The sequence below is a fragment of the Adiantum capillus-veneris genome, chromosome 16 (genome assembly GCF_014529385.1).
Source record: "Adiantum capillus-veneris isolate H3 chromosome 16, ASM1452938v2, whole genome shotgun sequence".
Classification (NCBI taxonomy): Eukaryota; Viridiplantae; Streptophyta; class Polypodiopsida; order Polypodiales; family Pteridaceae; genus Adiantum; species Adiantum capillus-veneris.
In genome coordinates, this window is record NC_140946.1 from 109,538,210 (window position 1) to 109,610,298 (window position 72,089).

At 39.7% G+C, this 72,089-nt stretch overlaps 1 pseudogene; it reads left to right on the forward strand.

Annotated features, from left to right (window-relative positions):
* The first annotated feature begins 37,961 nt into the window (after positions 1-37,961).
* On the forward strand, positions 37,962-45,165 carry LOC147439631 (uncharacterized; annotated as a pseudogene).
* Positions 45,166-72,089: the final 26,924 nt, after the last annotated feature.

Genomic DNA, 72,089 nt, shown 5'->3' on the forward strand with positions numbered 1-72,089 from the left:
ATGAGGAAGATGATATGGACACTTTCCTTGCTAGTGTCAAGGATATCAATGAGCAGCTTATTTCTGCAGGTGAAGTCATTTCAGACAGTTCCCTTGTGCAGAGTGTTCTTGATTCCTTACCAGATTCCTACCAAACTTTTGCTAGTACTTGGAGACTGATGACCCAAGGAAATCCTGAAGTTGTCAAGTTTGATGCATTATGCACATTGCTGTTGCAAGAGTCACTTTGTAGAAAAAACAAGACTAGGTAGCGTGCATTTGAACAGGCTTTTATTGCTTCTCAAAGAAAGGGTGGTAACAGTAATGCAGCCACTTCTTATGGTTCTTCTACGAGTGGCAATAATTATGTTCCTTATGCTTCTGCTGGCAGTACTTCGTCTGGAAATTCTGGTGATAAGGGAAAAAAGAATATGCATTTCCATTATTGTAAAGCCAATGATCACTTGATCAAGTCGTGTCATAAGTTGAAGGCTAAAGAGGCTAAGAAGAAAGAGGGTGGTTCCACTACAAATGCAGCCATTGTTGAGTCTTCTGTGAAAGGAGACTGTGTTGCTGATGTTGATGCAGAATGGGCATTTAGCGCAGAGTGCACTTACAATCCTGCTGTCCATGATGCATGCTTGTCAGTTGCTGCAGATTCACATGTGTGGTATTTTGACAGTGGTGCTACAAAGAACATTACCTCACATCGTGAATTGTTTATCTCTCTCTCGTCAGTCCCTCATGGGAATTCAATCACTTGTGCCAACAACGGCTCTTATCCAATTCAGGGAGTTGGAAAGATTGTGCTCACTGCTGCTAATGGCAGTTCCTTCACACTTGTTGATGCACTTTATGTACCTGGGATCAAGAAGAATCTCTTGTCTGTATCCGCACTTGCTAGACTTGGACTTGTAGTCAAATTTGTGGATGACAGATGTACAATTCATGATCTCAGTTTTGGTGATGAAATTGTTGCATCTGGGATTTTGTGTCGTGGGCTGTATAAGCTCACTTTGTATGACAAGTGTGGACAAAATTTTGCAAATGCTGTTGCAGATTCAAGGGCTATTTCAGATATAAAACTGTGGCATGCACGTTTTGGTCATCTGAATTTTGCCAGTTTGCTGCGTTTGCAGAAATCTGATATGGTTGCTTCTTTGCCGCCTCTTGAAGCACCTGTCAAACATATTTGTGAAGGCTATATTTTGGGTAAGATGCAGCGTTCTAAATTTCCAAAGGATGGTTCAGTTCGGGCCACATGCAGGTTGCAGCTTGTGCATAGTGATGTTTGTGGGCCCATGCAAACTCCATCCTTGGGCAATTACCTGTACTTCGTGACTTTCATTGATGATTACTCCAGGCATGCATGGGTATTTCCACTTAAAGCGAAGTCCGAAGTCTTTATGTGCTTCAAACAATTTCTAGCTATGGCTGAAAAATGTCTCGAAATGTACTATGGGCACCCTCTGTTCAGATCGAGGGGGGGGGTATATGTCTCATGAATTTAATGCATTTTTGGCTAGTCGTGGGGTAAAACACCAATGTACAGTTCCTTATACGCCTCAGCAAAATGGTGTTGCTAACAGGAAAATTAGGTCACTTACGGAAATGGCACGATGTATGGTCAAAAGTCAAGCTTTGTAGCATTCTTTTTGGCTTGAGGCCATCATGTGTGCCACTTATGTACTAAACAAGTGTCCTACGAAAGCTTTTCAATCTATTACTCCATATGAAGCATGGCATGATAGAAAGCCTTCTATTGAGCACATGCGTGTTTTTGGTTGTTTGGCATATGCTTTGGTGCCACAAGTGCAGCGCAGAAAATCGGATGATAAGGCTTTCAAATGTATTTTTGTTGGTTATAGTGCTGAAAGCAAAGGTTACAGGTTGTATCATCCACAAACAAAATGTATTCTGGTTTCTCGGGATGTAGTGTTTGTGGAAGATTCTGTTCAGCCCTTGTTGTCATGTACTAGAGACAGTAATGTAAGCTCACAGGACATTTATGACACTTTGTTGCCTCTTTTCAGTGGTGGAAATACGAATGTAAGTTCCAATGAGGCAAATGTATAGCCTATGGGTTTTTGAAAATGTTTTAGATAATCCTATTACTGATGCAGATGTACATGATGTACTTGATGAGGAAAGGGCTGAAAATGAGCAGGCTAAAGGTATGCCAAAATGGCTGGTGCACACTTTGCGTGACAGTAAATTGGATGCACCTTTGTCTAGTCGTACTCGTTTAGGCTCTCGCCCTGCATCTTATGCATCAGATTGTTATGCTTTGGCTGTGTCTAGTTTACATAATGTTGAGGAGCCTCTGTCTTTTGATGAAGCACAGAATTCAGAAAATTGGATGGCTGCCATGCAATCAGAATATGATGCACTTATAGAAAATGACACATGGACTTTATGTGATTTTCCTCCTGGAAAAAAGGCCATTTGTATGAAGTGGGTTTACAAGTTGAAACGCAAGCCAGATGGTGATATTGATCTCCATAAGGGTCGACTTGTTGCAAAGGGTTATGCACAGCAAAAAGGCATAGATTATGAAGAGACTTTTGCTCCCACTTGTCGTATGACTACTGTGCGTTTTCTATGTGCATTGGCAGCTCATTTTGGTTGGGATGTACATCAATCAGACATTCTTACTGCTTTCTTAAATGGTGACATATTTGAGGAAGTTTATGTAATGCAGCCTCGTGGTTTTGTCATAAAAGGACAAGAGGAAAAAGTGTGCAAATGTAACAAGGCTTTGTATGGGTTGAAGCAATCTCCTCGTGCTTGGTATGAGAAAGCTGACACTCATTTGGTCAAACGAGGTTTTCGTAACAGTCCAGCAGAAAGCACATTGTATGTAAAGCGTGAGGGTGATGTACTTCTCATTGTGGTTCTTTATGTTGATGATTTGCTGATCACTGGACCAAATGAGAGACATATTGCTGAATTTAAGGCTGATTTGAATGCTACTTTCAAGATGAAAGATTTGGGGCTGTTGCATCATTTTTTGGGTATACAGTTTAAGCAGTGTGATGGTGGTATTGCTTTGTGTCAGAAAAGTTACATAGAGACATTGCTACGTAAGTTTGGATGCTATGTCTACATGATGCTGGTGATCCTGCTAAGGTCACTCTTTATCAAACTGTTGTTGGCTGCCTCATTTATGTATGCAACACGAGGCTAGATATTCAATTTGCAGTCTCACAGGTCAGCAGATTTATGCATAGTCCAGGGTCTAAGCATTGGCAGGCTGTCAAAAGGATTTTCCGCTACCTTAGTGGCACTTTACATCTTGGCTTGTTTTATCCCAAGGGGGGATCATTGCCGCCAAACTTACATGCTTTTTCGGACTCAGATTGGGTTGGTTGTTTTGACACGCGAGTGTCCACAAGTGGTTTTTGTTTCATGCTTGGCAGTTCATGTATATCATGGTTGAGCAAGAAGCAACCTACTATGGCCACTTCGAGTTGTGAGGCTGAGTACAGGGTAGTCTTCACAGCTACGGTTGAGTGTGTATGGCTCAGACGCCTTATGGCTGATTTGGGTGTTGGACAGGACACTGCCAGCACTATTTACACTGACAGTCATAGCGCATTGGCAGTTGCGAGGAACCCAGTTTTTCATGCTCGCACAAAGCACATTGAGGTGCATTACCACTATGTCAGGGAGAGGCTCTCAACAAGAGAGATCAGCTTGGCTTATGTGCCAACACACGACAACCTTGTAGATCTTTTCACAAAGGCATTGTCTCGTGAGAAGCTTGAAGCTTTACGCAAAGCTTTGGGCTTACTCCCCTTTGTGGACTGATCCTGTCCTCAGGGCATGGAACTTCCCTTTACTCATGTGCCAGCTCTCGTTCACCGCATCACTCTAGGGGGGATTTGTTACCATATACATGTGGTAGTGATGTGTGTGAACACACTAGGACCGCCGGGGCATTTTTTCCCTCTTTAGGAGGTTTTTTCCCCCGTGCATTGTATATACGCCCATCACTCTAGGGCTATCGATCTTTCCATTGCACACTAAGTAACACACTCTCTATTGTGTGCCTTGAACTTCCTTCGTCTTCTCCAAGTTGTGTGTGTTTCTCTGCAACCCTAATTCCAACAAAGTCGCAGGGTTTGGACTAACCCTAGAGGATGATGCTGCAACTTGGTTTGACTCTGTGGAGCGTAGAGACTTTGAGTCGATGGAGGAAGTGTTTGACGAGTTTATTGAGGAATTATCTCAAAGGGGAATAGCTCATAATACCGTCTCACAAATCCATAAATTCAAACAGAAAGATGGAGAATCTGTACTAAAGGTATCCCTAAGACTAAAAAGATATGTTAAGTTCTGTCCTGTGGAAGAACTGCCAACTTAGTCTAGACTTATGCTGATATTCATCCAAGGACTAAGGAATGCAGATCTCCAGAAAGACTTACATATGAAGAGGAGCACGACGTTGAATGAGTTGACCAAGGAGGCTCTGTACCTTGTGGACAATTGTGCAGTCTACAAAGAAGGGGAGTTCAAGGACATTGATGACGATTCATCTTCACAACAAAGTGGAAGCAAGTCTTCTAAGACAGCACTGAAAGGAGAAATAGCGGTAAACCAGGAGTAGCTCGTAGATGAAGTGCTAAAAAAGATCAACTTGTACGCCAAACCCCAGGCTAAACAGTCCAAGTGGTGTGTTATTGAATAAAAATGGACAAACCATGGGACCGAGGAATGTTATTATAACAAGGGATATGTGAGGGAGAGACCTTACGCTCCCCAATCTCCAGTAGCTTCCCCTCAAGTTCCACCGATACCTAGATATCAAGCAGAAAACTTACCAGGACCTATAGGTGTAGAAAAACCACAACCGGTGTTGGGGCAACAACCACCCCTACCAGGATTACCACCAGTTGGTATCAGATACATAGGCTTTGGTGCCTATGCATGCTTATTATGAAGATCCCAATGGATATGCGGCAAACCCTGTCTATTATCCACCGGAAGAACCCTCGACACCAGAACCATGGAGCATGATAGGGAATCAAGGACCACCAACTGCTGCACATGCTGTAGGAGAAGGAAGATATAGCTTAGATGAACGAACACTGATGTTCATAGCCAATGGAGGCATGGGCGGATAGAGACATGCTTACCAACAAAGAGGGGCTCAAGGAGCACCTCAACAACCCAAGGGACCCTGTTTTACAAGTGTGGAGGAGACCATTGGCTGAGAGACTGTCCTCATGATGAAATCATTAGAGTCAATGCGTATTGCCCAGAATGTGGAATTACTCACTTGATTCCCGATTGCCCGAAAAACCCGAGCAAAGGAGCAAAAACCACCTTGAACATGTTAGAAATAGTACCTTCCAGTGGGGGATCGAAAAATGAAACAATCATACCTATTCAGATGGTAACACGAGCCCAAGCCCAAAGAAGGACGAACGAACCCATAGTTGAAGGGCCAAAAACCGATGCCCAAAGTTCAGAAACAAAAAATCAGAGAAGCACTTGGAAAGCTAGAAAGGCGCATAGGAAAGCCAGGAAAGAACAAGAGCAAACAACTCTATCCGAGGAGTTGAAACATACAAAGAACAGATTGGAGCGGTTAGAGGATCTAGCTAGCTTAAGCTCACACACCACAGCAGCCATAGCACCCAAGGAAATAGCAGAACCCAAAAGTGCAGGATCAGGAGGATCTGTACTGGCATACAAGGTAAATGAGCAGTTAGATGCGCTTCTAAAATCTTATGAAGCTTGACTTAAAAAGAACCAAACCCAGGAGCAAAGGTGGATGACTTATCCATATGCAGAAATAGAAAAACAGAGGTTGGATATGTGTAAAAAGATGATTGAGACGGCTCAATCATTGATGGAAGAACCACTGGGTAAACCTGCAAATTGTCACGAAGCACCAGCTCCAACCCCTATCCAACCAACATTAGAGACATGAGGAAACAAAGGAAAGAATCATTAATGAATATGAGTCTAGAGGAGAGCCTATCATAGTGCCAAATACCACTGATGGGGCAAGTGACGGGTTCCAGCCTAAAATATTGGCAGAAATGGGTAAGGACGGTAACGGTCTAGATGATCTGTGGAAGCAAATCCGTGAGTCCAACAAGGCTAATAGGATGAGTAACCCCATGAATAGCACGAGAAAAGAAAAGAATGTGATCTTACCTCCTATTGAAGAATTTGAGGCAAGATCGCAGATGGACCTTGAGATACATTCACAAGGGGGAGACCAAGGATCTATTAGTTCGGGACATAGCCAACCAGACTCTTTGAGAACTTTACCCTCTTACCTGGGAGAGTGCGAAGCTAAGTCGGAAGTGAGAGCAATTCCATCTCATAGACTTTCTTCTAACAAGGTGATGGATTCACAAGGATTGATTGAGTTGTTATCCACCCCGGTGGCATGCACAATCACGTTAGCAGAACTCCTAAGGTTAAGGCCAAACATGTGGACCACAGTGGGAAAATGCCTAGAAAAATTTGGAGTGAAAGACCCCACCTTGAAGCTACAAGAAGGGATCAGGGAGTTGGACAGGCCTAATCTAAACACTAGGCCAGTACCATTGAATAAGGTTGGAGAATATTGCGAGGGAGAAGACGGAAACACCACGCTACCGGTAGAATTCCAAGGAGTAGTTTCCAAGGCTATTCTTGACAGTGGAGCAGGGGTTGCTATCGCCACCAAAGAAATTTGGAAAAAATGGGGAAAACCAGCTTTGAGGGTTACCAGAATGAAACTGCAATTCGCAGATGGGTTCATGGAAAAGCCTCTATGACTCTTAGAAAAAGTAATTGTCACTTCGTGCGGAATCGAGTATGAGCATACATTTGCAATAGTCAATTTCGACAAAAAGAACAATTATGAGATCATCTTGGGATGACCATTCATGCGACAACTGAAGATGGTCCAAGATTGGTGTTATGACCACATATACCTCAGACATGGCGAGACGACAACTAAAATACACCTTAAAGACCATAGTTACAAAGATGTAAACCAAACACCAGTGGAAGAGTTTGATTCGGCTACAGTAGCAGGATCGGAACTACCAGCATGTTTAGGGAAACCAAAAGAGTTATGGATGTGCGGAGCTTCACATTGTGGAAGCTTAATAAAAGAGGAATGCGTCTTAGAAAGAGCAATTGAGGACAAGGAGTATATTCCGGAACCTTTCCCTGAAGATTCCTTGGAACCTCTAGAATGGGAGCACATACTGGCAACATTGGATGTCTGTACCATTACCGACAGTCCAACAACAAAATTTTGCGATAAGGAGGGCTATGATGTGCTACCCTATTACATGGTAAGCGTTGTACCAGAAAAAGAGACGGCAGAACCTCCGGAACAAGAAGAGTTTTACAACTCCTCTGAACATTTGGAAGTAAATGATGATGCAGATAATGAGTGTTCAGACACCTCAAGTGAGTGTGGGAATGAAACCGAGAATATCAAGTTTTATGATTTTGCTAATCAATACCCTAGACGCCAAGAACGCCATAGGAGGAAAAGAGCAAGAAACAAAGCGAGGGAGAACCTGATGCCCAGGATAAAAGGTAAAACTCACTATTTGATGCTTGTAAAAGCAAAGGATTGTGTGAAAGATTAAATATCAGGAAAATTCTCAAAAAATCGAAAAGAAAGAACGCGAGAGGAAACAAAACAAGTACGAAAAGCTAAAACCAAAACAACATAACAAGAATCTGAAAAATCAAAAAGAGAAACAACAAAAGACCAAGAGTGGACCAAACTAGAGCGTAAACAGAAATACCAAGAACTGAAACGGTCTCTAAGAGAGATATGGACTATTGAAGAAGATAGTGATAGTAAAGGGGAGTCAGAAAAGGGGAACATGAACGTACCATCACACTATCGGAAGTTTACTATCCAGGACAGAAAAATCATCATGACACCACCAATCAGGGAGAGAACCAACCAAGAATCTTACGATGGGCCTGAAAATGCAAAAAAGATAAACCTCGCAGAACCAGGTGAAAAGCCTCAGCCGGTCTATATAGCTAATGATTTAGAGCCTGAGGAGGAAGCACAGCTAACACAACTTCTCAAGAAGTATAAATATGTGTTCGATTGGTCCTACAAAGACCTCAAAGGAGTTGATCCAATGATATGCCAACATACAATTCCTTTGAAATCGGATGCAAAACCTAGCAAACAACGTCCTTATACATATAATGACACATTTTCTAAACGAATCAAAGAAGAAATTGATAAACTGATGGAAGCGGAATTCATCTATGAGATTGAACATACAGATTGGGTGTCACCCATTGTGGTAGTTCCCAAAAAGAATGGAAAACTGCGAGTGTGTGTAAACCTCAAGAAGGTGAATGCAGCAACCATAAGGGATAATTATCCCTTGCCAATCACAGAACATGTACTTGAGCGAGTGGCCGGGAAACGGGCTTATTTCTTTCTGGATGGGTTTTCAGGATACAACCAACTCGCAATAGCACGGGAAGATCAACACAAAACAGTGTTTGCCACCACAGAATGGGGGATTTATGCGTATCGAGTTATGCCATTTGGCTTAACTTATGCACCAGCCACTTTCCAGAGGTTAATGACTCACGCATTCAAGGAATACCTAAGAATATTCTTAGAAATTTACATGGATGACCTGTGTGTGCACTCTCTTCTGCGAGAGGATCATATGGACCATTTGCAAAAGGTCTTTGAGAAGTGCAGGACATATCGAATCTGCCTTAACCCGGAAAAGTGTGTAGTTATGGTTAAGCAAGGACGAATCTTAGGACACATTGTCTCAAGAAATTGCATAACCACAGACCTAGACAAAGTCAAAGTCATTGTAGACCTGCCCAAGCCTACTAATGCGAAACAAGTGCAATCCTTCATGGGGCACTGCGGTTATTATCGAAGGTTCATATACATGTATGCGGTTATTGCACAACCTCTGTACCGTTTGCTAGTCAATTTCGAGTGGACCGAGGAGTGTGAAATTTCATTCCAAAAGCTGAAGGAAAACCTTATATCAACACCTGTACTAAAGGCACCAGATTGGGAAAAGATATTCCATGTGCACATTGATGCTTCAGCATATGCCATTGGAAGTATTCTAGCTCAACCTGGAGACGGAACAATGGATTTTCCGATTTGCTATGCGAGCCGACAGTTAAACAGTGTAGAAAAGAACTACACAACCACCAAGAGGGAAGGATTAGGAATGATTTATGTTGTAAATTTTTTTTGGCATTATTTGCTTGCAAACAAATTTATGTTCTTCACGGATCATCAAGCTCTTTTGTACCTAGTAAATAAACCTTGCAATACAGGGAGAATCGTACGATGGTTTATTATATTGCTAGAATTTGACTTCACAGTGGTGGTCAAAACGGGTTTAAAACCCATCTGCGAGTAGATCATCTTTCAAGGATACACAACGGGGAAGCTCCTGAAGGAGTAGATGATGACTTACCAGATGCTTATCTTTTCAACATTGAAATGGTACCCAAATGGTCTCAGGAAATTGTTAGCATTCTTTCCTTCGGAAGTGAATTTGATGATACGGAATGCAGATCCAAACAGCAAACAATTCGATAAACAAAAAAAATCTAGTTGATAGCAGGACGGCTGTATCATCTTGGATCGGACCTAATCCTACGATTATGTATAAATCAGGAAGAATTCGAGTGCTACCTTGAAGAGGCACATGTCCAGGGTTGTGCATTTCATTGTTCAACAGTGAAAACACACCAGAGACTGAAACAGTTAGGGGTTTATTGGCCAACTATGTATGCTGACACACATTCCTATGTTACCAGTTGTATAGTATGTAGTGCCAAACGACCAGTGGACCACGCAACTTTGTTTCAAGTAAACATAGCACCTGCATGGAGTCAATATATCATTGACTTCTTAACCACCAGGACGTTCCCTGAGAACATCACAAGAGCATGGGAAAAAGCTATAGAGCTGGAAGCTCGTGACTTTCAGTTAATTGGGAATCAACTCGATAAGCGGGGGAAGGACAATCAACTTAGAATCTGTGCAAGTGAAAGCGAATACCTACTGATTCTAGAACATGCACATAGCGGAATAAGTGGAGGCCATTTTTCGGGCGATAAGACGACAAAAATTGTCTTAACCGCACGAATTTGGTGTCCTACATTGCACATGGATGCCGAAGAGTTTGTAAAGCGTTGTGATGCATGTCAACGCACAAAGATACCAATAAAAAGAGACAAGATGCCATTATGGCCAATGATGGGGGCAAGAGCATTTGTAAAGTGGGGCATTGATTTTGTGGGACCTATATCACCCCCTGCATATCGCACCCATACCCAATATATCATTGTGGCCACGGACTATCTCACAAAATGGGTCGAAGCCAAAGCAACACATAAAGCTGATGCACGCACCACGGCACAATTTTTGTATGAGAATGTTTTTGTACGTTACGGGTTACCAATAGAAATTGTCAGTGACCGTGGAACACATTTTCTCAATGAAGTCATTGAATATATGCTAGAAGAATTCATGGTCATACATAGGAAATCAGCACCATACCATCCACAGGCCAATGGGCAAGCTGAGGCCACAAATAAAACACTATGCACGATTCTCACCAAAATAGTGTCAAAATCAAGAACAGATTGGGATCAGCAGCTACACTCAACACTATGGGCATAGAGGGTAGCTTACAAAACATCAATAGTAACAACACCATACAACATGGTGTTTGGCCTAAATGCTATACTACCCATAGAGTTTTTAATCCCAACTCTACGAGTAGCAACAAGCTTGGAATGGACAGGGCATGAGATCTCTTCAAGGATTGATGATCTTGAAAATCTAGATGAACTCCGCTAACGAGATGGCGCGTCAATCTATGCTAAAAAGAGAAGACAAAAGGAATTGTTTGACAAGCATGTGCGTACCAAAGAGTTTAAAATAGGTGATTACGTACTTTTTTATACCTTAAAACAACATGCCAAGAAACTTAAAAAGCGAGGACTGGGACCATTTGTGATTAGTGATCTATCGCAAAGTGGAGCTGTCAAGCTTGCTACATTAGCAGGTGAAGAAATGCCAAACTGGATTAGTGGATGTCGACTGAGGAGGTATCATCTACCACTCACACAGAATATGCTCCAACAAATTCATCAAGGAAAACAACGAATGAAGGAAAAAGAGAGAGTACGGGAGGAAGCTCAAGCCGAAGCACAAGAACGCATTGCAAAAAGACGGCTTCTGCGACAACAACAAAAAAGTGGAGCACCATTGTGAATGCCATCAATGAACAACAAGAAACCCGAGACCAAATATCAGGTAAAAGCCAACCATGATAATTACAGACAGATGAGGTCACCGGCCACAATGCAAAAATCTAGGCTACCAAAACAAGGTAAACAAGTATGGATGCGGAAGGATAGAAATGCAATGGCATAAAAACAACAATGTAACAAACGGATTCCAACAAAGCAGACGATTCAACCCCAAACCAAGGGCATAAAACGAATGTGGATCCCAAAGAAATTGCTTAGCCATAACCCAAATGTCAATCACATTTGGATACCAAAGCAAAAGCAACTACCTGCAATACAAGCAACAATGGAAGGCCGACAGCTGCATTTCAAAAAGGAGAACAGACATATGTGGACGCAGATGAAAGACAAACCAGTGGCAAACAAGAAAGAGACAAACCATCTACCAAAATCGACAGCAACAAAATACCAGTGGAAAGCCATAGCCATAAGGCTCATAGCCATTACATCCCAGCCAATTCTATCCTTAGACACAGCCACGACTCCATCAACAGTGTCGGCAAAGCAATTGCTTCTTGCCAAAAAGACAATTAAACAGAGAGCAGTAGAGTTACAACTTTTACTTGCAAAGAAAGCAGGAAACCTCGACGGCAAATGCCAATAAGCATTTTGCTTATTCCCTTCTCTTGCACAGCATTAATTTTTCCATGCATTGACCGAGTATGCATAAAATAGGGCCACATTAATCGGCCAGGCATTAGCTTTTTCAACCTATGCACGGCACATACTCCGAGGCTGAACCTTGTCGTCCAGGAGGACTCCGACTAGGAGGGGGGGAGGCATTCTAGAGGCACTCTCAAATGCGGAACCAATGACAGAAACAACAAAAAAGGGCTATGATTTTCGACTATTTTAAGGGTTTTTGTTTGGTTGTGAAATTTTCTGGAGTAACCCAAGCACATATGCCCTTATACAGCATGAATCTACAGGTATATGGGGCCAAACGCCAAATCAAGCCCCTAGGTGTGTATATATAAGTAGAAATAGTCATTTTTCGGACAAAATATTGGTAAAACGGAGAAATCTGGCCATAAAATTTGCATGTGAGTGTATATAATGCGTTGCGGTGATGTTTGTGATTTATTATGATTTTTGGGGATTTTTTGGGTTTGATTTGCTATTTTCCTTTTAATTTTGCTAATTTTCGGCAGAAAAACTTCAAAAATACAAAAGGCAGGTGAAAAACAGTCGTAATGAAAAACAAAAAATATGGTGATGAGCAGTGACTATAGGAAAACCTATGGTACAGTGGGGGTGCAATTATGAGACTGGAGCGGAAAGCGTGTTTTGGCCAGGTTTTGACCGAAATACCAAATTTCTTGTAAATAGAGCAAACGGAGTCCAAATCAAGAAATTTTTGAGCCTAAACCGCATCTTCCAAGAAGATAGGAGCACATATCAAATTTCATGAAAAGTGGTTCGGGGACCTCTATTATAAGAAATTTTCACCCTATTTTTAGCTCATTTTCACTATTGACTTTGTGGAGAAAGCTTCTGCCACCTAGAGCGGATCGACTTTCCAATAGCTTCTACAACACACACGACTACCTGAGGAGCTCCAGACATGAGAGGTAGGCTCACCACCTTGAGCTTTTCACGCATGTTTGTCGTTATGTCACGAAAACTAGCGTAGGGGTCACACACAAAGCGAGCGGTAGAGACCTGCAAGTAGAGACGGCGGCCTAACGGCTAACCCGAAAGCAACAAGACTTCATCGGCAGCTTACCCTAGTTTAGGAGACCAGTCCTGGATAGCCAAAGGCAGTGGGAAACCATCGGGAAAACCCTAATTCCCAGAAACCCACAAGAGGCCACCAAATGGGAAATCGGCGAAATGGCGACCAAATGCTACCAAAATTCATGGGTAGGAGCATCTCGACATGCTCGACAAGTCTAACATAAAGCGTCAAAATGCACTTGCGGCCAAACCGCAAGTCCGTTTGCCACCAAACTTCACGAGCGGCTTTCCTAGACCATCAACAACCAAGTCCTATGGTGGAAGACCACCACAAATCATCAAAGGTATGTAAATGCAACCACGGGTGCTTCTAGAGCGACAAATTGCCAAATAGAGCTCCGGTGAATCCAAAGTCGACAAAAACCATACGGCAAGGATCCCCAAGGGATCGGGAAGCTATGGAGACCAACATCGAGAAATTTCATCGCCAAAAAACACTCCAAAAGTCAGAAAACGGCTCGGAGGCTCTGAAGTCAACACAGGGAGTTATACTCTATCCATTTGACTTTTTTGTTGAAATTAGGCTCAAAAGGGACTTAGGGGGGCAAAGGGCAAGCACTTGGAGCACTAGCACTGAAAAAATCACCAACAGACATCCTACGCGTAGGATGTCTCAAGGGAACTTTTTGGCACAAACCTCAACAATTTTTGTCATGCACATGTTCTGAATGACATTTACAAGCCATACACCAAGCTTCATCACATTTGGACCAGATTTGACCTCATATGCATGGAAAAATGCAAAGTTAGGGCATAGAGGCAATAATGGGCCATTGACCTACCAAATCTTGTCCAAATCTCATGAAACTTGCACAACACACTCACATACACATCAACAAACAATCTGTGTGGTCAGGGAGAAAAAAGGATGAAACAGACATCCTACGCGTAGGATGTCTAATGGACCTTTTGGCATGGAAGGGATGTTTTATCATTCCAGATTTAATTACCTCATCATCAAGAGCCCATATGACAAGTTTGAAGCCATTCTACTCACTTTTGACCCCCAACACCTTCGAGATACACTTTTTGAGCCCAAAAACACCTCACAAAGCCTTACAAGCATCAAATCTTGTCCAAATTCAAATCCAAGAACAGGGCCATGTTCCATAGGCCAAGGACAACCCAGAGAACAAGTTTCATGTAATTCTGATGAAAAAGACATCCTACGTGTAGGATGTCTCCAACATAAATTTAGCCTTCTGTGCAAGGAATGACATCATGGGGGCCAATACCATGGTGCATTGAGCCCATATACCAATTTTCAACCCATTTGGACATCAATTGCTACCTATGATGGACATTCTACCCAAAATGTGACCTAAAGCCTAAGTAAGCAAAAAAAATCCACCTTTTGATATCCAAATTCAAATCCAAGCATATAGCCATGTTCCATGAGCCTTACACTACCTGCATGTCAAGTATGAACCAATTCTGATGAAAAAGACATCCTACGCGTAGGATGTCTAAATGGAAATTTTTGTCCAGATTTGTACTGTGAGCACATGCACAGCTTCACAAGTTCCTTTTAAGCTATAATTTCAATTTTAAAGTCATTTGGATAAGTAAAACTCAGTTTCGCAGCTAATATGGAAAAAACGCTAACTTTGGATTACTGAGTGCAACAGGATCTATGGTAGCCTCGAAGTCACCGGCAAAGAAGAAAAGAATGACAATCAAAGATTATCTGAACGAGGTGGAACCCTTTGTCATTCTAGAAGGAACATTAAAGCCCACCAGCACATGGATACAAGACGATCTTTTAGAGTCTAATGACCTAAAGATCTACCAGAGAGTGTTCAAAGACAATGGAGGCAATGTAATAGAGCTGCCAATGCTGCCAAGAGAGCTCAATGAATTTATACGAAGCAAAATGGCTGGCTACTTGGAGAAAATTGACCTCCATAACTACTTCGAGGCGATACTAGCAGGGGTGGACATCAAAAGAGTATGGGAGTTGGTAACAAGCATCACCGAGGAGGAAGTGGAGCAGATAAGGTAGACATTGCTAGATGAACAAGAAAGCCAAGAAAGGGAAAGAAAAAAATGAAAGTAGACAGGGACTTAAAGGGCAAATCGACAGCTTTACCAGATAGCCCTAAACCCAGCCCACAGCCATCTCCACTGCCCTCACCACCTCCTAGCAGCGCTCCACCAGAAGACAAGGAGGCTGAGGACAAACAAGAAGAAAGGCAAGCTCAAGAGCAAGAGCAAAGGCAAGAACCTGAGCCAAAGGAAGAGGCCAAGCTTGAGTTAGAGCAAAGAGGATTAGACGAGGCCTATTATGCATTTTTGGACCTGCTAGCTGCAGGCTATACAAAGGAAGAAGCCGCCACAGTCGCATTCGAATTGGCGAGAACAGGGCATAAAGATCGGATACAAGGCATCCGGCTAGTGGAACTTAAAGAAATTGCTACAGACACTGTAGACATGCACCCGCCCTCCAATGACTGGTACGTGGTGATGACAAAGCTAGCCGGATTGTGAGCACAATCCATGGCTTCAGAGGAAGAAATGACGACTCTCAAAGCCACTAAAGAACAGATCAAAAAGGAAGTGGATTCTCTGCAGGAACAAAGCCAAAGGCAAAAAGAGAGAGAAGATGACCTGCAGGCCAGCTTGGCAACGGCTCCACAAAACTGCCAAGCAATGGAAGAAGCAAATGAGGCAGCAGCAAAAAGAATACAAGCAGCTGAAGAAGAGTGTCTGTAGCTCAGCAAGTCATTGCGAGATGTTGAAAAAGAACGAGATAATCTGACACTACAGCTGACAGAAGAAACAAAAGAAGTAGAGGCCATGAGAAATGCTAATGAAAAGGCAGAGATAGAACAAGAAGCAAGCCTGGATGAAGTTCTTGAGTTCAAGGACCAATTAAAAGTCAAAGATCAAACCATCCAGCGGCTGCGAGCATCACCTTCTAGAGTTAGAGCTACGAGCTCGACTCAAATCATTTCCAAGAGTCAAATATATGAAGAGCAAATGCAGGAACTTCAGAAGGAGCTGACTCTTGAGAAAAGCAAAGGTTAATGATGGCTGAAGGGTCTATCGCAATGCAAACAAGAATGGAGGACAGCCAAAAAGCCCTACAAGAAGAAGTGGAGAGCATAAAGATAAAGCTCGAGGAGGTGGAAAGAGTAAACGCTGAACTTAATGACCTCCTCGTGAATATGGGCAGAGAAGCTGAAGCAGAAAAGCAGACACTCCTCAGGAAAATTGAGGAGTTAAAAGGCCAGCAACAAGCAGAGGCAGAAAGCTCAGGGCGAGCCGCCAATGAGGGCATCGACCTCAAAAATGTGGCAGATCCTGTGGACACACCCATGCAAGAGGAAAGCATAGCAGGATCCTCTCAAGAGCCGCAGGATCTAACACAAGAAGAGGAGGAAAAATTGCGTAAGGCAATAGAGGCAGAGCTAAGAGAAAGCACAAAGGAAGCCTTGGAATGGGAGCAGAGGGTCTTCAAATCTATGACAATTTAGAAGATCGACGCCAGTAATCTCAGGTGCGAGTGGCTTCAACCCTCTCTCCCATATCCATTGCTGAAGTATGAAGTAGCAAAAATAAACAGGCGAATCAGAGAAGAGCCAATGGTACCTCTCTACAATGCAGACACCTCGAGGCCATAAGGAGTTAAGCTCATAGTGGATTCTTGGCCAAAGTGGAGGAAGGCTTGGCTTACCAAGTACCCACAATACCTAATCCACTTGGTAGAGGCACCTAAACATATCAGAGACAACCTCAGCTTCTGTCCTCTACCAAGGTTTAGGACGTGGAAGGCACAAGAAATTTTGCAAAGAAGCCAACCCACTTGGCTAAATTACCCAAAGCTTCCGGGCGTGAAGGCAGGTGAAAGAACAGGTGAGAGAATAAGTGTCCAATACATGGTGAAAACCCTAACGGGTGCCATAAAATTGTTCACTGGCTCACCTGACCTTACATACATTATGATGAAAAACATCTGCAGAACCATCCTAGCAGTGTTCGAGACCTTCAAGCTAGGCCAGGTGACCGACAGCATATTACTTTTCCAAGATACATACAGATGTGCTTACGATCTGTCAGGTCAGCCTTCCAAGGAGGTGATACATGCATTGTACCAAAGAATCATGTTTCTACCATCCTATCACCTCTAGGCTTTTGAAGAAGCATTCTATACGGGGTTCTTCACCATGAATACAGATATCTTTGGCCCGACAATGCTGAACCTACATGCAAGGTACGAATCACTGCTAAAGATGCGGGAAACGATAAGATGAAGCAGTTAATCAAGGCCATGTCGGGGACGACATGAACAAGGAGGGGGGGGATGTTAGAAGCTGGACACACCCCACGGCATCTAACTACTCGGCGGACTATTATTTTTGTAATTATTCATTCATTGAGGAAACCGGATCTTTCACCTTGTAAATATTGGGACTTACAGAAGTTTCTGGATTGTATCTTAGTTTTGATAGTTAGATTGAGTAGATGGTTGATTTTGGAACTTTAGGGTTTGAGAAGCTGTAAGGTATATATACCACTTTTTGACCTTAATGAAAAAAACCTTTTTTCATTTAAAAAAAACAAGTTTGAAGTCTGTGAGTGAGCATACTGTGTACGAGAGAGAGAGAGTGTGAGCTTCGTCTTGACGCTATTAGTGCTACGGTGGTTGGAATCGATTGCCGAGAAGTGCAACGTGTTGCCCCCAACTAGAGCTACGCGCTGATACCAACATTGCACGCGTACGGTATGGCTTTGTGAGCTCCTTCTACGAGCTTCATCAGTTGTTTGGGTGAGCATACGTTGTCTGATTTTGCATTGCACCATATCCACGCATTCACATTGAGTAGCACTACACATTAGGCACTTTAGATTTTGGAAACGAAGACCTACAAATTTCGGCCAGACATCCTACGTGTTTCTGCACCGGGTGTTTTGGGTCGTGATTTTGGTTCAGAGACCTTAGGGAGAGCGGCCTATTGGTATTAGTAGGGTCTCCTTCAAGTTCTATGGTGTTTCGAGATTGTTTGATGGGTATTCAGCTCTAGAAAGCGTTGTAGGAAGTTTCCTCTTTTGCACTCTTGAAGGCCGTGACTTAGACAATTGGTAGAGACCTCTGTAGGAATTAGTTAGTGGGTCACAGGCAACTGGCTCATAAACTGTGAGAGGAGCCATATATGGTAGTGTAGCATAATCAAATTTGTGCAGGAGTAGGCGTTCTTTGAGAGGATGAGTCTGCAGCTTTTGTGACCCGTCCTTCTTGGTAAAATGCAAAGCCGCTTCACTATAACAGATGGAAACTTTACCAAGTGGAATCAAAGGTTCTGGTCCTTTTCCCTTATTAGTCTGACCCACTCGCTGCTCAGCACTGGTCATGTCTGACTGGTCTTTTCCTGCACTGGTGGTCACTGAAATTTACCCTGCTGGCTGGCTGATTCCACCAGTGATCTGGACGAGAGGTTGTTCGGACTGCTAGGCTGAAGTCTGGTCTGTTGGAGTCTTTTAAAGAGACACTGTTTTAACCTGACTTTCCAGCTGTTTAAGAAAAGCACTACTTTTTGCTAGTGTAGTTTTTTGATTTTTTATGACTACCAGCTTCCTCTTGAGTGGCTTTCCTCTTTTGTCCAGTGAGAGCTAATTGGTTATCTAGGGCTTCTTCATCTGATAATAAATCTACATTGTTAGTTACCGGAAAGGGCTTCTTGCTCCAAGCCATCCTTACCTGGTCATGAGCATCCGGAGAAGTTACCCTGTAAAGGAACTACCAAACATACCAAGCTTTGAAAACATTTTGGGACTTCAACTTAGTAGTTTGCTGAAGCACATTATGTGACAGAATCTGACATAAATTTAATAGAACTGTGGCATCCAATCTTTTTGCGAGTAACATAGCAAACAATTTTTTCGACACATAAGTTGGGTTGTTTTTGAGACTCACAGCTTCAACTACGAAGCGGTAAGGAGCGAGAATGTCTAGACTCGCTACTAGAACCCCTTTCATGCTGGCTTTGTGTTTCTTCTTGGCAGCATCATCTTCTTAAGAGCTTCACTAATCTGTTCTGCTGTTGCTACAGATGGCTTTGGCTCATTTGGCGTCTTGAATGTAAAAGCAATATTTTCAGGTGTTACCGAGACTTTCCTACCATAGACCATAGCACTTTCTTCATCCACATTGAAGGAATCAAGAACTTGTCTAATGATTGTTACGTCAATTCTTGTGGCTTTCACAACCACATGCAAATCCCACAGTCGGAGTAATGCCTCAGCTTGCTTAGTAAACACATATCGCTGTATTTTACTATGAGGGATAAGTGGAGAGAAGCTTTTGCAGCAACAATAAGTGCTTGGGTTTCCTCTATAGTTTCCTGCATATTTTCTGACATTTTCTTCCTACCCATACACCGTGAAGATGATGAATCAGTAGAGAGAGAAGAAGAGGACTTACTTGAATCCTCAAGTCCGTATGCTGGTGTGGCTGGTAAAGATAGACAACAATCAACAGTTTCCTCAAATGAAGAAGTTTATGGTTGTAGTGATGAAACTTCAGAGCTTGGCGATGGCGAATGGATAATAGTAGGCAGGCGTCGCGCAAGAGATTTACGAGGAAAAATACCTACTCGACTTACTCTTATACGCGTTCATGCCATAATAGCTCCACTACTTACCATTCCTAGAGTCGTGTGCACCACAAATGATGTGGCAAACATGCATTGGCTAATCCTCCCCATCTTCTCTGAAATGATTACTACTGATAGTCCAACTGACCCTTTTTCCCAAAAAAGCTGATATTGGTTTTGACACTTTACTGAGTCTGGTACTTCCATGATGTTGTTGTACTAAGACTTTTCTGACCTTTTGAATGGCTCTCGAACTGGCTATACATGAAAAATGATTAAAACAGTTGATTCTGGAATTTCCTAGTCTTCAATTCCCAGACTACCAGTACCCTTATCCCTCCAAGTCTCTCTGTCTTCTGAAAAATAGAGCTTGATTTTGGCCCCATTATATACCCCTGGCAACAATAATCCAGATAAATCGTTCAATCTTATTGTGCCATTGGAGAACACCCATCAACTTCATATGGTTTTGCCCAAGCTATCTTTAAGTTTGGTTTTTTAGGGCCTAGTTTTGATAGATATAACAGAACCAAATCTCCTTTCTGAAACTCCCTGACTTTGATTCGTCTGCCATGCGAGTGTTTCCTTCTTTGCTGAACTGATATACCTCATACAATTCTGGATCAGTTGATTCTGTAGGTGTTAATTGAAATAGTTCTGCATCCACTGGCTTGTCTCTTAAAGACACCTCAGAGTAGCCATCCATACTCTTGGACAGGAAATCAACACCGCAATGGTTTTTGTCGGGCTTATGGAAAATACAAAATTCAAATTCTACCAGGAACATCATCCAGCGTATCAGTCTTCCTTGAATAATGACTTTATTAATAAGAAATAGTAAGGCATGATGATCCACATAAAAATGAAATAGCTTGCCTAGCAAATAATGTCTGAATTTGGTAGCACTGAAAACCATCCTTAAGGCTTCTCTTTCAATATTTGTATACCCTTGTTCAGCCTGACTGAACTTGCGACTGGCAAAGTACACTGTATAATCAGTTCTTCCTTGTGGCTGAGCTAGTATTGCTCCCATCACCAGTCCTGAAGCATCAACATGTACATGAAAAATGACGTCCCAATGTGGTTGTCTAAGGACTAGCTTACTGATAATAGCATTCTTTAAATTCTGAAAACTCTCCTCACATTCATCAGTCCAACTGAACTTGCTGGCCTTATTTGTAAGTTCATACAAAGGTAATGTCTGGGAAGCAAACTTGTGCACAAATTGTCTATAAAAATTGATTTATCCCAAGAAAGAGCTTAACTCTTACACATTCCAAGGTGCCTTGGTCTGTTGGACACACTAGATCTTGTCATTGGCCATTTCTATACCATTCTTGGACACAACATGTCCTAGTAGCTGTTCTTTCCAGACTAAGAAAACAGATTTGAATGGGTTCAAACAGATCCGCTTTCCCTGACATTGTTGGAAAAATATTTCAAGAAAAAGTAAAAGCTTGTCCTCCGTTGAATATATAGTGAAATCATCCATAAATATGGCAAGAAATTGGTGAAGGAATTTAGTAAATATTTCCATCATACATCGTTGAAAAGTGGCTAGTGCATTGCAAAGACCAAATGGCATTACTAGATACATAAATGCTCCCCACTCAGTAATCAAAGTGGTTTTACTCCGGTATTCAGGAGCAATTTGTAATTGGTTATAGCCACTATAACCATCCATAAAGATATACATCTCATATCCTGCAATTTCATCAAGCAACATATCCATGAATGGTAATGGAAATGGATCCTTAATTGTTTGAGCATTCAGCTTCCTATAATCCACACACACTTTGAGTTTTCCATTTTTCTTGGGTACCACCACAATAGGGAACAACCAGTCACTACTAGCTACTTCAGTAATGAACCCAACGTTTAGAAGGTTATCAATCTCTTCCTTGACCTTCTTCGTGTAATTTGGATTCCTTCGATATCTCTACAGTCGTACTGGTACGGCATCTAGTTTCAATGGTATTCAATGTTGACATACCTCTGGATCTACTCCTTTAAGATCAATATGCTTCCATTCTGGCCTTCTAGTTAGCTGAACTGGCTGTTCTCCAAAGTTCTGCTCAATGAACTGATATGAAAATTGCTTCTTTTCCTTTTTAGCCTGATCTTTGTCTAGTAACACTACGTTGAGATCTATCTCGGTTAATGGAAAAATATTCATTGTTGCCAGCGTTTGCTAGGTTTTCTTCACCTTATACTTTTGGCAAAGCTCTTCAGGTCTCAACTCCTTTCTCCAGCTCCTAGTGTTGTTCATCTGAATCTGAATTCTGCTACTGGCACTTGTATTGTCAGAGTTTGATTAGCATAGTTATGAACAGCTTGTGCCGTTTGCATCCATGGGCACCATAATAGCATCCCATACGCGCCTTGCACGTCTAATACTAGGAAGCTAGTTTTGAACTTTTCCTTGCCCACTCTTATCTGCATACTCTCTATCATACCAGTTGCCTGCACTACTCAATGGTCCACCGTTCAAACTTTGAAAGGTGTAGGTTTTAGATTTGTAATTCCCATCCTTGCTGAAGATGTTCAACCAGGATGTTTACCCCTGCTCCTCCATCCAATATGACACCAGATAGTGGCTCCCACTGTTTCCTAAATTTATAATCTACCTGGATCACTAGCACTTCATCATCTCTGACAACAGCCAAGTCAACTGTTCTGGCTTCCGCCTTAGCCTTTCTTCGCTGTCTGATGAAATTCGCTGCTTCAGGCAAAGTTTTTCTAATATCTTCTAACTCCACCGCGAGTTTTTGAATTCTGTCACAAAATTTGACATGAATTTTCTCCCTCTCATGATCAAAGTTGTTATTAGAACTTGAAGAATTGGTAGTATCTGCACAATACCATTCCTTTGTTCTAGTGCTTTTAGCTCCCATATCAGTCCCTAACTCTTCCATCAGTCCTTGAACTACAACCAACATGGTCCCATGTGTACCAGACCTTGACTGATCTGGTTGTGCTTTCTCAGAAGACTTGGCTGGTATCTTCTGAATGACCGAGCATCAGAATTCTATGGCTGCTATGGCAGCTTCTTGGCTAAATCCTTTGTGATTCTCGCCTCCAATTCTCTTTGCTCCTAGCATTCATCAACAACCTTTTCTTTACCCTTGTCTTTCCGCACCTCTCTTTGCTGAGCCCATTTTCTACTTTCAAGATTGACTAGTTTCGCTGGGTTATTTTGGATTTCCTCAATAACCACTCCTTTGCTATGTGTAAGTGCTCATACAGGAACTAGTTCTGGGGCCTTCACCTCAGAGCCTCAATAACAGGTGTTTTTGGACACTGAGCTGCGAAATGCCCATACTTACCACAAGTATAGCAATGCAGAATTCAACTCTAGAAATTACCACGACCTCGGCCTCGGCTAGTACCCCCTTGGTACCTTCCGTGCCCGTGCCAGCACCACTGATACCTGATTTCTCTTCTAGGGGTACACTCGTAGTCTCCATTCTTACTGGTTCAGCATTGGTAAATGCCACCACATATAGATCTTTTCCCTTCTTGAAATGATGAATGCAAATGTCACAGTTGTTCCATAGATGGCCGTAAGCTTTGTAGTAAGTACACTGTGGGCATTCATTGGAAACTTGATCTTTGGTTTTACACTTTGAACACCAGGTTTCCACTCTTCTTACTGGTTGTCTAGTCTGGCTGATTTCAGCAATCTGCCAGGCCATCTCATCAATGTTTCTAAACCAAGACCCCCTCTTAGACTTGTCTTTGCTCTTGTCACCCGAGCTACTTTCAGAACTACTAGAGGTCTTACTGGAATTAGAATTCTTGGTAGAAGTACTTCTACTACTGGACCTCCTCTTCTTATGACTCCTTTCCTTCTTAGCCTACTGTTCCAGCTTCAGGGATCGCTGCACCAGATCATTAAATTTCTTTGTTGGTGCAGGCACCTCCTGTTCCCTAAGCTTCTTACTGCGGAAAACATTTAAAAACCATGCCCGCAATCGTTTTTCTAATGGTGGTTCCTACAGCTCCCTAGTCATCTCCTTGATTTTCTCAACATAACTTCGGATTGATAACTTCCTTTGATTTATCTTATCCAGTGTACAGAGGATATCCTCATCTCCTATGTTATCTGAATATTCCAATCAAAAAATCTTTCAGTAGTTTGTTATATGATCTGAGTTGGCAAGCTGGGTAATGGTAGTACCATTTCCTTGCTGCCTCCTTTAATGTTTGAGGAAAGTATTCCCCCCAGTCATCTTCATCAATATTTTCCAACTCAGCATATTGTTCAAAGGCTTGGAATGAACATCCAGGTCATCTTTCTTCCCACCTTTGAATACTGGAAAATAAATTTTCAATGAAGAGGTGTAATCATGTCGATCAGCATCGTTTCTGCCTCTTCTCACATTAGGAACCTGACTCCTTCTTGAAGATTTCTTGCAATGGTCTGTGTCTGCATCCCAATCAATTTCTTCTGCAGTCTTAGTTTCTGTCTCCTCCCTAGATTTTCTATTGGAACTATGGCTACTACCTTTACTGCCTTTAGCTCCTTCATCCCCATGTGTGGTCTAAGAACTCCTAGCCTTGTGTTCTTCCCTCTCAACCCTTCTTCTTCTAGACCTCAATTTTAGTCCCCAGTTCATTCTTAGGCCCAGGATCTCTTTCTGACTCCTCAAGGATAGTGTCAACGGGATAGGATGGTTTACGGCCATGGCCGGTATTGGGTGCCATAACTTTAGTTGAAAATTCAAAATGGGAGAAGCGTTCTGGTCAGTGAGAAAATAGCTCTAGCCATCGTGATAACCAAAATTGAATTGGACCTGATCTCTTTAGATAGCTGATTCCAGTGTTAAAATTTACAGGTACTAGAAGTCGTCAGTTTAGTCAGTGAAATTGGAATGGAATATGGAAACTGAACTAGAATAGTTAACTGAACTGAAATACTCTACTAGGACTAGAAACAGACTGAATGATTGGAAAAGTGTTTCAAGTTCAGATTTGGAGTTTATGAAGAATGAGTACAAGGTATAACAGACTGAAGCCCAATTGACTACTGTAGTAATGATTATAGAGTAGAATTACAAGTGAAGAGATTGTAACTGGAGGACAGCTTCGGAGACTAAAACCAAGAGACTGGGAGTAAGAAGTCAAAAGTACAAGCAACCCAAAGTACAATCATCCCAATTAGAATGTAATGGGTCCTATTTATAGCCTCTTGAGGTTACTGTGGTAACCATCGTAGTAATAAGTGACTGATCCACTATTCAGATTCCAAGAGACAATTCCCTCTTGTTGAGATTGTCTTCGCCGTCTACAAGGTATGTCATTTGAACAGCCAAACCTAGAGATACCATCAATCTCCTTTGCATAAATGGAAACATAACCAACCGAAGGGCAGATAAGAAGTTTTGAATTCCACGTACCAATCACAAACAAGGAACAAGTGCCAATGGTCTAGCTCTCTAAAATTGAAGAAGATGCACTTAAAGAGCAGATTGTCCAAGAAGTGGATGCTAAATGAAAAGCGGATATGGATTGGGAGTTGAGGGTTCTTCACTCTGTCAAAGTAACTCAGCTCACTCCCAATCAAATCGATTCTCAATGGCATCAATAGTTGCCACCGTATACTTTGATAAAGGTGGAGCTATTACAAGTAAATTAAAGACTCTACAAGGATATGCAAGAAGAGGGGTTAGATGATCTCCACCCACATGGAGGAAAAATTGGCTCAACAAAAACTCAATGATCTCATCTTGTTTACAAGGGCACCGGAATCAATCCAAAAATACCCAACATTTTGTCTTTACCAAGGGTAAGGACATGGCAAGCACATGAATCACTAAAGAAGAAAAGGCTGACTTGGCTTAACTACCCAAAATTGCCAGCTCCAGAGCAGGGATCGACAACTGAGGAATACATGGTGAAATGCTAACAGATGCCATGAACTTCTTCAAAAGCCTCCCCGACCTCTCATGTGTGATGCTTTTTAAAATATGCAGAATGCTACTCACATGTATCCAAGTTTTTCATGAGCATGAACAAACAAGAGCCCCATTAGAAGGTAACCAAGGCTTATGCTATGATTTGAGTGGTCAACCTTTAGAAGGAGTCCTTTACTGATTCTATGTCAAATGCATGTTCTTGCCATTAAGCGATATGTTTGCATTCAAAGGAGCTTTTTACACCGGGTTCTTCACATGACGTACAAAGATTTTTGAACCAATGATTAGAAATCTAACAGCAAGGTTCATCAGATATTCATTCATAGAACTAAAAAATAAAGTTACTATTCAAGTTCTGCAAGTTCCTAAGACAGAACGGCACATCAGATATCAAAAAGCGCTTCACGCACTTAAAGACCTTCCTACCAGCTGTCAACCCGAAGACTATTTCAGTCCATGAGACAGTCGAGGAGGGGGGCAATGTTAGCAGCAAGCTAGCCCATGTAACATTTTTTGAGAGCTTTATTGTAAAAACATTTATTCTTTTGATAAATTGGCAATCTTGTAACTCCTATTGAATGAGTGAATATTGTAATCCATGAGCTGGAGCTATAAGCTTCTAGATTGTATCAATTTATCTGTAGTTAGATCTCCCAGATGATTAGTTTTTGACCAAAGAAACCATGGCTAAGGTATAAAAGACATTTTTTTTATTAAAGTTATTATTAAGTTTGAATAAGAAATACACATCGTGAGCTTACGACGATCACTTCTCTCCTTCTCATGCTTTTATTTTCATTGTCGGCTGTCACATTGCAGTGCCGTCTGTTGCGTTGCAACCACATGTAAGAGCTCTACGCATTGACGTAAACATATCATGATAAATTGTAGCTTTTGATGTCGTTGACCCGCAACCTAATTTCATCATAGGTAGGAATTTAAGTTAGGAAAACACAAAATAAGTATAGGCGGGGTATTGGGGCATCATTGCTGAGCATTTAGATGGATTCAGGGCCAGAAACGATTAGGTCAAAATCTCACTGTTTGTTGTTAATAATCATTTTTTGCACTTCATCAAAAGTGAGATTTGAGACCATAAGCATGTGTTCTTAGGTCTTATTTACTTGTCCTAGAAGTTCCATAGCATTCAGATGTCGTAAACGATCATGGTTTGCTTGCCGATTAGCGGCTAGCTTTTGATGACTTAGGTCTTGTGTTAGATGCGAGTTGTCTATTGTTTTCCAAGAGATTTACACCCTCTTGTATCCTCCATGCACTAGTCAAATCAGCTTCATCCCATGGATTGACAATTATGTTCATGTTTCTTGCTATGTCTGCAATAAGATAAGAGTGAGGTTAGGAAATCCATCCACAAAATATTTGTCAAGGATGAGCCACTAAGTACTCCTAAAGATAGTTTGGTCTTCACAACAGATTATACCATTCTAGCTAATCCATGCACCCCAAATGGTACCTTTTTACAAATGCATGTTAGTTTAATCATCACTCCTTAAATTAGTGAAGAAGTTAAACCTAGTCTAAGGGTTCACGTATCTCAAATGATCCTGTCGCCATGTTTGATGCCATATCAGCTTGGATTAGAATGATTAAGATAAATCCCTCTTATTAAGAGAAGAAGGAGATGTATAGCTATTGATTTATTTGCTTAGCAATTGATCTATCAAAATTTGAAGCCCTAGCTATGTTCTCATAATGAATGATTAAGATAAATTTCTCTTATTAAGAGAAGAAGGAGATGTATAGCTATTGATTTATTTGCTTAGCAATTGATCTATCAAAATTTGAAGCCCTAGCTATGTTCTCATAATGAATAGTTTATATTATGAATGGGAACCCAATTGAGTTCAAGGTAGTGGGTTCCCCTTTAAATACTTTTTTTAATGTATAGTGTATTCCCAGGGGATTCACTCTATATATAAAACAGGACGCCACCAACAAGCAGAAAACTTTGATCAAACCCCTATATACGACTCATAGTAGGGAATATGACCCCCCTTTCTACGCTTATACAACAGTCAATGCAGAAAATTATCATACCCCTATCTTACATATAAAATTTAGGTCTCACATGATCTAACTAAGTAAAACTAGTCAAAGAGCGTTTAGCATAGTGAATGGCAACGTACTAAAGAACCACTTATGTTGATAACTAGATGTACCCTCAATGTGTCTTAGTCTAACTTTCAAACTATATACCCGCTCAGCTTGCAGTCTAGCTACTCGTCCAATTCTGCCCCATATAAATTACTCAAAAAACATGGTCATAAAGTTGTGCTAGGTTCTTTGTGTAAATTTGCATCTATAAAAACTCTTCATAGCTTTCATCCCTCAACAGATGAACTATAATCACAAAACAAGCAACTGATACAAAGCAATGCTAGTTCTTGCATGAATCTTTGTAGCTATTGACTCAAAAGTTCAAGGGCATACTCTTTTGGGAAGCCATGATTTTGAAACACAAACACTTCCTCTCATTTTTCCCTTTTCTCACGTGCGCCCCCCCCCCCCCCCCCCCCCCCCCCCACCAAGAAATATGATACCCCCTCCCTTATTTTTAAGCTTGGGAGATAAATTATTGGGGCCTACCCTAACTTATATGCTTATGTAACTTGTAGAAAAACCCCCTCCCCTTGCACTTATATGGTGCTATAAGTTTTCCATGATGAATCCCTCGGGAATGTATTCTACTTTGCAGTCAAGATGACGTGGCTCAGTTCTGCACGTCAAGCCATAAAGGTGGACTGCCTCATACATTTTGAGGTGTTGGTTATTGTAAAGGCATTCTTATTGCATATTCAGAATCTTCTTTTAATAACAAGCTATATATCATGCACAAGGGATCCTATCTTTAAAAAAGCCCAGGGTATAGGCCCTTGCGTTTAATGCACCCCAAGTTCCTAAGACAATAGAGGTGTTAAGGCCTAGTTTAGTCAAAGTCAACAGTACAGCCGTAGCCTAACCTAGTTAGATTTATTTTTTTAATCTAGTTAGGCTGTATGGCTATATGTTTGTAGTAAGTCACTCATTTTTTTGGAAACTCAAGTCAACTTCAACTAGTAGAACCCGTCTAGGCTCTTAGTTAGTTTTAACACCAAAAATGGGGTCATATATCCAATCCATATAGCATTTATTTAAGCAACACTAGATTTAGGCATTACTAGGCTGTAGTGTCGAGTCTTAGTGAAAGTGTAGAGAGAAAGGGAGAGAAAGAGAAAGAGAGAGAGAGAGAGAGAGAGAGAGAGAGAGAGAGAGAGAGAGAGAGAGAGAGAGAGAGAGAGAGAGAGAGAAGGAAAAATAGAGAAAGAGAGATTCTCATATAGATAGAGAGAAATACACACACACACATATATATAATATATATATATATATAATAATATATATATATATAGATAGAGAGAGAGAGAGAGAGAGAGAGAGATAGTTGAATCTTTGCAAGTTGTTTGAATGGCGAGTGGAGAAGTCTTAAAAAGATACAAAAGTACAAAATGGCACGTGGAGAAGTGTTAATGATAATTTTTAACAAAATACAAAATGCCATCGCACCACATATATATATGTGTGTGTGTGTGTGTGTGTGTGTGTATGTATATATATATGTATATATCTGTATATATATATATGTGTGTGTGTGTGTGTGTATATATATATATATACATATATATTTATATATTTATTTATTTATATATATATACACACACACACACACACACACAGAGAAAGAAATAGAGAGGTTAGAAGTTGTATAAGTCTCTATTATATATATATATATATATATATATATATATATATATATATATATATATATATAGACCACCCCTACACCAATTTGTTAAGAGTTATATTGTCCAATGCTAGGACATTGGCTATGTCAGCCAAGCAATCAAGTAGTGTAGAAGAATCCAAGTGTTGATTTACTGGTTGGGTGGGGATATGGTTCAACCCACAACTAAGAAATTCTCTTATCTCCATTTCGGGATAATCTCAGAAACCAACAACTAAATAGGGTAAGTAAATTTGGAAGGGAGACCATTTTTAAACCACCCTAAACTGAGCCATAATGGTTGTATGGCATCCCCCCATCCAATAATATCTAAATAAACAAGATGTTGAGTGGGTATTGCTCACTCAAAAGTTGCTAAGTCAAATATTTCTCTGAAATCAAATGTTGTTAGTCAGATTCTGTTAGGCTTAGTTCGATTCAGTTAGGAGGTAGGTTAAGACTATAAATTTTAATGTTTGATACGAGCAAAGACATGAAAGTAGTTACGAGTCTCTCTCTCTCTCTCTCTCTCTCTCTCTCTCTCTCTCTCTCTCTTCTTGCTCGCTCTCAATATCTACGTACGTTGTTTTGAGAGTCATCTCTGTGTTTTCCCTGTTGAGGGTGTAAAGCCCCCAACACTTTGGCGATCACAATTTTTTAGTGATGAAGCCCCACAGTTTCATGTATTGTCGAGATGCGGGTCGATGACACACACAGAAACACAGCTAAGCATGGTGTCTGCATTCTGTGTGCAGAGCTCCATCACCACCTTGGCCTCTTCCATGCTGTCATAAAATCTAATATCTAGCTTATCCAAATGATTTTCTCATATTAAACTCATCATTTAATGTGGGAGAATAAATGGGAACAAGAGTTAGAATTGAGACATGTGCTTCTAGACCTATCTTAACAGGGGACCAAAAGGAAAGATGGTTGAATCTCAATACGGGTCCAAAAAGAGAAAGTCTACCAAAGAGAAATGTGCAATAAGTGCTTCTAGACTTATCTCAACAGAGCGGACCAAGAGGAGAGATGGTCACATCTCCATACGAGTCCAAAGGAGGTAGTCTATCAAAGAGCAACGTGCAACTAATGGAGCTTAAAAGACCTTAGGGTTAGCTTCATTAAAGACCTCCAATGGTTAGTGTTAAAATTCCTTTGACCTTAAACAAGCTAGGGCTGAGTTTGAGGTGGGAAACGGACCTATGCTTGAGGTTCTTGTTGTGCTTGAGGACTAAGGTGCTTGAGGTGCTTGTCGTGCTTGATGACTAAGGTGCTTGAGGTGCTTGTCGTTCTTGATGACTAAGGTGCTTGAGGTGCTTGTCATGCTTGATGACTAAGGTACTTGAGGTGCTTGTCATACTTAATGAGGAAGGTGCTTGAGAAGCTTCCCATGCATGGGGGGTAAGGTGCTTGAATCAAAAAGATACCCTACAAACATACCAAGGAAGGTGCTTGAGAAGCTTCCCACGCATGGGGGGTAAAGTGCTTGAGTCAAAAAGAGACCCTAAAAACTTAATGAGAAAGGTGCTTGAGAAGCTTCCCATGCATGGGGGGTAAGGTGCTTGAGTCAAAAAGAGACCCTACAAAGGAGGGGGAAAGTCCCAAATTTAGGGGAATCTTTAACTTAACCTCCCACTCAACCAAAGGTCACCCCTTTTCTCAAGGGGTACATGGGACACATCTCAGACTCTCCCTATGCTTAGCCACATGGTGTGTTTGAATGCTATTGGTTGGGCTAAAGAGGGATCCAATGAGATTCTAGTTCCATCCAACAAATATCTAGATATTTTCAATCGCTCTCTCTCTCTCTCTAAGGGGTAAGGAGGATACTTGTCCAAAGACTACCCATGTACTTGAATGCATGCTGCATGTGATTGGATAGAGGGAGAGGGGTCCAATGAGCTTGAAGCATGTGGAACGGCTATAAATCACCCCAAGCAAGCAAGGGGGTTGCTAGGGGGGTATACACCACACACACACTCATTTTGTGGATCATTATCACTTGGTGAAAGTTGAGGAACTCCACCTCCTTCTCCTAGATTGTGAGAAGTGAGAGCCTACACCAACACTCTTGGCTATGGAATGCAAATCTAACCAAGAGCCATGCTTCAATGCTTAAGCTTTCCATCTTCTCCATCTTCATTACTATGCTATTATGTATGCTAGCAAGAAGAGTGATTATAAGTGAGGAACTATTTCTTTCTCCTATGGAATGTTTCTTCTTCCTCTTCCCTATCCTCATTCCCTGCTAGCTCTCTCCACCTTCAAAGGTGTTTGAGGCCTTGGGACTGAGGCTTGGGATAGTTAATGCTTTCTACAAATTTTATGTTATGCTTGTGATTCATGAAGCTTTCCATCTTTATTGCATCACCTAGGTAACAAGGAACACAAAGATTGTATTGTACCAAGTCTCTCTTGATGGGAGAAACTATAATACAAATGCCTATTGGAGAGGGGACCGGCTCCATATGAATCCGGTCCTCAGCTGTTGTCATGCTCTCTAAACTCTCTCTCATGGAAAAGTATTCTTCATGCCAAGTTAAGTAAGTACCATGTTTGTGTTGCTTCCATCAATTAAGCTCACCCGCTATGCTCACAAAGTAATCTCACAAAAGTGCTTCATCTAGTTTCCTAATTCCTCTACTTTCAAAGTTCATAGGCCATTTCCATTACATTGGTATCAGAGCATTTGGTTTCTCTTTTCTTTCTTAATAAGAGAGGTCCTTAAGTCACCTATTATGGTTGATTTTGTTAATTATATTAGGGTAAGTGGGAATGGGATCTATTATCGGTTTCGTTGAGCCCGCTATGTGGGATATGGTGCACACCTTGGGAGATTTGTTCTTAATAATGGAGTCTTTTAAAGCCTGTCTATGGCTTTAGTATTATTGAGCCATAAGAAGTCCAAAAGGATCTATCCCTCAACAACTTCTCTATGTTAGACTCACTCCACTACTCTCTATAATTAACCAATTCGAGCCATGGGTGTAGATACTTACGGACTATTTTCAAAGGCTAAGAGGAGTAGCAAGTAAGGTTTTGAAGTGCCAAAGCATACACTAAGTAAACACATAAGTTTAAATAATATGGCAAACAATAACCAAGAGAGTAGAATGAACATTGATAACTTTGATTTTGCACATGAGCTGCTAATGATGATGCCCCCATGTTTGTTAATTATCTTGTAACTTGCAGCAAGCTATGGGCAACCCCGCTTTGCAAGTCGAAGTTACTCAACAACTTCGTGCTTATGGGATTTCCTTTCCTCTCGAAGAAGAAAGAGAGCTTAGGAGGCCTCTTGATGAGACCCCCAAAATAAGACTCTCTCCCATATGAGAAGAGAAATCCAAATATCAAGAAAGTAACAAATCCCTAAATTCCTCCGAGGATGTGGCTCCACAAAGAAGGCGGCCTAAACGATTGCAACTCCTCCCAAGAGGAAATGATTACCCCATAGTCCTTCTCCTTGTCACTCCAAAAGGGAAGAGAGGAAACAAAGGAAGAAAAGGGCAAGAAAGAGGTCACCCTCTTCTCCTTCTTCTTCACCTTCCTTCTCTACCAATGAAAGCATGGCTATTCTCCTAGAGAATACAAGAGAGGAGGACATCGCAAATCTGGCCTAGTTCTATCACCAAAGTAATCCACCACACCATGGCTACTTCACGCATCAATTTCCAACAAGGGGCTAGGCGGAATGTCAAGCCCATGGAAAATAAAGACAAAAGTGATGCAAAGGGAAAAATTAATGCCCAAAATTCTTCCCAAGGCCATTCCAACAACAACAACAACAATCGGTCCAAGGAGAAAGGAGTTTACAAAGGTAAAAATAAACTCTCTCCTAAAGAGCTTGAAGCTTTTTGCAAGGACCACAAATATTTTAAGTGTCGGAAGCAAGGCCATGGTTATCGTCCTTTCCCCAAAAGAATTGCCCGCACTGAGACTCCTAGAGCCTCTATGTTTGAAGCTCCAAAAGAGGATGCTCATTGCCAAGAATTTCTCCTTTCCTATGTTTGGGGAAGATGGAAGAGCATGATGCATTTATTTTGTTTGCCCTGGTTCAACTCACAACTTCATATCCACGGAGTTGATCACTAAAGCTAGGCATACAAGCTCACGAGATGGGAGATGCATTGAAAGCCAATGGAGCTATCAAGGGACAAGACGTCTCAGTTACTTCCTCAATTGGTAAATTAAGGCTTCATGTCCAAAGCTATGTGGACAAAAAGGATTTCCTCATCTCCCCTCGCAAACATGAGAATGTTATCATTGGGCACCATTGTTTAACCGCATGGCTCCCAACATGAAGTTCCCTAAAAGGAGAATCTACTTCACCTTTAGGGAAAAGAGCATGTACAAAGATGCTCATGAGTCGAGGAACACCATATCCCTACAATAAAGGGAATCAAGAGGAATTAGAGTTGTCTAATTTCCTAAATGGATTCCAATATGTTTTCATTGATGACATCCCTAGCAAGCTACCTCTAAAATGAGGGATGATGACCATGCAATTGAGCTCCAACAAGGAAGCTCACTACCTAACAAGCCTCCTTATTGAGTTTCACAAGCTCAACAAGAGGAGATCATGAGGCAAGTGCATGAATTGGTGGAAAAAGGGATGGTGAGGTCTAGCTCCTCTCCATTTTGTTCACCATTACTTTTAGTGAAAAAGAAATATGACACATATCACATGTGTGTCGACTATATGACACTAAAAAAGATCACTATCAACAATAGATTTCTCGTAATGCGGGTAGAAGATCTATTTGATAAGTTACAAGTTTTGGCCTGACACATGCTCTAGACTCATTCAAACTCATGATGGACAAAAGTATTTAGGCCATTCAAATTCTCATGAGGACTACAAGCGACACCTCCATGTAATCTTTCAAGTTGTGAGAGAGAATAAGCTTTTCATTAATCAAGAGAAAAGAGATTTTTTCCTACAAGAGATTCAATATTTAGGTGACATTATCTCTAAAGATGGCACCCATATGGATGCAACAAAATTAGAGATAATAAAAGGATGTCCTAATCCAAGGAGTCTACAGGAGGTAGGAACCTTCATAGGTATGTGTGCATACTATATATGCTTCATTAAAAAAAATTCTCGCTAATAGCAAGCCCATTATATGATTTAACAGAAAAGAATGTTAAGTATTCATGGACTAAAAAAGTGCAAGAATATTTTGAAGAAGCTTAAGGAGAATCTTATCTCTCAACGTGTGCTCACACTACTAGATTTCTCAAAGCCATTTGAGGTCCAATGTGATGCTTGTGGTGATTGCCTTGGGGATATTTTGCTTCAAGAAGGGCATGCCATAGCATATGAGAGTCAAAGACTCATCTTTGATAAGTGAGTATTGGGAAAATATGAAAAAGAGCTACCAACTATTCTATATTCCCTAAACACGTGGAAACACTATCTGTGGGGACTCCATTCATCCTACGAATGGATCACAAAGCCTCAAGAACTTCATGATGCAAACCAAGCTCTTCGACAAACAAATGAGGTGGGCAAATTTTCTTTTGCAATTAAATTTCATATTGCTCACCTTGTTGGGAAGCACAATGAAGTGGTCGATGCACTTTCACATGACCAAGAGTAACGACCAAGAGTAAATGTGGTGTCTATGGCAACTCACAACAATGATCTATCTTTTATGATAAATGAGTCTGGTACTGACCGAGACTTTAAGTACGTAATTACAGCATTTGCAATAGGGAGGCAAAAAGAACTATTTAGCTTGAGGGATGGTTATCTTCCAAATGGCAATAGGCTATGTGTTAATCACCCATACAATAAGAACGTCATGTATGAATCCCATACTCTCCTTATGTAGGGCAAAGAGGGATTCCATAGTCTACTCTTCGAGGAGTAGAAATGTATTTCTGTTGGTCTATCATGAAAAGTAAACATACAAGAGTATGTTTCAAAATGTGTGGTATACCAAAAGTTGAAATTTGATCAAGGGAAGCAACTTGGATTGTTTCAATTAGCAGGCTTAACAAGAAAACACACTCTATGCCTATCAAAAAGACTACTAAGGCACATCAAATGGCAACCCACTTTAGATCTCAAATTTTCAAACATCATGGATTTCCAACATCCATAGTGTCGGACAAAGATCCTAGAATGACCAGTAATTTCCAGAAGGGTCTCTTTTGGAATCTAGGAAGTAGATTAAATATCTCTTTCGGCCTATCATCCACAAACACATGACCAAAGTGAAATAACTAATCTAACAATTCTTGAATCTACTAAAAGCCTATGTCATGGAAGTAGATCAACGTTTCATTGATAGAAGTACCTACCTCTTATAGAGTATGCATACAATGACATTGTACATACTTCTATAGGGAAAGCATCTTTCGAGGTTAAAGAGGGAAGATCCAAAAGTCCCTCACTACTTAAAGTACATGGGAATATCTTCGCCTGCTGGATGAATATAGCCGAGACTCACAAGAATGTTTTCCAAAGAATAAAGAGGTTATATCCATCTCAAAGCAAAGGCAAAAAGAGATGCTACTAATAAGCATAGAGGAGCCTTAGCCTTTATGAAAAATTATTGGATCTTGCTAAAGTTTCTCAAGGCTCATCTAAGGCATACTATGGTCAAGAATCCTTTGGGCCACGAAGAGTATTATGCTAAACTAGCAAAAAGATACTATGGTTCTTTTTAAATTCTTAAGCCAATCAATGAGATGGATTGTCAATTAAAGTTTATCAACCATTGGATCATACAAAATGCTTTCCATGAGAGCCTACGTAAGCCTTACAAAGGAGCAACATCAAAAGAAGCAATAGTTGCAGACCCTCCAAAAATTAAAGATTAAGAAGGAGTACTTTAATCTGAGTATATCCTATGACATGAAGACAAGGTATTAAGAAACGATAAGAGTATTTGATGATATCTTATTAAGTTAAAGAATTATCCTTTTAAAAATGCTAAATGGATGCAAGGAACCTAGCTTAAGGATAATATAAACCTGGTCAATGCTTGCAATGCTGCACTAGAGTAAGCATATAAAAATGCATTTTAAATGAAATTTTTTTTTGTCTTATAAGACTAGTTCTCTTTTTATTGTGCACAAATTTAAGAAACATGCATGCTTAGGATCATGTTTGTGGTGACGACGTCTCCGAAACACCAAGTAGAACTTGTCACTCTACTTTGGAAGTATGATGTGGACTAAAGAGAAGACATGCTTGCAGCACCTACGTCTCCCAGGCACCAAATGGAGTAGTCATTCATCTTGTAATGATGTTGTAGGGTAAAAAGGGATTCTCTATCCGCTAAGAAACATGGACTCATGACTAAGCTTTATCTTCTCTACCTCATAGTCGAGGACGACTATGATTTCAAGAGAGAGGTAATGTCATAAAATCTAATATCTAGCCATTAGGAAAATTTTGAACTCATTTTTGGGCCTTTTAAGAGTGCCACATCATCAAAGTTGTACAAAAGAAAGAAACCCAGTAGACCCCTCTAAATATTGCTTAGAACCCCATGATATGACCTATCATTAGAAAGTTCTTGAAAAATGGATTCTAAAGAGCCAAGGTCTGAAAAGTTTGGATGACTTCTATGAATGTTATGCCATTTTTTTTCAATCAGCCAGGTTTTGTTATCGTTACGGTAATCTAAAATCACCTTTTTCTAGATCTACATGAAGGCAATGTCTGATACATGCATGCTATATATCAATAGATAGCATTTGAAGAGTAGATTCTAAATATCCAAGCTCCAACAAGTTTGGATCTTATTTGCAAAAAATTTACCAATCCCCACTTTTTGAAAGCTATGCCACATCAACAATTCTTACAAGGCCCATTTTTTAGTCCAAACTTTTCCTAATGTTACCCAAACGATTTTCTCATATTAAATTGATCATTAAATGTGGGAGAATAAATGGGAACAAGAGTTAGAATTGAGACATGTGCTTCTAGAACTATCTCAATAGGGGATCAAAAGGAGAGATGGTTGCATCTCAATATGGGTCCAAAAGGAGATGGTGTACCAAAGAGCAATGTGCAATAACTGCTTCTAGACTTATCTCAGCAAGGGACCAAGAGGAGAGATGGTCACATCTCAATACGGTTCCAAAAGGAGGTAGTCTATCAAAGGGCAACGTGCAACTAATGGATCTAAAAATACCTTAGGGTTAGCTTCATTAAAGACCTCCAATGGTTAGCGTTAAAAGTCCTTTGACCTTAGGCAAGCTAGGGCTGAGCTTGAGGTGGGAACTCGAGCTATGCTTGAGGTGCTTGTCGTGCTTAGGTTCTTGACCTTCTTGTCGTGCTTGAGGTGCTTGTCGTGCTTGAGGACTAAGGCTCTTGAGGTGCTTGTCGTGCTTGACTAAGGTGCTTGAGGTGCTTGTCATGCTTGATGACTAAGGTACTTGATGTGCTTATCATACTTAATGAGGAAGGTGCTTGAGAAGCTTCCCATGCATGGGGGGTAAGGTGCTTGAGTCAAAAAGATACCCTACAAACATACCAAGGAAGGTGCTTGAGTCAAAAAGATACCCTACAAACATACCAAGGAAGGTGCTTGAGAAGATTCCCATGCATGGGGGGTAAAGTGCTTGAGTTAAAAAGAGACCCTACAAACTTAATGAGGAAGGTGCTTGAGAAGCTTCCCGTGCATGGGGGTAAGCTGCTTGAGTAAAAAAGAGACCATACAAAGGAGGGGGAAAGTCCCAAAGTTAGGGGAATCTTTAACTTAACCTCCCATTCACCCAAAGGGCACCCCTTTTCTCAAGGGGCACATAGGACACATGTCAGACTCTCCCTATGCTTAGCCACATGGTGTGTTTGAATGCTATTGGTTGGGCTAAAGAGGGATCCAATGAGATTCTAGTTCCATCCAACAAATATCTAGATATTTTCAATCTCTCTCTCTCTCTCTCTAAGGGGTAAGGAGGATACTTGTCCAAAGACTACCCATGTACTTGAATGCATGCTGCATGTGATTGGATAGAGGGAGAGGGGTCCAATGAGCTTGAAGCATGTGGAACGGCTAGAAATCACCCCAAGCAAGCAAGGGGGTTTCTCGGGGGGTATACACCACATGAACACTCATTTTGTGGATCATTCTCACTTGGTGAAAGTTGAGGAACTCCACCTCCTTCTCCTAGCTTGTGAGAAGTGAGAGCCTACACCAACACTCTTGGCTATGGAATGCAAATCTAACCAAGAGCCATGCTTCAATGATTAAGCTTGCCATCTTCTCCATCTTCATTATTATGCTATTATGTATGCTAGCAAGAAGAGTGATGATAAGTGAGGAACTATTTATTTCTCTTATGGAATGTTTCTTCTTCCTCTTTCCTATCCTCATTCCCCGCTAGCTCTCTCCACCTTTGAAGGTGTTTGAGGCCTTGGGACTGAGGCGTGCGATAGTTAATACTTTCTATAAAGTTTATGTTATGCTTGTGATGCATGAAGCTTTCCATCTTCATTGCATCACCTAGGTAACAAAGGAACACAAAGACTGTATTGTCCCAAGTCTCTCTTGATGGGAGAAACTATAATACAAATGCCTATTGGAGAGGGGACCGGCTCCATATGAATCCGGTCCTCAACTGTTGTCATTCTCTCTAAACTCTCTCTCTTCCAAAAGTATTGTTCATGCCAAGTTAAGTAAGTACCATGTTTATGTTGATACCATCATTTAAGCTCACCCGCTATGCTCACAAAGTAATCTCACAAAAGTGCTTCATCTAGTTTCCTAATTCTGCTACTCACAAAGTTCATAGGCCATTTCCATTACACCTGACAAAATCAAGTTCTTTGTCTCAATTGACATGTGTAGTTACACAATCGAAAAGTTCCTTCTTTTGTCACATCCATACTAGAAGTATGTCTTGTGAGTGGGGCGATTGACCACAGTACGTGTCGAGGAAGCTTGACCATACTGTTAGGAAATAAAACGTAGCTAAATAGATAATTGAGTAGATTGCTTAATGGAGAGAGACAAATTTATATACACGAGATTATAGAGTAGAGAGAGAGAGAGAGAGAGTACACACGATATACGTGGTTCACCCAATGTGGGCTACGTCCACGGGAAAGCAGCCACTCAATGGCTTTAGTGCTTCAAAACAAGAAGTAGTTTACAAAGGGATTATACCCTTAATGGAGCTCCCGCCTTGCTTTACTCTCACCACCTCACACTCACCTTGTTGCATCAACTTCACACTATGAAATGCGTGTAGAAATGGCCTCCTTTTATAGGCCAAAAGGGCTGCCCTCTCTTATGAGAGACAGCCATGTGTAGCCGCCCTTGTGCGAATAAGTCCAAATCGGACCCTTCAATCTGCCCATGTGTGGCCGCCCTTGAGAAGCCAAGTCCGCTTTTGAATTCGGCCACCGGCCATTGACTTCCGGCCACCGGCCATCGGCCACTGACTACCGGCCACCGGCCAACCGACCGGTTGTCTTCCGACCACTTTCCGGCCGCCGTCCGGCCATAATATTCCGGCGAAAAAAAGTCTCGGGGGCGGAGGCCTTTAAAGTTGCCCCTGATTCTTGTCCGTGAAAATTTTGGTTTCCGGTGAGTGATTTTCCTTCACGCACGATGGCTTCTCCTCATAATGGGAGCCTTACAAATGTGCGTTTTTACCACATAAAATTACAAGGGTAAATCAGGCTCCATACTTAACAATCTCCCACTTGGAGACTGATCTCCAAACCAACCCTGTGACTGCTTTCCATTCTGGTTTCTTTTCCTTGAATGCCGATTGAAGATGAGCAAAAGCTCAACTTCTCCTTGTTGACCACCTTTGTAAACATGTCTGCAGGATTTTCACTTGTATGCACCTTTCCTAGCTTTAGTTGTCCCTCTTCTAAAAGAGTGCGTATGAAGTGATATCTCACCTCAATGTGCTTTGTCCTTGAATGAAAGGCTGAGTTCTTCGCAAGATGGATAGCGCTTTGGCTATCACTGTACAAGACACAATTGTCTTGTTTGAATCCAAGCTCTTCTAAGAATCTGTGAAGCCACAGAATTTCTTTGCTTGCCTCCGTCATTGCTACATACTCTGCTTCCGTGGTAGAAAGTGAAACCACTTTCTGCAGCTTTGAAGCCCAGCTTACTGCTGTGCCTCCAACCGTGAACACATAGCCAGTAGTGCTCCTTCGAGTATCTTTGTCACCTGCCATATCTGCATCAGCATACCCTTCTAGAAAAATATCAATTCCTCCAAAATACAAAGCATTTGTTGTTGTCCCTTTTAGATACCTAAGTATCCACTTCACAGCTTGCCAATGCTCTTTACCTGGGTTGTCCATGCACCTACTCACAACTCCCACTGCATGTGAAATGTCCGGCCTTGTCCAGACCATAGCATACATTAGAGAACCTACCGCTGCAGCATATGGAACTTTAGACATATAGGCTATCTCCTCTTGTGTCTTTGGACACATATCCTTCGTTAGTTTAAAATGACCAGCCAAAGGTGTAGAAACTGGTTTTGCATTTTGCATTGCAAACCTTTCTAGAACCTTCTTGATGTAATCTTCTTGAGATAGCTTTATTGTCTTCTTCGTCCTGTCCCTTGATATTTTCATACCAAGTATCCTCTTTGCAGCACCTAAATCTTTCATTGAAAAAGATTTAGACAACTCCTCTTTTAGGTCTTTGATGTCCTGCATGTTAGCACTTGCAATCAACATGTCATCAACATACAACATTAGGATGATGAATTTACCATCTCCCAAATTCTTCGTGTAGACGCAGTGATCCAAGTTGCATCTTGTGAATCCATGATCCAACATCCATCGATCAAACTTCAAGTACCATTGTCTTGATGCTTGCTTTAAACCATACAAGATCTTCTTTAATCTGCAAACCATTTTCTCCTTATCTTTTACTTCATACCCCTTTGGTTGAAGCATGTAGATTTCCTCCTCTAAGTCACCATGAGGGAATGCCGTATTTACATCCATTTGCTCGAGATTTAAATCATGAGCAGCCACAAGGCTTAAGACAAGCCTAATTGAGTTCATTTTTACAACAGGAGAAAATATTTCATTGAAGTCAATACCTTTCTTTTGAGAAAACCCTTTTACCACAAGCCTAGACTTGTACCTTTTCTTCCCACCTTCTTCTTCCTTCAACTTGTACACCCATTTGTTTTGAAGTGCCCGCTTACCTTTAGGTAACTCAACCAACTCCCATGTTTGGTTGCGATGTAGTGAGTCCATTACCACTTGCATGCTCTTCGTCCATTCTTCTTTGGATTCATGTTGCATAGCTTCTTCATATGATTCCGGCTCTCCAGAATCTGAGATCAAGAGATGGTTGAAGGAAAGAACAAACCTTTCTGGAGGTCTACTTGCTCTTGTAGATCTTCGGGGAATAGGTTGAGTCTCCTCATTTGGTTGACGTTGTTGCACATTGTCACCGTTTGCAGTCCTTGAGTCTTCACCGTCCTCAAGCTCCATGTACTCATCACCTGTTTCTTTTGTTTGTTGTCTTTCCAAGTAATCTTTGTACATATTTTGTTCGTTAAAAATTACATCCCTACTCCTTAAGATTTTACCATCTTCAGGATTCCATAGGCGATACCCAAAGTCACTTTCTCCATAGCCAATGAAGAAACACTTTTTGGACTTTGCATCTAGCTTTGATCTTAGGCTTCTATCTATGTGCATGAAAGCCTCACACCCAAACACTTTGAGAAATGCATAATTCACCGGTTTACCTGTCCATGCCTCTTCTGGAACTCCCCCATCCAATGCTGTTGAGGGTGACCGGTTGATTAAGTACACAGACGTACTTACAGCTTCCGCCCAAAGCTCAAGCGGTAGGCCTGCATGTAGCCGCATGCTTCGTGCTCGCTCCATGATTGTCCTGTTCATCCTTTCCGAAATCCCATTTTGTTGAGGTGTCCTTGGGGTTGTCCTTTGCCTCCGAATGCCATTGCTAGCACAAAAGCTTTCAAAAGCTTGGCTGCAATATTCGCCTCCATTGTCGGATCTGAGGCATTTAACCTTGGTACCTGTTTCATTCTCCACAAAGGCTTTCCACCTTTGAAATATGGAAAATACATCGGATTTATTCTTCATGACATAAACCCATGTTTTTCTAGTCGCATCGTCTATGAATGTTACATAGTACAATGAGCCACCAAGTGATGGTGTACTTGCAGGACCCCAAACATCAGAATGAACCAACTCAAGTTTTTTATTTTTTCTTTCATTTCCTGATTTTTGAAATTTTACCCTCTTTTTGTTTACCATAAACACAATCTTCACAGAACTCTAAGTCCACTTCTTTCAAACCTGGTAGAAGCTTCTTTGTTTGAAGGATTTGCATTCCTTTGGCACTCATATGCCCAAGTCGGTAGTGCCACACCGCGCTGTCAACTTCTGTAGTCGCTGCACAAGCTGAAGGTTGAGTGCTAGCAGTACACAAGTAAAGTGTACCGACTTTTTCACCCTTGGCAACCACCAAAGATCCCTTTGAGATCTTCCACCGTTTGTTTCCGAATGCAATGTTGTGACCTTCATCGTCCAATTGTCCTGTAGAGATCAAATTTTTGCGAAGAGAAGGAACATGCCTAACATCTTTAAGCTTCCATTCATTTCCGTTAGCAGTTTTGACAGAAACTGTACCTTTGCCGACAATCTCACAAGCTTCATCATCTCCCAAGTATAAATACCCAAAATTACCTTTGGTGTAGTCTTGGAAATGTTGCTTGTGTGGTGTCGCATGGAATGAAGCCCCGGAATCTACTATCCAGGAATTAGACACATTGTCTAATGAGAGAATTAGAGCATCTTGCTCTACTTTACCTGCCACATTGGCCTCCGATGTTGGCTTGTTGTCTTGAGACTCTGTCTCCTTCTTCTTCTTGGACCAGCAATCCTTCTTGACGTGGCCCTTCTTGCCGCAGTTCCAACATTCAAGAACTGACTTTGTGCGTGACTTGCTCCGCCTTGAGCGATCACGACCCTTTTGGTTTTTGAACCTCTCCTTAAGCCTTCCTCTTGTTTCCACTGATAGTGCAGCACTTGATGATTCTCCTTTGCTTCTCCTTCGCATTTCCTCGCTTAGGAGAACACCCACAACATCATCAAACTTAAGAGTATTTGTGCCAGATATAGAATTACTTACAGCCATCACAAGGCTGTCCCAACTATCCGGTAGAGATGATAGTATAAGGAGAGCTTGCACTTCGTCATCGAAATTGATTTTCACTGATCGAAGTTGACTTATGTTTGTGTTAAAGTCATTTAGGTGTTCTGCAACTGAACCATTCTCTGCCATCTTTAGATTGAACAAGCGCTTCATAAGAAATACCTTATTGGATGCCGATGGTTTCTCATAGAAGTCGTCAAGTGACTTCATCAAGTCCTCCGTGGTCTTCATCTCCAAAACATTGAAGGCCACCGTCGACGCCAAGCTTAACCAGATTGTTCCCAGTGCCTTTCGATCAAGGACAATCCATGCTTCATCTGCCATTGTTGCGGGCTTCTTCGCAAGACCACCTAGTGGCAAATAGAGGTCCTTCTGGTAGAGATAGTCTTCAATCTGCATCTTCCAATGTTGGTAGTTTTTGCCGTTGAACTTCTCAATCTTGAGCTTCCCTTCCTCCGCCATAACTCCCACTCAATTCAAGGAATCCTTTCCTTGAGATAATTTAGCTACGAGCAAACCTTGCTCTGATACCAGTTGTTAGGAAATAAAACGTAGCTAAATAGATAATTGAGTAGATTGCTTAATGGAGAGAGACAAATTTATATACACGAGATTATAGAGTAGAGAGAGAGAGAGAGAGTACACACGATATACGTGGTTCACCTAATGTGGGCTACGTCCACGGGAAAGCAGCCACTCAATGGCTTTAGTGCTTCAAAACAAGAAGTAGTTTACAAAGGGATTATACCCTTAATGGAGCTCCCGCCTTGCTTTACTCTCACCACCTCACACTCACCTTGTTGCATCAACTTCACACTATGAAATGCGTGTAGAAATGGCCTCCTTTTATAGGCCAAAAGGGCTGCCCTCTCTTATGAGAGACAGCCATGTGTAGCCGCCCTTGTGCGAATAAGTCCAAATCAGACCCTCCAATCTGCCCATGTGTGGCTGCCCTTGAGAAGACAAGTCCGCTTTTGAATTCGGCCACCGGCCATCGGCCATTGACTACCGGCCACCGGCCAACCGACAGGTTGTTTTCCGACCACTTTTCGGCCGCCGTCCGGCCATAATATTCCGGCGAAAAAAAAGTCTCGGGGGCAGAGGCCTTTAAAGTTGCCCCTGATTCTTGTCCGTGAAAATTTTGGTTTCCGGTGAGTGATTTTCCTTCACGCACGATGGCTTCTCCTCATAATGGGGGCCTTACAAATGTGCGTTTTTACCACAGAAAATTACAAGGGTAAATCAGGCTCCATACTTAACACATACACCTTCTTGAAATCAGAGCAAGAATAACTAGTGCTAGCAAAACCATTGAGGTGAAAGTGGATAAGCCACTCGGGCTTTCTCTTGGGCAGCTATCCGGAGGGGGTGTTGCTATTGATGGCGGTGGAACTATAGCCAAGGTGGGACTTAAGGCAGGCGATCAAGTCATCTACACAAGTAGATTTTTTCGTGATGATATGTGGCCTTATAACAAGCTATGTTTTACAAAAATTGCTATCCAAGCCAAGCCAAGATCCGGTGTCCTTTGTCGTCAGCAGAGGAGCTGAAATTGATATGACAAACTGCCAAAACAACCAACACCACCTTGCTTTGGAGGAAAGCTCCCAGAGACCCAGAAGGCTAGAGATACTCACATTTTCCTTGATTGTGGTTACATCTACACATTGACAAAGCCCTTTGATGAGCAGCTCTGTTGTTGAAGTTCAAAAATTAAATACAGTTGAGAATTTAGTTCTTGATGAATCTGAAATAGGTGGTAGAGTCAGTTGTTGATGTAGTACAAAGTGTGAGTAGAATACAAACTGCATCAAAGCATTGACATCAAGTTTTTTTCCAAGGACTGATTCAAGAAGATGACTCTTGACAAGGATGAAGTGATCAAGGAGGCATACCGGCAAAGAGAAGATTGGATGCACTACCTAGAGACACGGAGCCTATAAGCAACACATTCATTCCATAAATTAATGAAGAAGTTAAACCAAATCTAAGTGTTCAGGTACCTCACATGGTCTCGCCTCACCATGTTTGATGCCATCTCAGCTTGAATTGGAATCAGTAAGCTAAATCCTTCCTATTAAGAGAATAAGGAGATGTATAGCTATTCATTTATTTGCTTAGCTATTGATTTATGAAAATCTGAAGCCCTAGCTATGCTCTAATAATGAACAGTTGATGTTATGAATGGGAACCCAAGTGAGTTCAAGGTATTGGGTTCCCCTTTAAATACTCTTACTTTTGTATAGTGTATTCAGCTTTGCAGTCAAGACAACGTGGATAGTTTTTGCGCGTCAAACCATAAAGGTGGACTGCCTCATACATTTTGAGGTGTTAGTTGCAGTAAAGGCGTTCTTATAGCGCATTTAGGCTCCGCTTTTAATAACAAGATATTTATCCTACATAAGGGATCCCATCTAAAAAAAAACCCAGGGTATAGGCCCTTGGGGTTAATGCACCCCATGTCCCTAGGACAATAGAGGTGTTAAGGCCTAGTTTAGTCAAAGTTAAGAGTACACCCGTAGCCTAAACTAGCTAAATTTATTTTTTTGATCTAGCTAGGCTATAAGGTTATATGTCGGTAGTAAGTCACTCATTTTTTTAAAAACCCGAGTCAATTTCAACTAGTAGAACGTGTCTAGGACCTTAGTTAGTTTTAACTCCAAAAATGGGGTCATATATCCAATCCATATTACATTTCTTTAGGCGACACTAGATTTAGGCATTACTAGGTTGTAGTGTCAATCTTAGTGAAAGTGTAGAGAGAGAGAGAACGAAAAAGAGAGAAGATTAGATAGATAGAGAGAAAGAGAGAGAGAGAGAGAGAGAGAGAGAGAGAGAGAGAGAGAGAGAGAGAGAGACATAGTTGCATCTTTACTAGTTGTACCAATGGTGCGTACAGAAGTCTTAACAAAAAATAAAAGTACACCATCGCGCCATATAACCACATCCTAAAAAATTATGAAGGATAGAGAGAGAGAGAGAGAGAGAGAGAGAGAGAGAGAGAGAGAGAGAGAGAGAGAGAGAGAGAGAAAGAGAGATAGATAGATTTTATTATCGTCCTTCTGGGAGGTCAAATATGATATATGGGACCAAAGTTACATGTGATGTGGTATGTGTATGGCTGATGAGTGACTCTTGATGCTCCAAAATTGTGGTGATGAGAGTCACAATGGAGAGCCCACACTGTGTGCAGGTGTAAGTCATGGCTGAAAATGTGAGAGAAGCACTGGTATAGATGTGACCAAAAGTTGAGCACTCTAGTAGTGTGTGGTACTCGAAATCTCGAACTTGCAATGAGCATAATGTGCACAATCAATTTGACTCTTCTCCATTGCCCCAATGCCCTGTCTTGCATCAAAGGGAATGTGAGCTAAGCATAATGGCTACAATAGTGTGTATAGTCGACAAGGGGATAGGCTCAAGCATGTAAATGTGAGTTCGTTTTCCTCTTTCAGCAAAGAACATGGTTTTGTAGTTGCGGGCAATATGGGTGGTGTAATGTATGGAGAGTGATCCACCGAATTTCTCCCAAGCCGTAATACATTGGCGTTGTAGAAAAGCTTCATTCACTTGGGAGTCAATTGAAGCATCATGTAGCAAGTGTAATGCATCCCATCTCCCAAACCACTTCTTTACGTCTTGCATCCATCCCCGTGCTCAATATCCGCATCTTTTAAACTTCTTTTCTTGCTTCCCATGCAATTGTAGGAAGTTGATGTGAGGGATTTTGACGCATCTTTATCATGTACACCACAACCCTTTCCATGCCCTTAACCTCAATTGGAAGAGATCTCGACTCAAGAAGTAGGAGCATATATGGTGTTTGTGTCTTAACTTGGAGAAAGTTTGTAAGAAAATGCTTTTGGACATTCTCAAACTCTTTCCAAGTAGACTTTGAGATGCTCCCACCCCACACGTCAACTCCATAAAGAAGAATGGGTGTCACCAATGCATCAAAAAGGTACTTCTTGAGAACCCAACACTTGATGTTTCCCGCATTAACACTTGATGTTTCCCGCATTACACATGTTCTCAAATTCATAATTTTCTCTCTTTCTCGCTTCCAAACAATGTATAGCACATTCATGCCACTTGTGATTGGACGGAACCTCAAGGCCAAGGTACTTAAAGATCTCAACAACTCTTCAAGTGTCTCATTGTTGTACACAATGCATGGCTTCTCCTTGTGGTTGGTTTTCACAACCATAACCTTTTTTTTGGATTCATTCACAATCAGCCCACTATGCAAGCAAAAGTTCTCAAGGACAACCATAAGCTTTTGTCCATCTTGTAAAGTGTGTGCTAGAAGCACTATATCATCTGCATACAACAAAAGCATGATTATCGCATTGCAAACAATGACCTCATCAATGCCTTCTTCTTGCATAAAGTCAAGTACCATTTGTTCCAATTGATCCATGCATAGACCAAAGAGAGTTGGTGACAATGGACATCCTTGTTTAACCCCAATAGTGCTTACAATTTTTTTTGACATTCCTCTTTCCATGTGCAATTGACACATGACCTTCTCATAGATTCGAGAAACCGCAAGCATAACCTCACTTGGCACTTGGAGTTATTCCATCCTTCTCCACAAATTGCTACGTGGAATCATATCAAAGGCTTTCTTAAATTCCACAAAACAGCAATAAAATCGCTTGCCTTTCAACCGAATTTCCTCCATGAGAACACAAAGAGTGACAAGATGATCAATGGTGCTATGGCATGTACAAAAACCCGCTTGTCCTTTTGAAGGCTTGTCATTCTCTTCAACCCAATCACTCACTTTCATCTCCATTATGCACCCGAATTACTTTTCCATAAGAGACCCAATCATTATAGTCCGGTAGTTGTTTACATTCTTCGCATCCCCTCCTTTATGCAAAGGATTGACCCACCCTGTCCTAGGGAGGGTCAACCACTTGGTGAGGGGGGCCCACCACCAAGTGGTGACCACTCCTACACCAATTTGTTAGAGTTTCAACAGCTATTGTCAGTGTTTTCCATAGCTCAATTTGTTAAAGTTATGTTGTCCCCAATGTTAGGACATTGGCTATGTCAGCCAAGCAATCAAGTAGTGTGGCAAAATCCAGTGTTGATTCAGTGGTTGGGTGGGGATATGGTTCAACACACAATTGAGAAATTCTTTCATCTCCATTTAGGGGTAATCTTAGAAACCAACAACTAAACAGTGTAAGTCAAATTAGAGGGAGGCTATCCTTAAACCAACCTAAACAGCGTCATAATGGTTGTGTGACATCCCTTCATCCAAGAATATCTAGATAACCAAGATATCAATGGAAAAAGTATGTAGCCCAGGTTCTAGTGTTCAAGTGCACTATGAGCCATTGTCCACCCATGTACGTAGGGGAGAGAGTTTCTTATATACATAGGGTAAAATAGCACATGCAACTTCCTCAGAAACTAGAGACCCATAGACCACAACTTCCATTTCAAGTAGACTTATCTTTTAAATCATTCACACTAAAAGATACATCTATCTAATGTGTACAACAGATCCTAGTTGCTTTGGGGTCCTGCTAGAGAGAAGGGAAAATTGAGATCGTTGCCAATTGTCCAAATGGCACACGGGGAAGCCTTAAGGCAACTCAAAAATATGTCATCCTGCCATACCACCACATCAGTTGCATTACTAGAAATTGTCTAAATGGCACGCGGGGAAACCTTATGGAAACTCAAAGATGCAACATCACGCCATGTAACCACATCTTAAATGTTTCTAGAATAACACATGAAAGATCCATCCATTGACAAGTAGAAATATCTATTTAGTCGTTCATACTAAAAAGTATATCTTTTAATGTGCCGGCTAGTTCTTAGTTTCTCTAGGGTCTTGCTAGAAAAAAGGGAAAAGTGAAAGCATGTCTTTCCTTTAGCAAAGCTAGAGAGAGAGCACCCTTAACTATCCACAGAAAGAAAACAATCATTAGATTAGTTTTCAAATAGCATAGCAGGCAACTTGGGTGATCTAGTTTCTATCCATGTCACCCTAACTTAAGCTAAGAGACGAAAATGCTGAAAAAAGAAAAAATGTTTGTCACGGATGAGCCAATAAGTACTCCTGACAATAGGTTGGTCACAATAGATTATACCATTCTAGCTAATACATGCACCCCACATGGTATCTTTGTACAAATGCATGTTAGTTTAATCATCATTCTTCAAATTAGTGAAGAAGTTCAACCTAATCTAAGTATTCAGTTAACTCAGATGGTCTTGTCACCATGTTTGATGTTATGTCATCTTGGATTGGAATCATTAAGCTAAAGCCCTCTTATTAAGAGAAGAAGGAGATGTATAGCTATTAATTTATTTGCTTAATAGTTGCTCTATCAAAATATGAAGCCCTAGCTATGCTCTCATAATGAGGAGTTGATATTATAAATGGGAACCCAAGTGAGTTCAAGGTAGTGGGTTCCGCTTTAAATACTTTTGCCTTTGTATAGTGTATTCTAGTTTGCAATCAAGATGACGTGGCTCAGTTCTGTGCATCAATCCATAAAGGCGGACTGCCTCATACATTTTGAGGTGTTAATTGCAGTAAAGGCGTTCTTACAACGCATTCAGGCTTCGTTTTAATAGCAAGATATTTATCCCGCACAAGCGACCCTATCGTAAAAAATTCGCAGGGTATAGGCCCTTGAGGTTGATGCACCCCAAGTCCTTAAGACAATAGAGGTGTTAAGGCCTAGTTTAGTCAAAGCTAAGGGTAGATCCGTAGCCTAACCTAGTTAGGTTTGTTTTTTTGATCTAGTTAGGCTATAAGCTTATATGTAGGTAGTAAGTCACTCTTTGTTTCAGAAAACTAAGTCACCTTTAGTTAGTAGAACCTTTCTAGGCTCTCAGTTAATTTTAACTCCAAAAACATTTTCATATATCCAATCCATATTACATTTCTTTAGGCAACGGGCTGTAGTGTCAATCTTAGTGAAAGTGTAGAAAGAAAGAGAGAGAAAGTTGGGAGAGACAAGGAAAAATAGAGAAAGAGAGAAAGAGAGAGAGAGAGAGAGAGAGAGAGAGAGTTGCATCTTTGCCAATTGTCCATATGGTGCATGGGGAAGTTTGAAAGAAAATCAAAAGTATGCCATCGCGCCATATAACCACATCATTAAAGATTAGAAGGATGAGAGAGAGAAAAATTGTAAGAAATTGAGGAGAAAACAAGTGAAAGAGGATGGAATAGATTGTGTGTGACCCAATACCCATGCCCCTCCTTAAAGAGGGAGATAGATAAATGTCAGAATCCTTTTACAAAGGCCTACAAAAAATAGTAAAAAAGAAAGTATGTTATCATTAGCTTGCCATGTGACATTAATCAACAAGATTTATCCAATGGTCGACAATTGCACCAAAAATGAAACGCTTTACTAAGAACTTATGTATTCCAATAAAAACTATTATAACCCACTTAACACTTGAAATCGTGATTAATTTGTCTCCAAAAGCTAAAACAAGGTGATCTTGAAATATTATTAAAACTACGAGTAATCCCTAAAAGTTTAAAAACTTTAGATCTAATTGAATGGAGAATAAAAAAGTTCAAGGACATAAGAAAATATGATTATTGTAATTTGAATGTCATATAAAAATATTTATGACAATTGTTGTAAAATTTAAAATATATTATATCTTTTAGAAAAAACTTGATGAAATTTTTGAATATCCTATTTGAAAGATTCTTAAAGGTAAAGGGAAAATATTTTTAGTGATAAGAACTTAAAGAGAACCGATGAAGAACTCTTTTTTTAAGGACTCTATTTTTATTCTAAGGATAAATTAAACAAAAGCAATGACAAAACCCAAAAATAAAGGGAACCTTTGAAAGCAGCTCTTTTTTTTTTTTGTTGCAAAATTCACAATTGTGAGTGGATAAGGAGTTGGTAGGTTTCCCTCTAGTCGATGTAATCATGGTCCTTGGATGATGTCATGGCTCAACACGAGCAAGACCTTGTAATTATTTGGAAGTAGCTCTTAAGTGAAGACCCCACATTTCCAAGAAATGAAATGACTTCCTTAGGTGTGAAACTCCACTTGAGAAGCACATGTCATCGAGATTTTTGAAATTTCAAAACGACACGATAATAATGTCCCCATGGCACTAGCGTACTCTCCAATGTTTGGGAAATGTTTTTAGAAAATTAGGGATATTTTTGATAGTTTTACACTCTATTTTGGAGCGGAATTTCTCCTTTTTCCCTTGCCCTTAATCGACATTTTTTGAAATTGTAAACCGCACGATATTAAGCTGACACATATTTTTTCTCAAACATTGGTACTCTCCATCCCTGCTTGTCTTTTACTCTCTCTCTCTCCTCCCTCTTTACGCACGTCCTTGAAAATCTCCCTCTCTTGCTCTTTGGCCCTTTCCCTAAGATGCATTAATTTGTTTGAATGATAACTTAAGACATAAGTATCTCCTTTGACTCTCTTTAAAACAAATGAAAACAAGGTGAACATTCCTACATAAGGCTATCGACAAGAATTTCCTAATAAGAAGCTTCTTTGGAAATAAAATGAAAATGGCACTATTATTTTTAAACATGTAGTGTCACAATACAATATTATGTTTTTTTTGAAAAACAAATGTACCAACGAACTATTTACATTACAACATATTTCAAAGGCATAAAAAACAATGTTTGACACAAAACTCAATGTCCTTTTTTTAAAGATAGTGGTACACAAATATCAACACCATCCCTTCACTCCAAAAAGATTGTAGGGACATTCTGGTAGAATCTATCTTATTATGATGTCTTTTCATAAATTTTTAAACATACTCAACTTAGAGATAACTACTTCAACCTCATGATTGTCTTTATCAGTATACTTGATATCTCAAAAGATTCTCAGCATGCTTTATTTATAGAAACAAGTGTAAACAATCATTTCGTATGTAGCCACCTCAAAGTAATTGAAGAGCCAAACTCCCTCCTCTCCTCTCTTAAATTTACCTTTTTGGACTACATAAGTGGTCCTTAGTGACGGGTGGATTTTTGGGTGCAAATCTAGACCATTGGAAAAAGCTTGTTGATCAATGTCACATGACAAGCTAATGATAATTTTAAATTATTTCTTTTAGACTCTTGTGAGATGGTGTTAACATTTGTGTAACTTTTTCTTTAAAGAGGGCCATTGAGTATCATGTCAAAGATTACTTTTTAAGTTTTTGGAATATATTGTAATCTAAATAAGTTATTGCTACACTTGTTTCCAAAAAGTCTATTACTCTATTGTGACAAAAAGAAAATTAATTTCTATTGTGACTTTTTCATTTTTTCTCTCACAAATTATCCTCTTATTATCTTATTGAAGTTTGTAAACCAGTCCCTTTCTTTGTTGTAGAACGTCACCGCCCCAGAAAATTTGTGAGTACGAGCCACCCAAAAAAAATAAAGTGTAAGTCTCTTTTTCTTTTGGAACTATAACTTCCTCCCTCTATATGATTTCTTTTGGTTAGCCATTGGAATGATATATAGCTTCCTAGGTTTTTCAATGAGAGTATTTTTTTTTAATTTCTATCTACACCCTGAAGCTTAGAATCTTTCATTTGCCTGGTGAACATACCATGTTGAAAGAAAGCTTTTGAATTTAACAATTATTGTGCTTTCATATGAACTAAAAAAAAGTTACAGGGACAAGATCTACTGTGTGCTATACTCAAAGTTAAATGAAAAGGTCCATGCTATGATCGTGTGGTGAAGAAGTCTTGGCAAAGTGATTCAATATGCATAGGGTGAATCCTGATGGTGTTGGTGATGAGTTGTAATCCCACTAGCTATCGGCATTGAGTACTCTTTTTGAAGTTAAAAGTCTATAGGAATAGAAAGAAATGTCACTTTAGTAAGGTTTAACAATGCTCACTAGTCTTCAAAAGTAACAATATTCTCGACTTTATTTTTTGGCCTTTCGTAATTCCTCACTAAAATCTTGATGATTAGTGCAAAATTGCAAACTAATGTTGAAAAACATCTTTTTTTACTATCCTTTGTAAGCCCTTGTGAGACATTTATTTACCTCCCAATTTAAAGCAAGCCTCTTTAAAGAGAGGCATTGGGTATTGGGCTACACACAATCTTTCCCATCCTCTTTCACTTTGTTTTTCTGCAATTTCTTGCAATGCGTTAAGTGTTTTTTTTATCGTTATTTATAATGCTTATAATATATTATAATCTAAATAGTTCATTGTTACGCTTGTTTATAGAAGATTTTATTGTGATAGCAAATGTTTTAACATGTTAGTGTCATTTTCTCATCTTCTCTCTCATATAGAAGCCTTTTACTATTATATTTCTCTCAATAGCATTATGTAGGTCATAGTGAATTTTCACCTTGTTATTAGATGAGTTCTTAGATGAGCTTTTGGTTCACGGCACAGAAACTTTTTATTATTATATTCCTCTCAATAGCTTTATGTAGGCCATAGTGATTTTCACCTTGTTTTCCTTGTCATGTGTAGAGTAGAAAGTCTTTTGGGAAAAAAAAAATTAAGCCTAATTAAGCGTTTTGACTTTTCATTGTCAAAAAGCTTTTTATTTTGAGATTAGATGTTTTGTAAGGTCTTCTTTGAAGTGAGCCAATGAGTGATAAGTGGAGGCCCTCTCCTTCCTTGAAATATTTAAGCTCCATTGTATATAATATAGATATAGATGATAATGTTGATAAAAAACATCACACATAAAAAGGTTATCATCACTTCGCACTTATTGAAAATTCACCCCCCCCCCCATATAGTCCTTTCGTTAGCAAGCCAAGTTTTTCCAAAAGAGTAGTCCAAGTTCTAACTGACACGATGAACAACAAGACAATGCAACAAGGGAATGGCGGGGCAAAAGTGTGGATTTAAGTGGCCATTGTGGCGCTCTTACAAGCCTATTGTCTATGGAACACGGACAAGGATGTGTAGGGAGGTAGTATGTATAGTTAGGTGGAGAGTGGCATAGTGAGCAAAAATGGGACTGAGCATGCGAGCATCATCGATGTAGAGGCCAAGGGTGAACATAGCCAATTGATCACGGATACAGGGGGTAAAGGTTGCATGGAGAGAAAACATTAAACGTGGTAGACCAGAGAGTACAACAAGCGGACATTGACGGTTTCACAATAGCATGGTGTAGGTAAAGACAATAAAGGAGCAGTGTTGTAGGGCAACACAATCTAGGTAGAGAGAGCATGACAACATCAAAGGAGGGAAACTAGGTGGGGAAATAATGGTGTTGGGGTGTGAGCTATGTCAAATGGAAATTAGATAGAGAGACATTGACAAGCAAGAGAGAAGGAAAGTGGGATGTAGAGAAAGAGGAAAAAGGAGAGACATAAAGAGAGGGTTAACTAAAATGGGAGTGAGAACCTATGAACAACTCTTAAACTTTTTAAGATTGCATCAACGTGGTCCCTGGGTCAAATTGGTGATGGATATGGCCTTGTGAATCCAAACACGAGCTATGACCTTCTGCAATGAAGGCATTGATGGCAACAGTCATGCCTAGCTAGCCCCCTAACTTCTCTACCTCATTGGCAATATTTTGCATAGACTTCTACACAACCTCCCACCAAAAGAGTAAAAAGAGAGAGCAAACACATTGCATAGCCCACCAAAACTAGCAAAAATTGAGGGCAAAACTCCCCTTCCATGTGGGTGTTGTGGCCGCGGGGGAGAGAGAGAGAGAGAGAGAGAGAGGGATCCCCTTCCTTAGGCCCTAGCTTTCTCCTCTCCCACATACAAGGACCATGCATGCACGCAAGAAAAGAAGGAGAAGCATAAGACTTGATTAAGGTCATGCATAGTCAATCTACAAGAGGATATTGAGGAGAACCTACATATATTCTTTCCGGTATTCACTAAACAGAAAGTGGGGTACCAACTTTCACCATAAAAAAATAAAGGCGTTTCACATGGTCCAATGATGTCAAAAAACACTTAGTAGTGAAGCATACAAAAAAGCAACTAAAAATGATGAGGATGACATGCATGAGAGTACTTTCCAAAACCCAGTCACTAAGAAAAAAAGATTCAGTAGGTTTGTACGCATGTTTCGTTGAGGGGAATCAACCAAGATGCTACTAAGAAAGCAAAAAAAAAAAAAGAGGGTGCAGATGTGGCAAGTCAAGGAGGAGAGAACAAGAGAGAGAGAGAGAGAGAGAGAGAGAGAGAGAGACGAATGTAAAAAAGGCCCTCGGTAAGAAGGCAAGTAATGTCTGTTGTGTTCTCTAAAAGTGGTGCAAAAGAAACACATGCCATTGTAAAGATGATAGTGAAAACTCATTTCTAATGCATGCCCTCCCACCAACCTGCAAAAGAAATAACTTTTCCTTATTATAAGGAAGTTAGTACTAATGTAAGGTTTCCACATTTAGAGAATTAAAAAATGTGCCTGATATTAAGTAAGAGTACTAAATATAAAAATTGGCAAAACCTTACCATAAAAGTAGTCACATTTGATCGTTTTGGAACCTTAAGCATAGCTTTACTTCAATCAAAAATTGTTTGAGTCCAGAAACCAACCTCGGAATCACCTCTGGAAGGTTACAAATGAATAAATAACTAAAAACTCTTGTAGATGTTATATCACATGGGCTAAAAGATATTAAATCACATGACCTATCAAATATCATATGGGACAAATATTTCTAGTTAAAGCAAGGAGTGCAATCAAGTTAGGAACCTGGACGGCAGGTGCTAGGAAATGCTTCCAGGCCATGCTAAGGAGTGTAGGGGATTCCTTGATTAGCTGAGGGGATACTAGTGAAGCTAGGGGTTTCTCAACCATAGCCACTGCTTGTTGGGAAAATCTATAAAAGGCATGGTGCTTCGCATATTTTCCTTCAAATTCAAAGACCTTGTCATTTTCTCTCTAGACCTAGAGAGAGTCTTTTCAAATCCCTAAGAGAGCAAAAATCTAAGTGAATTAATCAAAGAAATTAGTCTTAAACCTTATAGATTAGTGAAAGATAAATTAATCTAAATTTTTTTTAATAACTTATAAATTAAAAAGAGAAAATACTAAAATAATTTAGAACCTTCTTCGTGTCTATATGGAAGTCAACATGGAATATGCAGCCTAGGAAGGTTGAGGAAGGTTGAGGGAATGCATGTAATTGCTTATTGAATATGGTCATGAGAATATTTTCAGATGCTTGAGACCAATGAATGAGTCGCTACAAAGTCACATTCATGCAGTATATCCACATTAGTGGGCACATTGTATACTCTTTAGGACTCCGGTGTAGATATGTCATTGTTTAGTAGTTAGCCTAAGTGCAGAGAAATCCAAGCTACTACACGATGTTTTTGCCATTTGACTTTGACAGGTCGCTTAGAGCCTCTTATTTCCATGACCTTCGCATAGGAATTAATGGCATCTAAAGTTCCTGCTTAGAGCCACTCGCTTAGAGCGTAGACGGAAGGCTGGCCAAGACGTTATTGAGGTAGGTGTTCTTTGATGTGAAAAATCTTGTATGAAGCTATCCTTTCAATTAGGGCCTTTTTTATATTTAGAAGAAGATACATGAAGCAAGGCTTTGACCTTGGCCACACCAAGTTGATAACTTGGAAGCCACCTTGGTGGTATGAAAAGAGATGTCATAGACTTCACGATGAGTGTTAAGTCAAATTGGTGATGGGGAATTCAAGGAAATCCAAGGCGAATGCACACCCTATGTACATGCAAAAGAGAGCATAAATCACACATGTACTACACGAAGAGGGCAATCACATGGTTGTACAATATCAAGTTCAACAATAAGAGTGCCAAGATCACAAGTTTTGATTGCCACAAGGATAGGATTCAAGTCGATCGAGAGGGCTCATAGGTAGTGCTCAGAAAAAAACTGAGATTTAGTGATTTTTAGCAAGCTAAAATTGTAAAATCTCCGCCAAATTTTGAGCTTGCCTTTAAGAAAACTAGCAAAGTTTTAAAAAATTTTGTCCAATTGTCAACAAATGATGCAAATTTTGACATGAGAATCAAAAGATTCCTAGAGGTGTCCTTATTTTCTTTGACTAGGAAAAATGATCTTGGCAACCTCTGCTCATAGCCAACACTTTTATGTGGTTAATACAATGAATAATAAGGGTCACCACACTACATCCGGGTCTTATCTACACCCTTGAGTCCTTTATCTATCCTCTGGATAATGATGCACTATCACTACTCTGTGCACCCTACCCCTATGTCTATGTCACATGGACACAACTCTCAATTTTCGGGATGGAGATCCTACTCTGGGTAATGCTGCACTATCACAACTCTATGAATCACACTACATCCGGGTCTTATCTACACCCTTGAGTCCTTTCTCTGTCCTTTGCGAATGCTGCACTATCACTACTCTATGCCCCTACCTTATGTCTATGCCACACAGAGACAACTCTCAACTTTTGGGATGGAGATCCTACTCTACCCTATGACAAGTCCAATTTCTCAATTTCTCTCTGTATTCTCACTCAGACACATAACCTTTGGGGTGGGGTTCTACTCTACTCCATGACAATTCCAATTTTCCTTTTCTTCTCCCTATATTCTCACTCATAGGCACAAAAACATGCAGAAAAGTAAGTGTTGTGCATGAGTATATACAATACTTGCAAGAACCATGTGTGCATGCATGTATTAGTATGGAATGGTACAATTGTGAGATCTCTCTCAGACACTTGCTCTTCCTCCAACCTATCATTCAAGTTTGTATAATATACATGTAAATAACAAGAAGCATGCAATACAAGTTTCAATGAGAGTATGAGTCCATGAGATGAGAGGAAGCAGATGGTATTTCTTTGAGTATGTGCTATAGTACCAAGTTGGCAATCGAGCACATGTCTACAAAGGAGAAGAGCTATCATAGCTACCCATATTGGAAAGAGAAAACTAGAGAGAGAGAGAGAGGACTAAGAGATAACAAAAAAAAATTATCTTCACTCCATTTCTCTCTATCTACAAACCAGCGCCACATGCGGAGGAGTGGGACAATAGCCCGATTTGAACATCTACTTTTCATTTTGAGGGCCTTAAAGAAACTCCCTTTTTCATCATACCATGGAACCGCATACCATGGGTTCCATGGGATCGACATCCACCCTTAAATTTGAATGGTGAGTATCTATCTGAAGCAGATTTCAAAAACCCAAAACCCTTGCGTCTTTAAGAGAACCATTGTGGTAGCTCAATTCAATGATATCATGCATGAAAGCATTGAGCTTATATGTTTAATAAGATCAAGAGTAGGGTCCACTACACAAGTAAAAGAATGGAAACATGCACTTGGCTGCTCGGGGTGGTACCTGCTTCGGGGGAAGCAGAACAATGATATTTGGTTGGAAATTCTAGTCTTCGCTACGTTAATATAACATCTCCACTCACAATTGTGTAGGATTTTTTTTAGATGTTTTTTTTTGGAGAGATAACTCTACTTAATATTTTGAAGTCCTTAAAGAAAGCCCCTTTTTCATCCTACCTATTGATGTTGCTTTTAACAAAATACATTACGTCTAAGATCCCCCCTCCATTTGACTTCCTAACAACAACCATGTTGGGCATATCAAGGGAATAACTTGCGATCAATGCATTTCAAGAACTGGCCTTCTAGACATATACACTTGCTCTCTTGCTTGCACATGGCATACACATGTGCGTAAGGTCACATGACTACAAGGTAAATCAAATGTGATTGCATCTATTGAAATACCTTCCATTTAGTTCATCTATTCCACACACACACACACACACACACACACACACACACACACACGTTTGGAGACAAAGGGAGATGGTGAGCATGTACAACATGGGGAAATCCACACTTGCAACCTGGATAGTTGTGCATAGCATGGGATGCAATAGGCTCATAGTAGAGGGGAAGATAAAAAAATAGAAGAGGATGGCTACGGCCCAGGTGGAGGACCCTGCAAGAATCTGAGATGTGAGGATGGGGAAAATGGAGGCCTTAATGAATAACTATGCCTCTTAACGGCATGTCAATCACCCGAGAGAGAGAGAGAGAGAGAGAGAGAGAGAGAGAGAGAGAGAGAGGAAAATGGCCATGCCCTAACTACAAAGAGCAGGTTGTATCTTGGCATGAGAAAGCAGGTACCTTGCGTGGAAACCACAAAGGATGTTCATATCTTGGTTGATCATGGAGCAAGTCGAGAGTAGAAGGAGAGTAGCTACATATCCTGACTTGCCAAATCTTGCCTTGGAAAAAGTAGATAGAGTGCTAATCGAAAAGATATATTTAAACTTGATTTGATTAGAATGTGAAGAGTACCTACATCATATGAGTTGTTAGTCTCATCCATGGAGTAAGTAGCTAGAGTAGCAATTGATGCACGATGCATGTATCAAAGAGCTCCAAAATCTCACAAGAGAATCACATATATTTACATGTCATTGTGGAATGAAGGAGAATGAGGTTGCCACAATTAACATGTATCTTCATCTTCGCCGCATCAATGCACAGGTCACATACTAGTCTCTATATGATTTTTAAAAGAAAAACAAGAACATTCCAACGCACCCCCCCCCTTCGCTTGTTTCCAACTCCTGCGACCGACACAACTCATGCCCGCCTTCTCAATGCGTACCTTGTCCGCCTTCTCAAGTCCTCTCGCCTACCTCCTACATGTGTGCTACTAAGCCCACCATCACCATCATTCGACTTTTGCCCGCCATCACCATTACCCTTAGACTTTTGCAACACAATTAATGACCCAATTTTTTATTCTATCCTAGTTGGTACCCCCTACTTGTAATTGAAATAGTCTTTTCTTCATATTATTCTTCAACTCATAGTTATGTCTCTCTCTCTCTCTCACACACACAAATATTCACACATTTTCTTTGTTGGTTTGGTCACACTAGGATAGGAATTCATAATGAGAAATCTTTGGGCTCTCAAAAGTTGAACAAGTTTTCTTCTTTGTTGAGTATTCTTTGCATATCAAGACACGACAACTTCTTGTCTTTAAATTTATCCCAACATTGAGTGAAATCAACATAAAATCTACATGTGTTTATTTAATGCTAATAATATAGTATTGTAATATTCATGTAATTATTTGTTTATTGTGATATTTTTAAGTTTTGTTGATTTGGACATAAATTTTATTACCTTCTTTTAGTTTCTTTCATTTGTTAATTCCAATACTTCTTCATAGACTACGCTAGTTTGCAAATTTTTTTAATACTCTTTGTTAGCTCCTAAGCTAATTCTCATGGATTTTGGAAAATTTGCCCTTGATAATGCAATATACAATTGTTCATGGCTAAATTCTTGCCTTGATCAGTATATTCTCAGCTTTGATATACTTTGTCTTTGAGATTCCTTTATGGCCATTGCAAAAGTCAATTGTATAGGAAATTGTCTTCGTCTCATTTCAAATAAAAGAGTCATTGAATTTGAAATGAATGCTATTGCTGGTTAAAAACCATGTTTTCAATGTGAGTTCCATAATGATTTCAACTTCAAGCAAATTTTTGAAAGTTTTTTTAGAGACCATTCGGGTTTCATTAGATAGACCTCTTTGTGGATCTATGTTTCTCAATAAGATTATATGTGCATTCTTTTTCAACTTCATTTTATGAGGTGGATATCCATCTCCAAGATTTAAGTTATTTAGATACTCAGTTGTAATCATATTTTCATTTCCATCATCTTGTTTGGGTATTGAGTCTGCATTGAATATTCCGTTATATCTCTTTCCATCAAATCCATAGCCATCAAATTTACTTTATGAACTTCATCCTTTTTTGGTGCACGAAGAATCACTCTCTCCTTGAAGAGCTTTTGAAAAATTTTAATATTATTTATACCTTTTCAGAAGAAAAAATATATTTTCAATCAGCATTTTTACATCAATTCTAATTGTCTCTTGATCAGTGTCAATGTTACTCCATTATCGATAGCCAAATTCTGAAGTCTTGTAAACAGCTATGTTATTTTAACATCATATTTTCACTCAAATTAGGATCTCTACTTCATATAAAGGAAGATCCATTTATGACAACATCTTAGCAGCAACGATGGACATCGCGAATACTCAGCCTTCACCAAGCAAGAGTGTCTTTTGAGAGATCTTTTGAAAAACAATTTCATAGTAAAAGCGGTGAAATTGGATTACAAAATAAATCACATATATGTAAGCATGTTTGATGTAAAGAATCTTTTTCTATAAAAAATTTCAATTCTTGATTGCTTTCCAAAAGACCTCTTGCAATACGCACTCCTTTATAGGTTGTATAGAATGATTGTCAACGGATTTTAATTTATTGATGACTTGAGACCTTTGTACTTTGTTAATAGCATTCACGCAAAATATTTTCTCCTGTTGATGAAACAAGGTGAAGAGGCATGAAGGCTTGCTAAGTTAAAGGGGGAATGAGATTTTTTGGAAAGTAAGTTTAAATGAGTGACTACAGTCACATGAAATTTTTAGAATGTTTGGAAATAAAATTATATTATCCATTAAAAATATATAATCACAAAAGCAAAAGATCCCACTTAAATAATAAGGTGAAAGATGCACATTGCACATTCTCATTTGAAAACAAAATATAATAAAAAATAAAAATAAAAAATATATATTACATTATTCATTATATATACAATATACATACACAAGTTAGATTCACAAGAGTCGACGACAAAAACCTTGGACTCTTTCTTCAACCTCTCTCTTCTTTCACAAGGGACGGAGGTAGTTCTTTAAATTTTATTACGTACGATTTTAACGTCCAATGAGTTGTAGTGTAGTGGTAGTGTTGTTTAGTTTGTAGCTGTTGGATTCAATTCAATCACACCGATCCGCATTTTGCGCTGAAAAGTGGACGATAAAACTGCTCTTCCGAGGGGGGAAGGGTTGCTAATTTTTTTGTAGGTCCAAAGAAGTGTAATTTCTTTTTGTGCCAATGGACAACCATTCCTTTTTGAATGTTTTTATTGGCTCTTGTGAACTCACCCATAATCTCCAATGGTTTATATGTTAGAAAAGCCTCCAATTAAATACTAAGGTAAAATGTGCATTACACATTATTCCTTGAAAACAAAATAGAATGGAAAAGAATTAAAATAGAAGCAATAAGATAAAAACACATAAAAAACTAAAACAAAAGAATATACTAATGCTTTCATTAAAAAAGATAGATTTAATAAGCCTAGAGAATAATAAATCAATTTAATAATTTAATAAAATGGATCTTTGTGGAGTCTTTAAATAAAAGGACTCTTTGGAAGTGAATTTTTTTTAAAAAAAATATTGAAACAATACTTCACATGATGGATCAAACTCTTATGAATACTCTTCAATCCTTTGTTCTAAAAAACACAACACTAAAACCTCCATGATGGGGTGCTCTACCAAGGGGGGTGAAGATTCAGAAAAGAGGGATTGGGTTAGATCGATGCTTGGGGTGCAGGTTGGCTAGTGAAGATCTGGTCCACCTCTTCATGGATTGCCCAACTATCAAAGGCCTCGCAGGGAAAATATGTGAATGGGTCCAAAGAACATAGAAAATTGGTTTTTACAAGATTGATCTATTCCTTGAAGGGAAGAATTTAGGTGGTCCTGCCATCCTCATCAGCACTCAAATCGTTAGGTACTTCTTCTTGCATAATGTATGGAAGACTAGGAACCACTGTGTGTTTGAAGGAGGTTTGGAGGTGGCAAGCTTTGCAGAAATTATACAAGAAAGCAAAGTGCTAATTTGGATGCTCGGGCGCAAGCAACACTCGGAGGATTGGTTTAGGACTTGTTGTGCCTTGTTTTCAGCAGAGGGTATGCCTAGGATGGGGGAAAATCTTGGCTATTGGTAATTAAAAGATCTCAGAAGAACATGATAATGGACCTTTTGTATCAAGGATAAGGGGGCGAGTTGGTTGGGATCATTGCCAATGTAATTATGGTCCCTGGATGATGTCATGGCTCAACACGAGCATGACAAGACATTGTAATTTTTTGGGTTGGTTAATATAATTCACTCACAATTGTGAGTTTTGGGAAAAAAAAAGAATCTTTAAGCCAATGTTGGATGTGTTTTTTGGTTGTTGCATAGTTTTGACTTCTCTCTAGTGTGGAACGTAGATAGCGTTAAGATCGAGGTGTATCAAAAATTTGAGGAGCTATCGCGTCTCTGGCAATTCATGGATAGTGGAAAAAGTTTCCCTTTGTTTAAAAAGGGCTTCCAACAACAAGATTGATAAGGGTGCTATCAAGGACAAGAGCACCACATGAGATCAACTCATGTGCTAGCCAATGTGAAAGCGGAATGCAATCATGTAACCATCCCACCACACCCACTTGCTTGTACAAGAATTGACGCTCTCTAAATTCATTATTTAGCCCACATCTGTCTCTCTTCACAAAGTCACCCCATTACTAGCCTCGTATCCTATGGATCAAACTGCTATGAATACTCTTCAATCCTTTTTTCTTTAAAGTCTTTTTAAGCATGCCAAAACAAGTGAAAGGGTCACGATGGCTTTCTAAAAAAATAAGAAAGTGATAAAGTCATTAGGTTGAGTTCAACTAGAATTATATAAGGTGAAACAGTGTTCATGAATGTCTCTTTTATTAAACGAAAAATTTGTAGTATTTTTGAACTAAGTTTTGACATCATTGCACCGGTTTTTCTTCTTTTTACCATGGTTTTCTCTCATATATATATATATATATATATATATATATATATATATATATATATATATATATATATATATATATATATGTATATGTGTGTGTGTGTGTGTGTGTGTGTGTGTGTGTGTGTGTATCTAAATATATAAATAAATTTACATATATAATTAAAAATCTCATTAACATATAGTATATAGTATATATTTACTTATTTATATTGTGTGTGTGTGTGTTATGTATATGCATGTATAGAACTTACTAGAATTGAGCAAGGTGAAGCTTCACTTTTTCATTCTAAAAGAATAGAATGCAAGAGAAAATATCCATTTAATACTTTAAAACCAAAATGACATTTAAGGTAAGTCTCAATCATCACTTAAAAAGGGAAATAACATTTAATGTAAGTCTCCATCATGCACTTCATGAAAACAATGAAAGTCTCCTAACCCAACACAACACTAAGGTTTCTTTTAGAAGCCAAAAATACGAAAGCAACATTGGGAAATAGCATTTGAAATTGAAAGGAAATGCTTTCTTTCTTTTCAATTCTTAAAGGACACATGCTGCTCATTGGGAAATAGCATTTGAAAGGAAATGTTTTCTTTCTCTTAATTTAAAGGGACACATGTCAAGCAAACAATTTTGAACGATCTTTATCCATATGGATACTAATATCTTTAGCACGCCAAAAATACAATACATTCTACCATTTGAAAGTCCTTGTTTTTTTCCACTTATAAATTTTTTAATTTCATACCAATTTTGTTAGAAAGTCAAGATATAATAAATTTTTCTCTTCTTTATATTCTTTATTACATTCAAACCATTCTATGAGAGTTGTTTTTTATTTTTTTTATTTCTCAATAATTTTTCTCAAATCATCATTATCTTGAAAATACACATGGTTTTGATTCTATAAGTCAGCATTTCAAAATCTTGATATTAAAAGGTACAAAATTCATTAGTTTAAACTCCAAGAAAACAAAGATACCTGTAAGTGTTGTATATCCTGCTTTTTTTCATAAAGTTTTACTGAAACATTCTCCAACATGCCTCTAAAGCATATATATATATATATATATATATATACTGCATTCAAATATTTTTTGATTTCATCAACTTCTTTATTCTGTATTTGTTGAAGACTATTGATTGTTTGTAAATACATTTTTTCTCTCTCATGACTTTTGTACACACATTTGTAGAGGTATTTTATCGATGATATGGTTGAGAAAACCTCCATATTTATATGTGCATTAGATTTCAAAGTCAAAAATGGATTGCAAGAAACAATACACATCTTGTCCAATATTCCTTATTTACTTGCATTTATTTTCTGTTATTATGTCTCATGTATATCGTATATTCATATGCATCCAATGCAGTGGTTCATGTAAATTTTCTTGGATAGTTGTGAATGCATTGCCCATTCTTTTGCTTGCATTTGTTTTTGGCAAAACTCACAATTGTGAGTAGATTATATTGACATAGTGAAAAAAATACAACTTTCCATGCTCAAGTTGATCCATGACAACTTCCCTGGGTCATCATTACATCAAATGAAAGGGGAGCAAGAACACCCAATGACAATTGAACAACCCCCCTTTCACTCATGTGAGTCAGTCAAACCGGCACCAATGGCCTTGCTCCACTCAACAGAGTGTATCTTAGAGTTATCCATAATCTCCTTGCCCATACATGGTCCTATTTTGCAAGAACAGCCACCAACTTGGCACACAAGACTTCTACATGAATGCTAGGATTAATAATCCCAAGATCGCCTTACTCCATTGGTATGGCAACAGTGTCCCATTTAGCCCACTTCTAGGGTGCTGAGCCTTTATTGTTGTTCTTCCACAGGAATCTCTTAATTGGTTTCAAGAATTATTTCCAGTTGCACTTAGCCAGCTTAAGAAATGGTCGGTTGAAGACTAAATAAGGGAGCAATAAAGAATTAATTACCTAAATTTTTCTTGCATTTTATTAATGTCTCCACATGGACCATGCACATTACAACAGTAGACAATATCATTAAGTTCAGAACACTTTTTTTTCTTTGAAATTTCACCAAAAACCAATCTATCATAATGTTAAACATTATTGGTTTTCTTCCCCTTGTCAAAACAAAAAAAATATGAGAATAAGGTAAACCTCTTGTTTAAAATTGGATAACAGAGACATGGCCCTGCATTTTACCAAAAACCTATTTCTTTATCATATCATTCATCAATTCATTGTGCTTTTTGTGAAAAGCCTTTGTAGCCAAGTTTGGACGATCATCAGTTTTTGGTTTGGATGTAAAGAGTCTTAAATTTCCTTTCTTTTAAGATTACATGTGACTATCATAAAAAAATCATTGGATCTGACAATTGATATTGCATCTTGGTAAAGTTGATGCATAAAACGTGATCCACTTTGGAAACTTGATGGTAAGATTATTCTTCTTCAAGTACCATTTCCATTGATTTTGATTGAAACATCCACTGTACTTACCATATCAAAATGCCCTTGATATACTTCACTTCGTAGATTTGCCTAATTTTTCTTTAACAATATAGTGAGGATTCTTCAATGCTACAATAAGTGTTGACTAAATATTCTTGAATAAGCCTACCTCCCCTTAATAGACATGCATTGGTGTCATTCTTGATTTGAAATATGTAAGCATAATACTCTCTGAGTAATGAACTTGTTTTCTACCTTCTTTTTGTGTTTGGACATATTTTAAATATGTTTTGGCGTATTCAAATGCCATCCTTCATCTCCTTTTGGAAAAAGTAAAACATAGATTGATAGTATATGGTTTGCTTAGATTTGTGATTCTCTTAATACTACCATAAATATTCAAAACTTGAATATCACGATGCCCAATATTCTCATCATCTCCATGTCCTAGCATTATAACTATGACTTTGCTTCCTTTGGGTGCTCCATATTTACTTTGATATTGTCTCCACTTGCCTTTCTACTCGTAGGTATAAAAAAACTCCATTTGTTGTAAGATTCCTCAGAATCTTATCGAAGCCAAGAAAATGTGGAGAATAAAAGAGAAACATTTGGAAGGAGCATGGGAATGTACATGGTGTGGAGTGGTGAGAAAGTTGCTTTGTACATACACAATAAACAAAAAATCACCGTGGGTTTTGCGTCTAGAACTCTTGTACGTCATGTAAGTTTGACAACAAAATGCAGCTAACAACTCCATCATGAGACAAGCATACATCCCACTGTAGAGAGCGAGAGGGGAAGGGGAGATTGCGAAGGAGAAAATTTCATAGCACATTAGTGACAAAGACTATTATTCATATTCTTTAGTAGAGTGACAATGGCATTGCACCTTGAGGGATGCAGTTTTAGTATGTAGGCTTTGTATTTTCTCCTTGAGTTGGGAGACTTGAACATCAATTTTGTTTATTTGATATTCATTGATTTGTGGATTTGATATTGTCTATGGAGCTATTTATGAATGTGCATAGCGTCATAGAGTCCCTTGGAGTGTCTTCACACAATTGCTACCACATCTACAAGAGTATTTCCTAAAGCTTGTTGATTGTTGCATCCTTCTCTTTGGCTCACACATCTGGAGGTTGGGTTTCTTCATTCTCTTGAGGGCTGGTTGACTCCATCTAAATTGCTAGAAGAAGAGAGCGTGTTATAGAAAGAAACAAAAAAACAAAGCACTATACTTCAAAAGAAATTAATAACGTATTATCTACATGATTCTAACTAGCAATAGTTATAACTCCCCTCCTAGTGAGGAGAGGAATGAAATTTTCACCTACGGCTGCGTCATTTTTGTCGAGTACCATCGCCTCTTTGCCTTTCAAGGTTGTGGGATTCCTAGCCAAGCTTTCACGAGCATGTGTTGAGGGACCGCTTGCGTGTAGTTCTGCATGCATTACATTGAAAAAAAGAACTTGTTGAGGAACCCGGATGTTTACCTACTTGCGGCAAACATATAGGTTGCAAAAATTTCAATCAACAATTACAGTAGGAAATTTAGTGCAAACATCAAAGGAACACATCTGTGGGTTTCTTGCCATTATCTCAGGAACCACTCAATTTGAGGCTGAGAATTTGTGTATGCTTCATCAAGAACAAATATATCAACGACATCTTGGTATGTAGTTGAGGATGGGAAAATTATGCAGTGTCAGAAAGTTCTAATTTTTTTAACCGGCATACCGTGACCTTGGAATGGTTTTATCTAAGATGACAAAGGGTAGTATTTACCAGACCTAAGCATGTGGTGCAATGTGGAGAGGAAGTTAATATTGAATGGGTGTTGCAAGTAAAATTTCTAGTACGTAAGAGCGTGATAAAAAAATGTTTGTGTGTGTCAAGCATACGCGGTTCTTCACTTCATCAACACCATATTGTGTGTATACTTGAACTCCCTTATTGATATCACCCGTACTAACATTGTGAGAGAGTTTTTGGAATGAGGTTGATCCATGTTATTCATGCAATATCCAAGCATTATGTGAAATGTATGCATGTTCTTTTGTTTCAGGGCACATCACAAAACGTTTGCACTGATAAGATTGTCCGTATCCCAACTGAGATGTGCCATTTGAAAACCTGTTTAAGACCAGGAAAGGACCTTGTTCTTTTGAGAAGTTCTATCAAGCTTACTATCATAAGCAACAAAGCCCCATGTCACCCTTCTTGATTTCTTTGTCCTTCACCTTCTCATTTGGCTTTGCTTGATTGTTCTTCAAGACCTGCTCATAATGCTAAAATGCTAGCAATCTATCCAAATGTACACATTGCAAATATAGAAGACTCTCCTTGAATTTATCATTGGGATCTTCTTCAAGCTTTAGCATCAGCTTCAAAGTCGATATCTCCACCTCAATTGTAAGTAATGCCTCTTTGCCAAAAACTAGATGGAAGGGAGAGAAACCAGTACCTAGTTTGATGGTAGTCCGGTAAGCCCATAGAGCACAAGGTAATTCTAAATCCCAATTCTTCACATTATTTTTGTTCATCTTTGTAAGAATCCTCATAATATCTCCATTAAACCTCTCATTCATTCCATTGCATTGGATATAATATGGAGTAGTAAACCTACGATGCACATGAAGCTTCTCACATAGATAATCCACCCCCGAAACCTGGGCCCTTGTTAGAAAGTAACTCCAATAGCATGCCAAATTTGTAGTAAATATCTTCATATACAAATAAGGAAACATCTTTACTCATGATGTGCTTAACAGCTTTGGCTTCGGCCCACCTAGATAGATAGTCAACAATAGTAAGTATGTAACATTTACCTCTAGTTTTCCTAGGTAGAGTACCTATTGCATCACTACCCTTCTCAAACACATCATAAGCCACAATGGTGCCTGTAATTTCTGATTTGAGAACCCTATTTTCCATTCTTTGACACTCTATAGCACCAATGATGAACATCATGTTGAATGTTGGCCACACATACCCTTCCTACAAGACTTTATGCAAAGTGATCTTTGAAGCACCACAAGAACCCTCATGATTCTCCTCCAAAATTCTGTAAATTTCCTTTTTCCAAGGTAGTGTTTACATTACAAGATCAGACCCCTTCATATTATAAGGCATCAAAAAGTAGCACATACCTTCTATGCACGACGAAGGAAGGCATACTTCTTTGATTTCTCCAACTCTGATAGAAGCATACCTGTTTGTAGAAAGTCTTTCTCCATCTTCAAATCTTCCCTTCCCAAATAAAGAGAAGATTAATCCCTTATCACATACAATTGGCCACTTGAAGCTTGTGTTGCACCATGTGCTTCTTCATTTTGAGACCTGCCCACATGCCTTAAACTCCAAGCTTCCAAACACTTAAGCATATTCTTCACTTGAAAACACATATTTTTCAGCCTTGGATTCTTACTTTGCCACACCCCAAGTACTTAGCCACCAAAAGAGCATCACCTCTTACCCTCACAAGATGGATGCCTAACTCAAGGCAAAGGTCAAGCCCTTTCTCTAAAGTATCATACTTAGCTTCATTGTTGCTTTGTTTCGTAAGCTTCAAACTCCTTTTAGCTACCAAAGCACCTTGAGGATCATAAATTAAAAAACCTCCTGAAGCTTCACCATGCACTTTCTTGTAAGAGCCATCAAAAAACAATAGATAGGCATTGTCGATGTCAAGAGCTTCCATGTTTTTCTTCTTCACCGTGTCCTCCTTGATAAGAGGAGGGTTTCCCTTATAAGTACGAACATTATCCAATGTAGCCCTTGTACTCTCCTCGACAAGGAAAGAGAATTGGAATTCTTGTAGCTCCACAATCCACTTCATGAGCCTCTTTTACAAAGTAGGGCTATTCACCAATTGAGGTAGAAGAGTGTAGCTAGTGAGAAATATGAATGGTTTGGGAAGAAGGTAGTGCCTAAAATTTCTACATGCATAAATCACACTCACCATAATGAGCTCCACCTCACAATAGCATCTTTTCACCTCTAGCTTCACCCTGCTAGCACAATATATAGGCTTCATGTAGTGGGAGTTGTTACTATCAAAGTTGACGATGCGAAAGCGTAGAGACCACGAGAGAGAACGAGAGAGAGAGAGAGAGAGAGAGAGAGAGAGAGAGAGAGAGAGAGAGAGAGAGAGAGAAAGAGAGAAGGGGGGGGAGAGAGAGACGCTCAACTCCTGTCATGATTGGCTCCTTGTCCTATTTTTTTGGTTTTTCTTGAGTATCCTTCCTTTTTTTTCTTGATGTTTTTGACATTTTTGGATTTTTGTTTGAAGGATACCTACCAGTAATTTTGTCCTTGACACAATCATGTGCATCTATTTGCATCACGAATTGTGTTCTACTAGAGATTGATGGCATAGGTCTTGTTTTCACATTTCTAGTGTCTCTTTTTTGTTTATACCATTTTTGTTTTCTTGATTTCTGGTTAGGAAAGTCAAAAAACTTCACGTCCCCTCCTTTCAAGCGTAGCTTAGCTCTCACATGTTCTTTTTCTGACCCTGAATCTTCTGAGGTAGTTGAGTGTTCATCTAAGTCATATGTTGCATCGTAGTACAGGTCTAAAAAGACTTGTTGATATTTCATCAAGTCCTTGCGTTCCTCACTTTGCTCTTCAATGTTGAAGATTGAAATCATTTAGATGGAAATTATGTCGTAGCCATCCTCATTGCAAAATTGAGTAGGCATAGACGTATTCACACATACATCTATTGTCGCTAAAATTTGAGTCCACTCACATGGCTCAAACAAATGTTCTGGAAAGGGTTCACATACATAGGCTTCATGTTGCTCTTCCTAGCATCCTATTGGACCTCCCCAGGCTTGACCAATGGTAATTAAGCAGCATAAGCGATAGCCCTTTGACATGTGTCCCCCTTTCCCCTTTTGTGAGAGCTGTAGGTAATTAATAAATGCAACTAAACTCTCATTGGACCCCTTTGCCTCTTGGCCAATAGGAATCAGGCAAGCCATTGGGATGCTGAAATGCTCATTGGTCCCCTTGGGAGACTATCCAATAGTCTTCTAGAGAGCTTAATTCTTATTGGCTCTTTTATTAAGTGTTTTTAAATTAATTAAACTAGATTTTCTCTAGCGTAATTCTCATTGGTCCACCTCAAAGGCCATCCAATAGGAATTGGGTACACCTTGTGGGCATTTGGGCTAGGGAACTGACATGTGTCCCTCATTCCCTTTGTGTAATGGGAGCTTGCATGTGTGTGTGAGTTTCTCTCTCATCCCCTACTTGCAAGGCTCACCCCCTCGTATGTAGGGATTGACAAAGACTTTTTGTGACACACACTAAGCATCCAATTTCCCTAGTGTTTGGCATTTGGACATAACCTTGAATTTTGGAACCTTAGCTTTTTGGAAGTCTTAATGGGATGAACCTTAGGGTCTTTTAAGCCCATTGTTTCACATTGGTCTTTTGCAGATGGCCCCCCCTTTGGATCCCTATTTTCCCTCCTTTGGATCCCTACTGTGGCGGGTCTGCTAGCTTAACCAATATTCTAGCTTT